Raw genomic sequence first — 69,847 nt, 5'->3', positions numbered from 1 at the left:
CCGGAGGGGCTACTCGAGCGCCGGAAGGGATGGGTCCAATGCGCCTGCTTCGAGCACCGAACGCCGGAAAGGCTGGGCGAGCGCCAGAGGGTCTGAAACGTTGCCGGAGTCGGAGGTCAGTAGGGGGGAAGAAAGAGAGAGAGGAGAGAGAGAGATCGGGATGGGAGAGAGATTAGTGAGTGGCAGTATGTAATTCATTAATTAAGTTGAGGGCAGAATAGTCATTTCTCTTTAAATTGGGTTAGTGGGAATAAAAATCAGTTGCTGGGGTAAGTGGGATAACTTTGGCTCATTTTGGTGCTTTTGGTCAAGAACCCTATATATATATATATATATATATATATATATATATATATATATATAGTGGTCGAAATGCCAACCTTTACAAGATCCCTCTCTTTTGTGAAATTTATTACTGTTGCTACCTACGTTTTCCTAAGCCAATTTGTATGTCTGAGCTGATCATGCAGTCCAGACATTGGTGACATTATTGGCCTTGAATTAAAAGGAGATAATGCACTTATTGCTGCTGATATTAAGCGTTCTTCACTTGTTTTATGTGGCAATGCATTCTCAGATTCAAATGCAACTAAAGAAGCACTAGTTGTCTTGTCCGGATCTGTTATATTTGCCCGAAGAGGCCTTCCCCTATCTGCAAGGTACAGTTATTCACTCTCTTTTGGAGCACTAGAGTTTAATTTTGGATGCACTGCCTGATTTGCATTAGGAGGTTGAAAATTTTCAGGCTTTTAGTGTTTGGTGATTATATGCTTCTTTTATGTGCACCAGAAGATACCATTAAGGGTTGTGGAGATTTGTTGGTGCCAGGAGATGTAGGAGTTATTCGTTCTTCTGAAGGTGTTGCCCCATTGTTTCAAACTGGAAGCTCTGGTAGCTCAAATCTATTCAAGTTGCCAGCTGCTGCAGTCCTTGCAACTGTTGATAGGTAATAGAACCCTGTACGCAGTTGTTTGTTTCCATCATGCTTTGGATATGTTTTCTGTGCTGGCATAGTGTTTTCCTCCGCCGTATAATTGATAATTATCTTCCAAAGGTTGGTTATTGGTTTTATCCTTCTAAAGAAAGTCATACTTTTTATAGGACGATGTAAGATACAGTTGCATGCTGCATTTGACATCAACTGGACTAAAAACCTAAATTTTCATGGATCTATTGGGCATGTCTTACTGATTCTGTAAGCAGTTTTAACTAAGGGCAACTCAGATATATTACAAACAAGTAAACTTTCCTCGTTTAGGCGGTAAAATCAGCAACATTCCGGGATGCCAAGTGTGAAGTTACCATTTATGGTAGTTATAAAGCCAGCCAATTCTGGGGTATTTTATGAAAGATGAGTTTAGGAACTATTTGTACTCCGGTCTATGAATGATTTAATTATGCTTTCTCTTTATCCTTTATGTAGACTCTTCTTTTCCTCAATATTTCCCTTTTCAGTTTGTTGCTGTCAACTTATGTGAATGTCGGTGCATCTCAATAATTTTTGATTGACTTGTGTCAATCTACTTTTTATAAGATCTTTAGTATTTGATCATGATGCTCTCAATACGCTGACAATTTATTAATTGCATCCACTTTTCTTTCCTTGCAGTGATTTTGCTTACAACTATCTTGGGAGATGGGGCAAATTGTATTCTTTTTTATTATCATGTAAAGCTCATGAAACTTGAAAGCCTGTTAAGCTAATGAAATAGATATAGGCACTTGGGCAAGGTTAATTCCTGTGTAAATGTTGGGATGAATACTGCTGATGGAATGAAATGGTTTTTGGAATCAAGGATGTGTTGTTTAATTATATTGTACAGAATGTATGTCTTCTCTCCTATCTTAGACAATTTAATACCAATAAAAAACTATTGTCTAACAAATGAACATAAAGAAAAAAGAAAGAAAAAACTGTTGTCTGAAGCAATGACACACAATGGCTTTAATAGTTTTGCTGTTGTCTTGTTCAAAGTTAGTCAATAGTATTCAATTACTTTGCTGATCTACAAGCTTCCTTCAGACAACAGTTTTTTTACAAATCAATGTCCTCCAAATGTTCGTTACACGTCAACATTCTTCCAGGGTTTGTCAACTGAGATTACTTTTCACAAGAGTTAAGATACCAATTGCTGTTGTTCTTCGTGGTATTGAGACAACAGATAGTATAGTAGTCGCTGTTGTAGTAAACTTTATCAGACGACAGTTTTCTGGTATTGTCTGATTCATGTATCAGATATCATTGAGATAAACAACAGCAAACTCTATATTCAGACGACAGTGAAAAACTGTCGTCTGATTGAAAAATTGGTGTAGTGATAGTTAGCTATCATTTTATTTGAATACTTTTTTTGAATGGGCTCGCGCTCGTCGTCGGCTTCGTCAAGCTCGAGAACCGCCACTCCAAGGCCAGGTCACAGTTGGCTCAATTCTCACTTGACGAAGATCTGGCCGTATGTAAATGAGGTAATTCCATCTGGGTTTTCTTTGTTTATATTAAAGTTTGTGTCTTTTTTTGAAACCAAGATTGCCAAAGAAGTTTGAATTGGGTTTGTGAATGTGGTGGTGTAGGCAGCTTCTGAGTTGAAAGACACAAACCACATTCACAAACCCAATTCAAACTTCTTTGAATTGGGTTTCTCAACACAGCTTCTGAGTTGAAAGACACAAACCCAACGCAGCTTTTGGTTTGTGAATGTGTCTTTCAAATTTTGCTTTGATTTCTAATTGGGTGCATTCCCTAACTGCAAATTTTTAATCTTTGTGTAACTGGGTGAATGGGGCATTTGGGTTTGTGGTAATGATTGTAAAGTCTTGTGAATCGCATTGGAGTTCTAGTTAAAACATTTCATTTTGTGATAATGATTGTTGAGGTTAATGAGTTGGGATTTTGTGGAACCGTTAAGTAATTGGATCCTTTTGTTCACATTTCAGGAGGAGATACATGAACTGCTACTGAGTTTTGCTGAAGCTGGAGCTACTGTTGTGAGACTAAAAGGAGGGGAACCACTGGTGAGTTCTTAGATTTTATCTTCAAAAAGTTATGGCAATTCCTTACATATTGAATTTGTAACATTATGATGAAGCATATTGTTTGTCTTTTAGGTGTTTGGAAGGGGTGGAGAGGAGATGGATTTTTTGCAAAAGCAAGGAATTCAAGTGCAAGTTATTCCAGGTACAATAATGAATCAATATTAGTAAACTCTATTATTTAGTTGAGCCTTTTAATAAGAATTTTCGAATGTCTCAAGAACTTTAAGTGGCTCCATTAGTTACCTATTTCTTTTAAAGTGAGTATGTTCATTATCTAACCAAAGAAACATCGATAAAAATACAATTATATTGTTGAGAATATCCAATAGTGTCAGCAATGGCAATTGATATCTAAGTGTGACTTTTTTCTTTTCTTTTTCTTTACCCTTCTAGTGGTTCCTTAACACTCTGATGTTTTGATTCAAGTTTAATTTGTCCTAATTGTCTATTCGCTTTTTTAGGTCTATGGTTGTTTGCAGTTTGGTGGTCTCGTACTTTTTGGTTGATGATGTTTGTTGATTATCATGTTTTATGTATCCTGTTAATTGTAAAGAGTTGTAGAGCTTTCATATTCTGTGGACTGCTGGCACATTTTGATAGTACTTCCTGTTTTCATATAAGTTTCCTATTAAAAAGGAGTGAAAATCCTAGCCTCTACCTTATACCTTGGTATAAGTCTCGTCATAATTCCTAAATACTGGAAGCCCTTAAGTTCCAAGCAGGGGTAGGGAACACTAGTGAAATAAAATAAACAAATAAACAAAATAAAATGGCAAGGTAATACAGTTAACATGTGAGATTACTTTTAATTGAGGAAAAACTAAGGGAGTTTTCACCAGTTTGCCTTTAGCTATAAGGCAAAAGGATTCCATGTAGGATCTGGCTATTTTCTGATTTAGCAAATTGTGCATCCTTCTCTGGCTTTGAAATGATTTTCTGAACAGTGAAGCTTTTTTCAGACAGCGAAAAAGATCACCTGATGGAGACTTGTGTATATGATCAAAATCTTTTATTACTTTCCAGGTATCACTGTTGCTTCTGGGATAGCAGCAAGCTAGGGTCCCATTAACTCACAGAGGAAACTAGGAATCTAGATTTCATTTATGCTTGCATCTTATGTCTTTGCTTGTAAACTACTAATATCATTTTATATTTTGGTTTCTTGTAGGTAATGTTCTCTCCCCCAGAAACAACCTGAATTTGAGTGACATTACAGTAAGTCTCCCAAGAAAATTTACTCTCACTCATTGCTAAAGATTAATTGATTTTAACAGTAATATTGATGTAATAAATTGTAATTTGCTTTCATGATCACCTTTTTACTTTTCTTGTTTTTTATTAGTGTAAATTGAAATTACCAACATTCTTGTCATTATGTAGACAAAAGATGCTCGCTATGTAGAAAACCAATAGCAGAACATAGCTAATGCTATCGATCTACTCCCTCGACTTGCAACCTATTTCGTTGTTAACATAAGGTAAGTCTTTATTTTGTGATCTTCACCCATAGTTTATTATGATGATATACTTTGTGACATTTCATTCAAATTACTTAATGCTTGCAGGATAAGTGATTTTGAGTTTACTCCAAAATTTGCAATATTGGATCTGTTAGACATCCCACTATATCATGGCTGGATAGTTGATCCCTAGGTTTGTTTTTGAAGTTCTCAAATCTTACTTGGCACTAGTAAAACACTTTTCTTATTGCAATATGAAGGTTGCTGATTGTCACGCCCCGAATTTTGAATAACAAATTCAAATCCGAAACATGAATTAATACAACTCACATAAATACAACCTGAATTTTTTTCTCAAAACAACCACACCTCACATCGCTCGATATTACATAAACCAAATCTCAAATTTGTTTATTACAGCACACTCTCACCAAATTATATTGTAAGGCTCAAATGAGCATAACTCACCTCACAATTACAATTGCTGTAAAACTAAAACAAATTCTCTAACCCGCACGATCACCGTCCTGATTCTCCTGACCTGTAGGATTACCCGCTACACAATTTGAATAGTGTACCGGGATTGCAACAACACAAACCTGGTAAGCTTTTGACAGCCCGTATGAGTAAACAAGGAATTGCACGATTTTAAAGTAACAATTCAATTTCAGTATCTCTTAGCATAATAATTGAAGTGCACAACGTCACTTCAAGCATCAATCAACACACGTCTCATCATGACTACACAAAAACAAACAACTGTTTACTCAATATATACTCACAGGCTTATGATTTATTTATATAAATCATCCCATGCAGTATATTATACTTACAGGCTTATGATTAATTATATTAATCACCCCATTCAGTATATCATACTTACAGGCTTATGATTAAATATATTAATCACCCCATTCAGTACGTATATCATACTTACAGGCTTATGATTAAATATATTAATCATCCCATACCGTATATTATACTCACGTCTCAACATGACTACGCAAAAACAAACAACTGTTTACTCAATATATACTCACAGGCTTATGATTTATTTATATAAATCATCCCATGCAGTATATTATACTTACAGGCTTATGATTAATTATATTAATCACCCCATTCAGTATATCATACTTACAGGCTTATGATTAAATATATTAATCACCCCATTCAGTACGTATATCATACTTACAGGCTTATGATTAATTATATTAATCACCCCATTCAGTATGATGGCAGACAGACTAGAGCTCTAACTGAATCGTAGAGTGTCACCTTGGCCAAGGTTCACCCTTACGAAAATATTTGCCTCAAATCACTCGACTCCTCATTTAACTCATCTCAACGACTCAACTATAGCACTTTACTCAATTACTCTTTATCACACTCAACTCAACCTATAAGATAAATTATATCTTCTAGAGAGTAATGCTCGAATTGTAAATCAATCGCATCAATTCCACACTTCACCAAATACCACACATCCAATATATATTCCACGTAAATATATATATACGTAGTCACCCACACAAGAATGACCACTAATACCAACTATAGTTCACATGCATTTAAAAATCGATAAATTCATTTTTATACTTTAAATACATTTTACTTACCTATGGACCGTAGTCGATCAAGTCCATATAATTTAAAACAAATATTGATTTTCTTAAAACAGTTTTCACAAAATCACTATAGAATTCAATCACTGAATTTCGGTTCGTAAATGAACCATGTGCGATTTTACTCACCTCGATATTCCCGCTGCGTCTTCAATTTAACACAATACACACCGAAATCGTTCACCCAAGGGAGACCGTCAATCACCTAATCACACATGACCTTATTTTAGCCAATAACTCAAAAACATACTTAAACGACAATCCAACGGTCGGATCGAAATTAAATGATGATCCAACGGTCGGATCCTCACGGATCGCCTTTAGGATCACCCTCCAAAAATCATCATGAAGATCCAACGGTCGGATCTTCCTGAATCGTCCTTACTAACATCTTCACAAATTTATACGAAAATCCGACGGACGGATTCTCACGAATCGCCTCCCTAATCACTGTTTTGCATTTATACGAAGATCCAACGGTCGGATCTTCGCCCATGACCACACAAAGTCATCGGGACAGTCATACGATCAACATGTTATAATTTGAAGTAAAACCGATGGTCAGATCTTCGCAGATCGTAAACCGAAGATAAACCGTAAAAACGTTAAATAGTAACGTCAAAACGTAAATCCATTATTTATCCACATTTTCTAAAATAACCTTGTAATATATCAAAACGCTCGTATGGATGCGTAGATCATCGTCCAGATAATATAAACTCAAAATAAGGTCTGACCCGCCGCCACAAGCGGAGGTCAGACGGTGGTCAACGCGGCGGTCAACGAAGGTCAACCACCTCTGATGCAAAAGTCGTCAACTACAAACTTCTTCAAAATGAAAGGGTGATCAACTTTCATACCTGGAGCTAAGCCTGGTTCGGCCTAGATCGTCCTAGATCAAGCGTTGAAGTTGGATTAATCTCGGCCGCACGATCGGATCCTAGATTGAATCAGAGGCGTTCAAAAAGTCAAACCTTGATCTAGCGGTCTACACTCAAAATCGTGATGAAAGACTTACATGGGGATGATCAGGGGGAAGAGGAGATCACGAAAATGGGAAGGATCGGCCCGTGCAACGCCGGCGTCGACGTTTTTCCGGCCGGGTCGGTTTCGCTCGTCTGGGTGTCTTCGATCCAGCTTTCGGGGCAGCGGCGGGCCAAGACCACACCGGAGGGCGTCCTGGGCGTGGAGCGGCGATCACGGTGGTGTCCGGGTCCGGGGCTGGAGGACGCCGGAGGAGGGCCGTTCGGCCGGGTCGGGTCGAGCGGTTCGGCCGCGTGGGAGAGGAGAGAGAACGGAGGGTTTCGGGGACTGTTTAGCAAAAATTAGATTTTTTCGTCCTTAATGAAAAAATCAGAAATTTTTCCTATTTATAGAAAATTCCCAAATTTCAAATATTCATAACTTATTCATACGAACTCCGAATATTGTGTTCCACATATGCACGAGATCGTACCGACGAGCCTTACAACTTTCATGCAGGAAGTTTTCCCAAATTCCGTATGTATAAAAAGTCAATTTCCACGAGCCCCTAAATAACGTTCGATTTCGAAAATTAATCGTTCAAACTAATTCCACAACTTCTCCGAGACTCGTACTCGCTCCCACTATCGTGAAATCATTTCTAAAAAATCCACGGAATTTAATTTGGATTTTTCGGGGTATTACACTGATTCTCGGTGAACTTAATTGTGGGGCTTTGTAATTCACATTTATGGTTAATGTACATCCTGTACAAATGTTATCCCATAGTTGTGTATTAATGTTCCAGATTCAATTGTGAATAAACAGCTGATTTGAACTACGTTCTTTGTTGTTTGCAATCTGGATACTTGATGTTTCAAGAAAGGTTGTAGTTTTACTCAATTTATGATGTACTTAAGGAAATAAGATGTGTTGATTCGATTTTGGCCTGGTTTGTATGTCCAAAATCTGTTCACTGGCTGATGCTTTAAGATTGTGTATAATCAGATTGCTTGAATTAATGCAATGCCCCATATTCAAGAAGCGATGTTAAAAAAACTAATGGACGTCGATGTAAACTACAAGGAACGATGTCTAGTATCAATATGGACATCGATTTACAATTTGGAAAACGATGTATAGCATCAATATGGACATCGATTTACAATTTGAAAAATGATGTATAGCATCAATATGGACATCGATTTACAATTTGCGATTTACAATTTGGGAAACGATGTCTAGAATCAAAATGGACATCGATTTACAATTTGGGAAACGATGTCTACTATTAATATGGACATCGTTGTTAACCTAAAACCTGATGTAATATAGTAAAATGGACATCACTTCATCAAAGGAAACGATGTTTATTATAATATTGCACATCGTTCATACAATACTAAGGAATGTAGATTGAATCTTAAAAGTAGGATATATGGAAAATATGCGTGAACCTCACAAACCGCAGGCAAAATGAAAAGAATCCGATGTCTGACACCATATAAAACATCGTTTCTAATTTGAGTAACGATGTTAAACTGAATACTTCTGCTATTGGACCTATACTTCATTAAGCATTAAATGTCAAAATATGAAGGTTTAACAATATCTAAACACACTAATATGTCATCATAATAACGGTTTTACATCGTTTACATAAGCTTGTTCGATGTCTATTTTTGAACTGGACATCGGTTTTTGACCGATGTCTGGTTATTCGTGATCTTTAACATCACCCACTAAGACATCGGATGGTTTTTTTTTTAACATCGGTTTCTGGCCGATGTCTAAGGCAAAAATTCTAGTAGTGTTTTCTACCACGAAGGACATGGCGCTTCCTTCAATCAAAATGTAACTATCTATTTAGGTTTGGGATGAGTGAAAGGGGTCAGCGCGTTCAAGCAAATGCTAGAGATATTTAATTTAAGATCGATTTCAAAGTTCTAGAATTGGGCACTGAATAAGCAAGCTAGCTTACTGCACATACACCATCAAAGCGGATCGAAAAGGCAAATTTAAAGGCAATACATATAACATAGTCCTGCTAACAAAATACAACAACTCTTAGGCTATCTATCAGAAACACTTCAGAGAGTTTGAATTTCTGGGTCCAGTTTCGATCCACCTGTGCCAGCAGCAGTTTAATAAGTGGAGACGATCCACACATTTATCTCACTCACAGCTTGCTTGAATATTTCGACTGCTGGAAACATCTCCAGAAACTGATTATCAGGAGCTCTACTTGGCTGTTGGATACAAAACAGTTGAGTATAAATTGAAATCATAAGTTAGTTTGCACTAAATGAAAGCCGCATACAGGAACATAACAAGGAATTCAACTATGGAACATCATTCAGTTATCTGGCAATGCATTGATCCAACTAGGGTTAGAGTACGTTGTTCACCTATAACATTTTAGGGTTTGGTGACTTTTATCTAGTCACATTTGTTTTCACCACACCTTAAAAAATGGACATGAACTCACCACGTTTTTGGTATGAACTTCCTTCCCAGGATCCACAAACACCCAATGTATTAGAGATCGAACAAGAACAACTCCGACCACAAACTCAATAATCTAGCTATTTTTTGATGCAGACAATTGAAAGCCTTTTCCGCAAACCACTATTCAAACTCTACTCCAACATGTTTCCTATATTACATAAACCTTCCAAAAATCTTGAGGGGTTTTCTATAGTCTCTCTCTCTCTCTCTCAAAAGTAGGAGCAATAGAGAGGGAAACTCTTGAAAATGCTCTTTGGACTAACAGGCTTGTTGCCACTAACTAGCAACATGACCCTTTTTTGAAATTCAGAGTTGGGAGAAAAAAGAACGTCTCTCATTGCCGCGCGGTTGTGTTGGTAAGTGCTAAACATTGGGAAAACAATCTATTTAAGTCTAGCCCTAATTTATCCAACATTGGGAACACATACAGTAGTTCATCATTAAAAGCAATTAGTAAACCATTTAAATTGACCAAAATCAGGTAAAGTTTTAGTAACACCTTAGAGTAATAATAAAGCTGAATTATAATGATCTTGAGATATGAGAATTTAATAGGATACTCATTCTTACCTGTGCTTGAATCATGTACATGCTGCGATGAGAGTCTGAGATAATATGAGCTGTTACCACTACAATCTTGTACTTCTCCAAAATGAAGCAAATCTGGGTAAAGACACCTGGCTTCTTTGGGCTGCACACACTAATTTGTGCTTCATCTCTGCACATGTTCAACACGACATTGGATGAGGTCCAGGTTTCAAAAACTATAGGTTCGGTGGAAAGTGAGTTGGTTGAGAGTGAATGGTTCAACGGATTGAAATCAGGATTGATGTTGAATCCATTTGCAGTAGTAGTAGAAGCAGCGGCCAAGTTACTGGAAGAAGCATGGGAAGATAGGAAGGCCTCTCTTGAGTCATAGGCTACATTTTGTGAGTTCATAAGTACTGATGAGTGATTGTGATTGACCATACTGCTACCTGGGAGACTTCGCATCCTCTCCCTCTTTTGTTGTTGTAGGGATTGTAGAGTGATCTCAAGCCTTTTTATGTAGCTAACTGCCTCGTCAACGATTGTGGATTTGTCAGCCTGTAGTTGTTCAAATAAAAAATCATCATATGAAACTATGGAAGTAGATAGATGGTGCATCTGTACTATAACAAATTGTTGAAACTAATTAATTAGTAGCTATACTCCAATATTTAGTCAAAATTAACTAGATATGTGTTGACAGTTGACACTAAAGTAAATCCATTTTGTATCTTGACACGAAAATATCGAATAGTTAATTGAAATAAATTTTGTGGCCTAAAAACCATTAATGAAAACATGCAAACCTCTCTTTAAAAAGCCACTTAACTTAAAGGAGAGAATCAAGGGGAAAAGTAAAGCTTTCTCCTTAAATTCCCATTATAAGCAAAAAGGCTTTAAATTGCTTGATTTACCTAAAGGGAAACACAATTTAATAGAAAGGCTGTCTCTTTCACCATAAATATCAAAGGTTTTCCGAAAACAACAGAGATCAGAGGAAGAACTGGGGAGGGAGCAAGGGAGCGAGGGGGAGAGAGAGAGAGAGAGAGAGAGAGAGAGAGAGAGAGAGAGAGAGAGAGAGAGAGAGAGAGGCGCAATGAGCAATACTCAATTAATTTATTAGTTAGAAACCTCGAACTGTAAAGAAGCTGTGGTGGGTATATGTGATATGATATAGCTTGAATCTTGACTACCTCAGGCAGCAGCGTTCAAGAAGCTATGAAATCAAAAATTAAAAACATATAAAATTCTCCTCCGACAGATCGAGCTGTGTATACAAGGGAAAGAGAGAAAAAGAAAACAAACTTTCTCTCATACCTCCCCATTGTATGCAAAAGAAAAGGCTAACATAGCTTCATTTACCTGAAGGGATACACAAATAGAATTAGGGCTTTTGGATCTCCCAAGATCGAAAATTTTCTAAGCACTTGAGAGAGAGATCACACAGAGAGATAGAAAAGAACACCAATAAGAGAAGCGAGGGTGAGGGACATGCAATACTTGTTTTAATTAAAAACCTCAACTCATATGTATGTTATATATATAATTTAATCACCTTAGAAGGAAGTTGAGGAAGCAAAGCATGAAGGTTGGCAAACATGTTCCTCATCTTTTTCCTCCTTTCTCTCTCAGTGTATATATGCAGCTCATGATCATCCTCAGAATCACCGCCCCCTCCTTTTCCTTCTTCCACCACCCCATCACTACTCCCTTTCCCCTTTCCCTTGGTGGCCTTCCCGTTATGCTTCTTGACACCGCTGCCACCACCTCGACCAACTCGCTTCTTAACCAGAGTCTTCTTACCCGGAGCAGCCACCGGCTCTACTTCTGGTTGCACCCGATCTTCTCTCTCCATCATTTCTTTCTCCTTCTCCCCTAATTTATTCTCCCCCTCATCGCCACCACCAGCTGAATTCTCGGAATTGGAGTTCAACAAAAAATTGTCAGTAGAATTGGACAAATTAACCCATGACTGGCTTTCCCACAAAACCCCATCAGAACCTCCTGCTCCTGCTTCTCGTTCAGACATGGCTGTCACCCACAGTCGACACACACCCAGATAGAGCTTTAGTCTCTAGAGACTCAGAGAGAGATTAGAGCAACAGAAAGAGAGAAAGAGAGAGTATGGATGGAGGGATGGAGGGAGAGGGGGTGAGGAAGCTAGGCGTTTAAAAAGGTGGTGAAATCGGCTGGTAAGGAAGAGCCCAAAATATAATCATAAGGTTTTGCCGTTACTCTGCTTCAGAACAAAAACGGATAGCCTAAGGCTATACGAGAGATGGGACCGGACCATATGGTTACTGACCCCACCTAACCAAAGAAAACCCATCTAATATTATTTACCTTCAATAAATTGTTCACAATTTACTATAATGCCCTTTCCTTATTTACTTTAGAAATGTATCATATGCATCAAAAACCCTATTTTTGTCAGATTTATTATGTCATTTCTAGGTGTGGCACTACGGTATATTGGGGAACTAGTATTCCAAATTCAGGATAGAACGTGCTCTTAAGGAAAGGTTGAATGCTAACGGTTAGTCCGGTGCGTATCAGCATAAATATTATCATTTGGTTGTTGAGACGGTATAACTGTTATATTTAAAATTAAATTTTTTTCCATTCTGAAAAAACCGTTTCATAAACAAGGTAATAATAAGCCGGTCAGAAGATTTTGACTACGTGGTTTATAGTGATAAAATCGATGTCCATTGTGGTTAAACTTTTTCATGTTTTAGTTTTGTTTCTGCAATGTGGAGCTTAAGAAGAGGCGGTATGAGAAAAAGAATATATTAATGATCGTAAATTTGTAGCCTCTCGAAAACACTTACCGGCAACCACTTGTAATCTATTATATAACAACTAAGGATATCTTTTTCAGTTTTTTGAATGAATAAAATTCATATAATCGCACGGCTTCCCTGAGGCACTATCAAGAAAATACATAAAATATCCCGCAATAAACAACTATGATGCCTATTCAGCCTAAACGGAGTACAGAGGTTTAACAAGTAATCTTCATTCTAGAATCACTTATACAAAAAAGCCTAACTACTGAAGCCAAGATTAAGCAACTGCACCATCACACCAATCAAAGCAATTTTTTCTTCTTTCTTTAGAAACCGTGTATTTTACCTTAATATATATATATATATATATATATATATATGCCGATTCTAAACTCTAATTTTTCTATTTCAAAGGGATTAAACGCACACAACAATGCACCTTGTTTTAATATAAGTCTTGTTATTACCATTTAATCAGTCAATAACAAAGTGAATTACACTAACTGTTAATATGATAGGAGTAGTTAGAGGAGGTTTTAGGAGAAGATCAAGTTTTGCAAGGACAGATAGACCACGACTCAAGTGCAGCATATATATGTAGAATCTTAATTATAAGAGGCTTAGTAAGGGAAGCTTCACCAGTGTTTGCTCTTAACCAGATAAGCTCAATGGATCCCCAGGCAGAAACCAATATAATTAAATGCAATTTATAACTCTCGGATTAATATGGTCCAAAAATATGAATTTCTAAGGAATTTTTTTGTTCTGTCTGTTTTTTTGCTCTTATATGGTTCAAGTTTTCAAAATGGTAAACGAGAGTCAATTATCTATGGCAATTAATTAATTTATACTAGGACAAGTTCGGGAAACTTAATTATGTTTGCACCTAACCCAGATGAGGTAATGAATCCAGACAAATTTACATGCAAATTAAAGTTTACATAGTAGGGCTTGGGATGTGAACCGACTTTCTCCTGGTTCCACAGAAACCAACTCCAGTTGCACAGAGCAATAAAACAAAAGTAAAAACCTTCTTGGTTGTACGTTTCTGTGTTCTTTGTTTTCTAATGCTTGCTTGGCAAACCACAGACGCATATAGTATGGCTTTTTCTGGTTTTGGAGTTTTTATGGGATGGTTTTCTGGGGAAGTGTTACTCACGCAACAACAAAAACAGCTAGTTATGTACACCTGTATGCATGCAGTGGGAGATGCAGTAGCTTCTTGTTAGTATATCATGTTTGGCATTCCTCACATTAACAAAACATCTCTACCCTTTAAGCCCAAGAGTTAGAAGCCCAAATATGCAGCCCAAGCCCATAATTGTTTAATTACAATTGTTGTGGTTGTCTTACTGTCAAAGACTCACTTGAAGACTTGAAGATCAGTTTGCTGCCTTGCTGTCAGCTTCCCCATCTTAGTATGATTGCAACTTGCTTCTTCTTCTCTTACTGTCGAAAGTAAACGGGCCTCGGTCGTGGTGAACGATATGAGGATTAGGAAGAAAAGGGAATGGTTTGGTCACCCCAGTGATATTTTCTTGTTTGATATCCTCTTTTTGACTCGAGTTGATATGTCCTTAGGAGTGTCCTTGTTACACTTAATGCCTTAAAACCAACTGGTTTGAGAGCCATTGACATAAGACTTGTTACATGGGTCAAAAATATGGTTTTATTTCCGAAAGCTCAAGCTGAACAAAGCCAATGATTATGAGCTAAAAAAAAAAAAAATGGAGAGATAAGGATCAATGAAAACAAATAGGACTTCATCTCATTCCTTTGTAATCTCTTGTGTATCAATTCTTATCCCTTGGATGGTTTAGCTCAAGTTTCTCAAAAAAAAAAAAAAAATTTCAAGAATCACGAAATGCTACATGTCATCTTTGAGATGTGTTTACAAAAAGGAACTGTAAAATTGTCTTGAGTTTCTTTGTGGGATCTGGAGGGATTCAAATGTGCTCTGCAATCGTCTATGGCTATTTGCCTGACTTGTCAAGATAAATCTAGGATTGACTATGTCCTTCATCCTTACTTGCTTGCATTTTTAAATTCTCAATAATCCGCTACATATATTGAGGGGGAGTATTCATTGATACATGTGGTCTTCCTAGTGTTCTTCAAAATTGAAGGTTGTTAGTTCAAAAATGTTATCCAAGTTGGCCATTTGCATTTTTCTGCAGATTTTGTGCTCTTGAATGGATGTTTCCTTTTCTTGTTGATAGCATTTACCCTTTGTCATTCCTAGACAAAAAGGGGGAGAAGTATTAGGGTGCCTTTGTGGTTGTTCCTTATTGCTAATGCTTCATGTGATCTTAAAATGCTTGGCTGCATTGTTTTTCTTGTGCTTTAATTGCCCAAGCTTCACTTGGTGTTTCTTGTGCAATTGTTCCAGACTTGTTTTGCAGCTGCTGTCTAAGTGTTAGGCTAGTCGTGTGTTGCAAAGTAGTGTTTTGTTTAGGAATGCCAAAGGGGGAGATTGTTAGTATATCATGTTTGGCATTCCTCACATTAACAAAACATCTCTACCCTTTAAGCCCAAGAGTTAAAAGCCCAAATATGCAGCCCAAGCCCATAATTGTTTAATTACAATTGTTGTGGTTGTCTTGCTGTCAAAGACTCACTTGAAGACTTGAAGATCAGTTTGCTGCCTTGCTGTCAGCTTCCCCATCTTAGCATGATTGCAACTTGCTTCTTCTTCTCTTACTGTCGAAAGCCAAGGCCAAGTTTGAAGATTAGTTCAATTGCAACTTGATACCTCATCTCAGTTTGCTGCTTTGCTGCCTTGCTGTCGTGCGTCCCCACCCTATCTTAGCTTGCTGTCTTGTCCAAGATCAAGCTTCAACCTTGAAGATCAAAAGAAGACCCCTCTTCATCATGGCTCCGGTAAGCTCATGCATGGCATCTCTTTCACAAAACCATGGGTTTTTCATGGGTTCCCTTCCTTTGTCAGCTTTGATTAAGGAAATTAGGAGTTGTCTTCTAAATTTGGTTTTCCAATTTGAAATTTGGGGAATGGGTTTGTGCAATCTGAAATTAAGGGTATGGGTTTACCTCTCCAATTGAGCTTAAGGGGTCCTTGAGTGAACCGACCTTCCTCTTCCTCCTCTATATATATGGGTTCTCTGTTCCTACTCGTGTATTGAAAATACTTTTGTTTTTCAGTCCCTTTAAAGAATTATCCTTTGGTTTTCTGTTTTTCAAAGTGTCTTGTTCCATGTTGAAAACACTTTGAAAAACAACAAACCATTCATTCATTCATGCATAATCATTTCTTGCATCCCATGAGGTCATTTGGGTATTGCAAGCTTCAAAGGTGAAATCTCCAAGAAGAACTTGCTGCGTTCATAGCTTGTTTCATAGCTGGGATTTCAAAGTGTATCACTTGTATAAACAATTAACAAGTAGTGATTACACACAGCCTAGTGAGTCAGTCTAGGAAGGATTGCCGAGGTCAGTTCAATCCCTGTGGTGTAAACTTGTAATCTATTTTTCATTAGTGATTTGGTTTTGGTATTTCAAGTGTAAAGGCCACATATATGTTTTCCCTTTATAGAGTTTTACTGCGTCAACAAAACATGTGTTCTTTATTGCTTTAGTTGGTTTGTTGAATTTACAATACTTTCTGTTCAATATCAGTTCTCAGGATTGATCGAAAAATTGGTTGTGAGCCTATTCACCCCCCCCCCCCCCCCTCTAGGCTCCTTCTAGGATCTACGCTTCTTCTTCTTCTTCTTCTTCTATCTTGATAATGGTGATCGATGATGAAGAAAAAGTGAACGCGTAATCATTTTGTTATGCAGTGGAAGAATAGTTTATGGCTAAAGCATCCATGACTTGCATGGCAGTTACAAATTAATTAATCATGGTGTTTAAAATTTAAATAGTTTATGAATAAAGACATTTTTCTGCACCAAAAGAAACAGATTATGCAGATAACTTCTTGTTCACTCTCAGAAAGAAGCAAATATACGACAAGAAAGTAAGAAACCCCATCGATCGTTGGATTTCTCAGTGCTCTCCATATATGTATAAGCAACAGCTAGTCTTTCAAATTTTGAGACCCAGCTAGTTTGACGGTTTAAAGAAGCAAACTAAGTTCCTATGATGTTAGCTAAATGATCACACGATCAAAATTAAGATTTTGTAATCACTCAACCTTAGATTTAATTGAAAGGAAAATACTCCAAAATTCTCAATCTCCCCTTGAGTTTTTCTCACAACTTGAGTCATATTAAATTTTTTTCTCTTAACTCTTATAAAGTCTATATCCTCACACCTCTTCAGATTGGTTCTCTTCATCATCATTGACTTTCCAATCAGATAATCTCCAACTTGTTTTTCTCCTAAATGGCACCCACACCTCTTCAGATTGGTTAGTTGCACCTCTATTAGAGAGCATTAGAGAAGTTAGTTATAGTTGTGTTTCCCAATTTTAGCTGGCATGAGTAGAGAGGTTAACCAAGCAACAAATTATATTGCTTGTTTTACTCGAAGGGGGGATGTGTTATCTGGATTAGATTCACAATCCACCTTTCTCCTTCACTCATATTCTCATTCACGATGGAGGTCCACTCCTACTTAGTTTCTTAGTTTATTATTGTGCTTCTAATTTCTTTGTTTGAAATCTGGGCTTTTGGGTTTCTAATTCTGTTGTTGTTTTGCTATTTCAATTTGTAAGGCTTCTCTTCATCTGTCAATGAAAGTTCATATATATGTGAAAAGAAAAAAGGTACTTGCATGATTATGAATTAGTAATTGCAGCATTACTAAGTGACCGCTTGTTGCTTAAATTGTATCAATAATATTAGCACAAGATTAAGAATTTAGCTTGACAACATCACTTTTTCTATAATGAGAGTCAGACGTCTCTAATTTATTATCATGCATAGACATTGTTAACGAAAAGTATTACAGGTTGGTAAGTAATGCGGAGTGGTCCAATTGGTGCTACTACAACGAGCCTGGTTTCCGCCTTACGAATGCCTCTGAATGAATTATCATCATCAATAGAGATTGTGTTAGACCATAATTTTTATATAGGACTAAATTCAGTTTGCCTCCTCGAACTTAGGGGCAAACATCATGTTAGTTCCTGATCTTTTTTTTAATCAAGATCATCCCTGGACTTCTCAAATGCATCATTCATGTCTAATTTTTAGAAATTCATCAAATTGTGACGTCAGATAATGACATGGCACCGACAACATGACTCACTTTCAGATTTTCAACCTACAAGAAGGGCAAAATTCCCAAAATAACCTTTAAAAAAAAAAAAAAACAAAAACAAATTTTCATCTCACCTCCGTCACTTCTCTCTTCTTCCATAACACTTCTCCATATTTTCCAGAAGTCATTTTGCAGGTAAAGGAAATTGACATATTAAGGACAAACGAAGAAAGAAAAAGTAATATCAGATCCAACAATCATTGAAGCCATTTTAATTAACAAAGTTATGAAATGAAGCAACTATATATCTCCAAATTCTCTAATTCTGACTATAGATCAGTTTCTCATATGAACTCAATTCACCATTCCTCTATCTATTTCTTCAGATACAGAACACAAATAACCAAATAAGCAAAATCTCAATTCGAAAATGCATGAAAAGAGATATTTCCCCTTCAGCCTAGAACTGCACCTCAATGGGGTAGTTTTACTTCCTGAGCTATCTCAGAAACCAAATTAAAAAAAAGCTAGACCCAACAAGAGACAAAAATAGGGTAATTTCCAATTCAAAATTCAACTTCAAATCAACATAAACCCCAGAATCATCAATTACATTTCTGGGTGTTCTCAAAAGGCAAAGTAGAAGCTACTGAGCAGAAATTAATTAAAGGAAAAGGTAAAAGACCAGTAGTTAGGGCCTTGACCAAGCCAATTCTGCAGCCCCTGAAATCTGTGAGAATCTCTTTAACGGTTTGGGGATTGTAGGCTGCTCCATTCATAGATACATAGCCATCTCTCTCTCTCTGTCAGTGAGTGACTCCAAACCTCGGTCAAACCCAACCCAAATCAGTCGAATTTCATAGATAACCATAAAACCATAATTGATACACTCTTCGGCAAGACTCGAAGAAGTCTGGGAATGTACTGAAGTAAGAGAATGAAAAGCAAAGAATGTTTTGTAGCGACCACATCTGAACCTCTGGACCGCTGCAGAAACCTCCAAACTAAAATATGCTCCAATTAGGGCCACCAGAAAACCCTTCCTTTAAGCTCTAGAAAACTCATCTCGGATCTTGGGTCTCTTAAGCTCCAATTACAGCTTCAAGCCCTTCGGCAAATCTGACCAAATTTCTTCTTTTTCTTCTTCTTCAAAGCCCCCAAATTTCGATCTCGGATCTACTGGGTCCTCCTACATATCAACTCGCACCTCTAATTCATTAAATGGGTCCTTCTCAGACAATTTTCAACTCAATCTTCTGAGCCCCCAAAGCCCAAGATTTTGAGCGAGCTGAAGTGGATGAGTCCAGAACAAAGCTGCGACCATCGTCAAAGACGGTGGCGCCGCAGTCGAGGAGGTAGTTTTCGACGGGAGAGAAGGAGGAGAAGGTGAGGGTAGAGAGAGAGCGTCAGGTTTATGTAGTGAAACGGCATCAGAAATTCGAAGGTGGAAGATCCGACGAGACTGGGTTTCGAGTTTAAATGGTGATATGTCTATTTTGCCCTACTTAAGGGTTCAAATGATGAACAGTGGGCCATGCTTGTCAGTGCCAAGTCACCATCTGACGTCACAATTGGATGAATTTATGAGAATTGGACACAGATGATGCATTTGGGAAGTTCAGGGATGATCTTGATTAAAAAAAAAGATCAGGGACTAACATGATGTTTGCCCATAAGTTGGAGGAGGTAAACTGAATTTAGTCCTTTTATATATATGCATTCCCCTAAATATTGAATTTAATTTATTTATGAGTCTATTTTAGCTTTCACTAAATCATTTTCTTAATTATCTAAGAATATTGCAAGAGTGAAGAAAACATCCATTTTGAGATTTGAAGTGGAGAATCGAAGCTAGGAAAAATAACGTTTAAATATGGAGCAAAAAGTAAAATTCTAAATTCTGGCGACCCACCACCACTCATGGTGGTGCCATGTATTTTCTGGCTATGTTCATGGAGGAGTAAGGAGGAGGAGTAATATTTTACCTATTTCATTACATCCATTCATCATCATTCTATCACAACCAAATCTTAAATCTTTTGGTTCAAAATCAACTCCATCCATTTTCACTTTTTTCCACATCATCTCAACATTCTCTATATTACCCAAAAGTCTACCATCATCATCACCCAAAAAATCTGCTAGGTTTTAGGGTATAATCACCATATTTTCATCATCATTACCTACCCTAATCTACAACATCCCTCCCTTACTTTTTTCTTTTAATTTTGAGATCTATTACCACTTCAACACTCTTCCTTTTTGCTCCATTCATGAAGCTAGCTGCTCCCTTTGCTTTTCAATCATCATTTCACACCTCTCTTTCTCCATCTATTTAAGCATCTCTTCTCACAAGGAAGAAACCATCACTCATACCACCTCATTACATCTTCTTTCTCTCTCCATCTCCTCCATAAAACCTCCATATCCACCTTCTAAAATTCAAACACATAACATCCATACTACTCTATCTAGGGCTGGCCTCGGGTCGGTTTTGCAGTTTCAAGTACCAAACCCGGAACCGGAACCGACAAGTGCAAATCGGTTCAGATTTGCTGATTTTTGTATCAAGAACCGATATAGAACTGAACCGACAATGCTCGGGTCGGTTCCTCGGTTTTTCGGTTCCAATTCCCATCTAACACGAAAAAAATTCAAGAACCTTTTGTCTCTTTGCTTGTTCCCGGGTTCTGCCGTTCTGGGTTTTGCTCAATCACCTCTAAAGCCTATAAAGAAAGCAAATTTAGTTAATTCCCGACTATTTGAACTGAAGCTTTGAATGGAAAATAGGAAAGCTGCAAACTGGAATGAGTGGGAGAATTTGGAAAAATAGAGAAAAAGGGCAAACCTTTAAATTGCATTGGGAGAAATTGGGAAATCTGGTCACGAATGAAACTGTCAAACTGAATTGCACTCACTGCAGGGCTGGGTTCAAACAAAGAGGAAAAACTCGTCGGATTTTACGGGCAAAGAGTGATGTACAAACACAAATCGAAGATGAGAGTAGAGCAACAAAAATGAAAGCTTACATTGAGCCATGGCCAACACAAATTGAAGATGGTTCATCAACCAAATCGCAGACGGGGCCGGCTGCATCAACCAAATCGAAGACGGCAAGACGCGATGTTTCTGCCTTCTGGGTTCGCGATGTTTCTGGGTCCGCGTCTTCGCGATTTTTGAGGGAGGTCGTCGGTTTTTCCGTCTGGGTTTGAGGGAAGAGTCGATCCAGTCAAAGAGAGTGAGGTCGTCGGTTTGAGGGAGGGAGGTCGTCAGTTTTTCCGTCTGGGCTGGAAGGGCTTCTCCGTTTTTGTTTCTCGGCTGGAGAGTGGAGACTGAGAGACAGAGAGAGTGAGAGTTTGAGGGAAGAGTCGATCCAGTCGGAGAGATAGGAAAAATAGGGTTTTGATCCAATGGATAGGAGATAAGATCATTAAAATGGAAGGTTATGATCGCATTGATCACATGAGAAAGGGTCTATTTTACAGAAATAAGCTCGTCCTAATATCCAATTATACACAAACATCTGTATTTCGGTTTCTAGGGGGGTTTTGAAAGCAAGAACCGGAACCGGAACCGAACTGAGAAGGCATTGCTATGAACCGAACCGAAAAAAATGTAAGTACATATGTTGTAGAACCGAACCGAACCTAGATTTTCGGTGCGGTTCGGTGCTGTTCCTTCGGTTTTACGGTTCTAAATCCCAGCCCTAACTCTATCTTCTCCATCACCACCACCATTTCTTATCTTGTACCTCCAATAACACCACAATTACTACATCATTTCTCTCTTTTGTATCATCATTTTCTTCATCTACTCCACCTATTCACACAATACATAATTCAAGCTTCACAATCTTTTATCATCAAATCTTCAAGAGCAAGAAGAAGAGGAAATCACAACCAGCACCATCACCATCACCATCACCACCAAGACGTGAGCTTGGGGACCATCCAGCACACCACTAAGCCAACTCTATCCCTTTTACTCTAATTTATATTTTGATGTTTTAATTTGATTATGAAGTTAATATATGTAATTATGAGTGAGTAGTATTTTGTTGGGGTTTAGGTAGAAAGACCTAGCCAATCTTGTATGGATTGATGCTATAATATGATGTGATGCAACTTTGTTTAACATGCCTAATGCTAGTTCAAGAGTTGAATGCATATGCTTAATATTTACTACTTTGAGTTAGGGCTGGGCATGGGCCGGGCCCAACTAAAATTTTACTAGGCTTGGGACCGGCCCATTTTGACACCAACAGGGACCGACCCGAGACCGGCCAGTTTCATTTCGGGCCGGGCTTCTGGGCCCAAATACCTGTGTCACAAGAACAGCAAGAACACAACTTTCTTCAATCGGATTTCACAAGTACAAGCACATTTCTAATAACATTTCCAGCTCAAGTACATTTCACAAGCCATGCTATTGTAGTCACCAGAAAACCACAAGCACATTTACAGTTACTAGAAATCATCAGAAATTTTAAAGCATAGGATTCGACAATGGTTCAGATCCAAAATCTATGAGCTTCATCATGGGTATGTAGATAGGGAAACGATGGACAGAGACACAGAGACAAATCAAAGCCATCAGAGGTCAGTGGTGGAGATGGAGAGCGATGGCGCAGCGCAGACGAGGTCAATGGTGGAGGAAGGAGTTGGGTATGCAATCTCAAGATGAAAACCAAGAACCCTAGGTCAATCGATCAACATTTTCATCTTCTGCAAATTTCTCAGAAACCAAATCATAGGGAATAGAGAGACTTGCGGTCAACGGTGGGAGAAAAGAGGATCAAGGCGTCATAGGTGTACTGGCCGTATCTCTGTAACCCGATCTTGGGATCGTCGGCGAGCTTGAAATTGAGGTCAAAGCCTCGAGATTGGAGGGTCTTGAAGAAGAGCGAATGTGATGATTTGATGGCGAGGTCATCGAGCGGAAGAGGAAGATCCGAAGAAGTAAAGAGGATGAAGAAGAAGAAAAAACTGAAGGAGAAGGAGAGAGATTGGACGCGTGGAGAGAAGAGTGGAGACGTGGAGAGAATAAAATAATGAATAAATACCTAATAATGGTATATACGGGCCTGACGGGCTTTTTTTTTCTGAAAACACAAGGCCCGGGCCCGGACCATTTTTATCTACTTCAGGCCCGGACCGAACCGTTTCGCGTGAAAAAATTTTAGGGCCCGGACCGTACGGGCAGGGTTGTGACGGGTCGGGCCGGTCTTCCGGGCTTTTGGGCTAAAATGCCCAGCCCTACTTTGAGTATGTGTATTTTCCATGTCATAGTATAATGTTTAGAGCTTGGTAACTTTTGAATGTTAAAGCATGAAAGCACACTAGGTCTTCATGTAAGTGTGTGAATTACAATCACTCAAGGTTCTAAAAATCGCTAGGCGCTAGTCGGGCGGTGGTCAGGGGACTAGCGCCCAGGGGTCTAGGCGGCGCCTAGGCGGTTTTATTTTTTTAATTTTAATTTTATTTTTATAACATTTATTTATATAATTATAAACGTATAAAGACTTTTTTTTTTTTTTTGAGAAGATAAACTTATCTATCTAATTATGGTTGGTAAAAAATATATATATAATTTTTTTATTTATGTTAAGCTTGTCAAAATGGAGCAGCACGTGGCTCCTTACTAACCAAAGATTCAATGTATCTTTTCTTAACCAACTGCTTCACACCTCTTCGTGTTGCATCACACCTCTTCGTGTCCCAGTATTTCCTCGTTCTTCCCTGCCATTCGCACAAGCCCTGACTTCATTCTCAGCAACTCACTCCCCCCATATTTTAATCCAAACCAAATATATCGAGAAAGCCTCTAATTATAGGAAAGATCAGTGCGACGATTCGTCAGATTAACAAAATCAGTGCAGAGAGAGAACTTACGGGGAGAGAGAAAGAAAGAGATTGATTATTCGAGGAGAGAGAGAGGTATTGTCAAAGAGAGAGGTACTGTCAAGGAGAGAGAAGGATTTTCAGAGTCAGATTGGCGGCCTATTGAAAGAGAGAGGCGGCGAGAGTTGAGGAGAGAGACATGGGGTTAGCTGCCAGCCCGCCCAGAACGCCTAGGCGCCCGTCAAGCTCTTCTAGGCGTCCGCTTAAAGTCAAATACGATTTTTCGAGCGACTAGGCCTTAATCTGGGCGGTCATCTACCTTCCAGCGCCTAGGCGGCCGCCTAGAGCGTTTTTTAGAACACTGCAATCACTTAGAGATAAGCATAGTTGGTTTGCATGATTTCTTCATCTCCAAACTCTATGCACTTAGGGTAGTGCAATAGATACCTAACCGGATTGAAATGCATGACTTAAATAGTTAAGTACTACAATCGAGAGAGGTTGCTTGATATCACAAAAGGAGCATGTCCCTTGTCATACCCAAGAGGGATGCAAGGAGAGAAATTGGTTAACTAAATTAGCATCATTCATATTGAAATGCATCAATACTTGCAAGGGAAGTTAGTGGTAGACAATCTAAATCCTAACTTTCGTCTATTAAATCACTAGTTTAGTTTACAGTAATTTAGTTTACATTTGAGCATCTAGTTGTTTTCAATTCAAAACTATAATAAAAACCAAAATCAAATCATGACTCCATCTTGCACATACTCACCATGATTCTAGATTTCTTTGTGATTCTAGGTTCGTGATTGTACATTTGCATATTCTAGCTCTCCTTAGCCTCACACCCTAGCTAGTGAAAGGAATCCAATTCTCGTGAGTTCGACAATCTTTCTTAAATACCTATACTATTACTTGTACCCCTTATACTTGAGGGTGACTATTTGGTCGATAGATTGCTAACAAATTATCATCATGAAAAGATAGTATCACCAAAATTGTTGGTGAGCTGTGACATGTTGGTAAATTATAATTTCAATATTGTAGAGGTCATCAGTTCGATTCTCACTGACATATGTAAAATTGGGTGGGCTAAGGTTTATCTTTTTTATTTATTTATTTATTTATTTTATTTTTTAAGTATCACCAAAATTCTTTGAATCTTTTGTTGCTTGTGTTTGATTGAGCTTCTACTATGATAATTGGGGCCCAAGACACTAGATACTAAATTGATTCCTAAAATTCTACATTGGATTAGACAAGAGATATTCACAATTAGTATGCAATTAAGAGAATCCATTCTTAACTTTTCCAAGGAATAATAAACCCCTAAATGGACTCGAAAATTAGTTCTCAAAAGGCTTTTCTGGAAAGAAAAAACTGTTAAGTCGGGCTCATACTACTTATGTTTATATTTAGACTAGAAAGAAGATGTTTGCTCCATAATTTCTATTATAAATCTTGACAGATATAGCCATTAAATGTTAAATAATTAATGAAATAGAGATATTCTTATTAGTATCTTTTACTGGTCCCTCATCTCTGATGCCAAAGTAAGTTTTGATTCGACATAAGACTAAATAAAATTTGATTGATACTTTCACCTTTATTAATTTACCCATCAACACTAACAAAGATGGGGTATGCCTATACTTAAAGTCGTGAATATTTTAGGAATTACGATAGCCATTCCGCCCATTTTGTCGGGATAAATAAGTCATATTCTATCATAACTCGTTCCGGCCAAGATGCTTTTGAAGATTGAAGGAAAGAGAGCATATACATCTATGTGTGTGTGCGCGCGCGCGCGCCCATTATGTCGGGATAAACAAGTCATATTCTATCATAACTCCTTCCAGCCAAGATGCTTTTGAAGATTGAAGGAAAGAGAGCATATATATATGTGTGTGTGTGTGTGTGTGTTGGGTAATCTTTCTAACAAATTAACATAACTTTTATTATCCAATATGTACCAATCTAAATTACAACCAAATGAAATCTAATATCCTAAGAATACCTACTATGATGAGAAATAAAGAGTATATAGATACACCATGCTTTTCCATCGCAAATGAGGCAAGTAAGTCAACCCATTGTAGCTTTCTTAACAGGATTGACATTATACTATATACGAAAGGCCGGTTGGGTGGGTACTGTTACTACTGTTCATCAGGTCTTGAAAAGTCGCTTTTGCCCTTGCTTTTGGATTCATATCAAGGTGAACATCTTCATACCCTTTTGTCAATTTCCAAACCGTGTTTCCAGATTCTTTGAAAAATATCTGGTTTTTGTCTTCTTTATCAAGTTCTAGATCGATCTGAACTTTACCCCAATTTTCAGTTCTGCGATTTGCCCTTTCTAGAAGCATCCTTCTACACCGACACAACTCTTCCAGACTATAAATTGAAATTTCTGGAAGCATCCTTCTACACCGATATCTCTACACCGACATCAACTCTTCCAGACTATAAATTGAAATCAGCAGAGGTGAAACAGCCCTGAAACGTGAGAAGCATCCAAGAGAGGTAGAGGGTTTTTAGGTAGCATTCTGTTTTCTCTCTTTTTCTCTTCTACCAATTTTTTTACGTTCATGTCTCGATCTTCTTCTGTGTTGATTTCAATGATCTTCTTCTGTGTTGATTTGAATGATTTCTATTCTAAATAGAAGTTTGGGTTATGGGTTTCTTGCCTTTGCTTTTGTTCTGAGTTTCTAACCTTGGAATTGATTGTAGGCTATGTAGAAATACTCCTCATTCTTTCTTCTTTTCATGATCAGACTAATCAGCAAAAGAACAAGAGGTTTCATTTTCAGCCAAGGCAAAATAAGAATTGGGGTTCTTTTCTTGGTATTGGGTGTTCTTCGATTATGTCGGATTGTGGTTTTCATTGAGTTATTTGTTTGTGAATTTTATGCAACACTAGATGGTGGCTCACTTGATTTGATGGCTTCAATTGTATGATGCCTATTTTCATTTTTTTTTTCTACTGGTAAGTGATAAGATTGTGAGTTTGTGATGACGTGAGAGGTTCATTACAAATTCTATATATACTCTAAAGTTACCAACTGATGTATGAACATTACCGAAGAACTCATAGATTACAGCAGAAACAAATAGAAGAAACTCATTAGAAATCAAAACTCTGTTTTGCTTATTATTTTATTAGTTTTTATGTAATACGGCTTCTATTGGATTATCTATTGTTATCAATTTTAAACTGATACCAGTTTTTATCTTCTACAGATTCTGTTTGCTCTGCAATTTCACATCTAGGTGATTAATTACAACAACTTCAAGGTATGCTTTTGATCTGTCACAATTTCAAACTTTTCACTACTGATCTATACCATCTGCTTTGTACTCTTAATTTCAATAATTCAATTATCTTCCAATGTTTTTTTTTTTTTTTTTCAATTTTTTTTTTCAGATTGATGTAAACTTTAGGAACTTAGTGTCTATGAATGTATAGTTTAGTTCATAGATTGTTTTGAGTTCTTCAGATTTATAATTTCTATGCAAAAAGGTGTATGCGTGGTTCTCTGAGCGCTGTTCTTTTCTAGATTGTTTGCCGTTATTTTAACGTTGTATGAGTCTTTAGGCATGTCGATTTTAGTGTTTTTCGTGGATTTTGGGTATAAACACTACACCAAAAACTGCATCACACAACACTAATCACACAACGTAACAGAAATCATCCGTTGTGTGTTTAAGTAAACTCGATTGTACAACGGTATTAGTGATGTTCTGTTGTGTGAATGTCAATAAAGTGATAACTTTTTTATCAGAACTACATTACACAACAAAATTAAGTATTGTCCGTCGTCTGAGTCTTAAAAAATTTAGCGGCAGATTTCCCTCCACTTTGGAGTCTTGGTTGCCTCTTGAAACATTGAAATTTGGGGTACTAAGTACAACGGATTTCACTATTTCCGTTGTATGATTGAAAAACTGAGCACCAAAGTTTGAGGAAGCTTGCTTGAATGTCTTCCCTAAGATAGGCCTAGCTAGTGCAAGCTGTGGAAATTATACAACAGAATTAAGATTTTCTGTTGTGTGAAATTGGAACTGGGCGGCAACATTTTGAGCTAAAATGTTGTAGGCGCCATGTTTCCCTCCATGATTTCACATTTTGATTTTTAGTGCGACTCTCAGACGACAGTTGGGTGAGGTTTCTGTTGTGTGAGTAACTTTGACAATTTTTTTCTAGGTTTAATTGCCATGCCACGTATGGTGCAAAGAAAACAAAGAGAGAAGGAAAACAAAACCTAGCACGACATACAAAGACTCTCAACCCTCTCTCTCGAATAGCCTCCCCGAAGCTCTCTCGTGAAACCTCGATCTCTCTTGTGAATCTCTCAGTCCTCCGCGAAAGCTCTCTGTCTCGTGAAACCTCTCTCGGCCCTCTCTCCCCAGTTTCCAATTCCACACTTAATTTCAACCCTCTAAATCCCTCTCCTTCGCTCCTCTCTTTCCTCCACCACTCGTCTCTTCTTCATCTTCCGATTCTCTCGCTTTTCTTCTTCTGCTCTCAGAACCCATCACCACAGTCCAATTCTCCGACCATCCGATCACTACTCCCTGCCGCTTCCACCCACTTCGCCAAGCGCTTCTCCTCCCTCTCCCCGCACGTTGTCTCCACTCCGTTAACCCCCTCGCCGTCAGGTACTCTTCTCTCTCCATCTCAAAACCCTAGATTTTCCCCTTTTTCCTAATGCTTCGTTGTTTTGATTGAGTGGGTTTTCGTCGGCGTAGTGTTCTCTGCTATGGAATTGGGGGTTGAGTCTAGCCATCTGTGACTCGACTTGTTCTCCAGCTCATTCCGAAGGATCTCGAGCCTCTCGTCATCGCCTTCGAAGACCTCGACATGCAGAAACAGATTCATTCCGCAACAACATTTTTGGGTTTTGGCATAGTCACCATCGAAGACCTCGACTCGTTCTCCAGCTCGTTCCGGGGCTGTTGAAAGCTTTCTCTTTGTCGTTAAGAAGTAATAGTTTCGATTTCTTTGTTCTTGTTTTGGCAGTAACCCTCTATTACATTGTGTTAATTCTAAGGTGGAAGTGATTGATGTTCTGGATTATGTATTGATTATTGCCTAAATTGGATGCAGACACCATAGAGATCTTCAAGGGGTAAGCTGGACCGGACACCTACTTGGGCCGTCGCCAGAGTCTGTGCTGTTATCATCATCATCTCTTTGATTTTGGAGAAGGTCCTGCACAAAGTTGGAACGGTACTAATCTCTCTCTCTGTAACTACAAATCGGTTTCTTGAATACCCTTTTACTCATTCGTTCTGCGGTTTCTTAGTTTCTACTTCAAATCGGTTTCTTTTAATACCATTTTGCTCATTAGTGTTGTGTTTCTTAGTTTTTAGTGTAAGTGATTAATGCAGAATGTGGATCGCAATTCAAGTTTTTCTGAGCCTATTATAATTGGTGGTTTGACTCTTGTGTGCTCTCCTGATCATGCGGGGGTGACCATTTTGGTCCCCAATTTAGTCAAGAATTCTGTCTTTTTGTCTTTCTATGTAGAAGCAATTACAATAGACTATAGTTTCTTTCATACGATGGAGGCTGTGAATTCCAGCAAAATAATATTTTGGGAAATTCTGTTTCTTTTGTATGATCATTTTGACTTGGTAATGACTTCTTGAGTTGTTTGGATGAAAAGAAAGTGCCTCAGTGCTGGGATTCTAGATGAAATGATAACCGAGCAAATATCAATGTTGAATTTTCTTCATTTTACACAGTTCTTTCTTTTCATCCCTGTTTCTTGTTCGTTGTCATCCCTGTCTCTTGTTATGAGATTGATGATTTCAAATCCATTCATTTCTTGATATGAGGAAATTGGTGTGCTGTAAATGTAATGAACATTGTCTTAATATGGGCAATGTCACTTTATGAGGGTTCTTTTCATTAAAAGAAACAATTTCAATGCAGTGGCTTTCGGAGAGGCACAAGAGAGGTCTGTTTGAAGCTCTGGAGAAGGTTAAAGCGGGTAAGATGCACTTCACATTTACTCATAATCATGTTCATCACAAAGGATGCTTTAAAGTGATTCAAAGCTTAAACCAACTTTTCTCACTATTTTGGAATTGAATCTTTGTCTGAAATAGCAAACTATGGATACACATTTGACTTGTGATGAAATTGTTGCAGAGCTCATGATTCTGGGTTTTATTTCACTAATCCTGACCTTTGGTCAAAGTTACATTGCCAAAATCTGTATTCCGCTTAAGGTTGCAAACACTATGCTGCCATGTAGTCAATCTTCAACTGCTTCGGAAGATGAAGAATCAACAAGTCGCAGAAGACTCTTATCGACTGACCGTCGATTTTTAGCTGCTACAACTACTACTTCATGCAATAGTGTAAGTGTGCCCTATTCTTCACCACTAAACTTGACCATTTGATTGACAGTAGAGAGCATCATTCTGTTGATTATGCAAATGAGATGTCCAAGCATGTATCTTCTTTCTTTAGCAATTGAATTTGTGAGTCACATATGGATAGAACAATTCATTTTATCTGAACCCAAGGGTGGGTCCAGTGGCTTGTTCTTTGTTTTATCAAGCATGCTACTATATCCCATATAAGTTGAAGATTTTCCAAATTACAACTAACAACAAGCAACTATGCTCTTATCGGATGTTAACTTATCTGATTCTTGTTACCAGGGTTTTGAGCCACTGATCTCTATTAATGGATTGCACCAATTGCACATCCTCATATTCTTCTTGGCTGTCTTTCACGTAGCATACAGTGCTATCACAATGCTTCTTGGGAGGCTAAAGGTATGAAAAGTCTACTTTTGCATGTTTTTCTGTGTGTCTTCTTAGTAATCAAAGGTCCATATGCATAGATAAGTAAGTCTCTATCATTGATTATATGGAAATATGAGTTTATGATGCGAACTTGATGAACTGGTTGGGTCCTCGATCCATGTTAAACAATATTTAGGGATCCTTACCATCCAAAAAATTAATAAACTTTGCATCTAATATATCTTCAATAATTGCTGAATGTTTCTTTCCACAGATTCGAGGATGGAAGGCATGGGAGGCTGAGACTTCATCGCATAGCTATGAGTTCTCAAATGGTATATGATCCTTTCATGTACATAAACTATTTTTAGAACTCGAAGCATTCCCCTTCTTATTGACAGAAATTTCTATACTTGTCATCTTGAGGCCTCATTTTGTTTCTTCAAAAGCAGTATATTAGTTTTCATATATACTTGACCTTTTGGTTACTTGTCTCACACCCAGCAAGGAATGCTGTATGCCTTTTTGGTCAAGTTTTAATTGATGTGTGTTTCATTTTGGAGTTTGTGTTATGATTAATGGAATTGAGAGGAAACGATACTGAAGCTATGTTTTAGTTCATTTAGAATTCTGGAGTTTAGTGCTTTTTGTTGCGGATAGTTGATTAGGTGGTCAGCAATTTACCCCAAAGGCAGTTTCTTGACACCTCTTGTGGCTTTCTTTCTTTGTTTTGTTTTGTTTTGTCTACTGAGCATGGAAAATCTGATCAGTTTCTCAACGTCAGATTTAAGGAGATATAAGACATCATAGATTTGAATAAACTGCTTGTTAAGAGGATCTCATTTCTGTAGCCTTTACTTTTATGTCATCATACAATATACATACTATTAAAATGCAAACTAAGAGTAGAGGTAGAAATCTGTCAAGCACAAATTAGTTATTGCTATTCTAGTACCTAGTACCTCTCTGTCTTATTTGAGATAATTGTTCTGTCCTTACTTTTGTTATACTTACTAATTATTATCGCCGTCTTTGCTATGCGAAGAGGGGAAGGGAGGAGATGGTGAGTACTTAAAGTACTTGACTTATACAATCATAAGTCTACTTATCTATGTTTGTCTTCTTGCAGTAATGGAGAGAGGGTTTCAAATACAAATGCAGTAGAATCTACTGGAAAAGAAAAGAAAAGGAGAGATTTGATCTACAAAAAGCACTTTTGGCTGCTCTTTTCAATGCTCCTGAGAGACCCAAGGAGCCGGAGCTAGAAAGACCCGAGGAGCCGGAGCTACCAAAAAAAAGAATAGTAAGATCAAGCAAGGGTCATTGGGAGATCAAGCATGGACTACCAAGCTATACTTTCCTTCATCATGCAAAACCTAGGAAACTTAAAAGCTTCTTAGTCTATGATATGTATGAATGCTTTAACAATGTTCCTTAAATTCAATATTTGATGAATTGATGTATCACAATCCTTTTGGTACAAATATTGATCATTTGATGGTTTGCATTCAATTTGTCTTCCAATTGATCACTATTATATCCATTCAGAATTTGGGTATCCACACAACGCATTCATAGATATCAGTCATATCACACAATGGATTTTAATAACTAACATCATCTAGTTTTAAACTCATACAACAGAAAATACTAGAACACAGTTGTCTTACTCTAAATCACACAACAGACAAACTACAAAACCGTTGTATGAAAATCTTAACCCACAACGGCATAAAAGCAAATTCTGTTGTGTGAACTGCTGCACACAAGTGCTGCGCATGGATGCGTCCGACATCTGTCGAGTTCTGGGACAACGGTGTTAAGGAATATACGTCGACTGACTTTATATCATACAACGGTGAATTCACCGTCGTCTGATTTTTCATCAGACAACATCGAGATAGACGACGGTGAGTCTTCAAATCAGACGACGTTTTTTCACCGTCGTGTGATGCAGTTTTTGGTGTAGTGAAAGCTAATATGTTGGCAGTTGTATTTGTTCATTTATAAGTTTAAATGCCTAACTTTCAAAATGTATAAGGCTGACTATGACTTTGCCCACAGTATATCCTTAGTTCTTTATTTTTGTGTTTCAATGGATAAGCAAGTTAAGCATCTATGTGTTTGATGTTGCATATTTATGTGTATCTAGCTAGCTTACCTCATCTCATTTACAACAAAATTCAAAGTAATATAGTTGAGCTATCCTTTCCTGTTTTTCCTTTCCCGCGAGGATGAAACAAATTTAATTGAGCTTTGATGAGGAGGATCAAAAGTTAAACAATTTCATCTGATTTTAATAAATTATGATCTTATGTTCACTATTTATCATTTTTGATTTTGTTTTTGTAGTATTTTAGTATGAGCTTTACTTTATTAATAGGATTACAAGTTGTAACTAACCCTAAAAAGAATTCAGAATAATGTTTAGTCTATTACTAATTTCTGTAGCAATTATGATTAGTGTGTCTATTATAAGGAGTAATCATTTGTCATTTGTAACTATTATGTACTTTTGAATGCAGTTATGGCACCAAAGATGAGGCACAGCAAGATGAAGAGATTATTACAAGAGCATCAGGCTGGAGATCATAATGATAGAGAAAGAATGCAAGAAATATATGATTGTCAAAATCTTTATACCAGTGTAACTAAGGCTGAAGGTGCTGTTTCCAGTCTAGATTAATTATTGAATCTTAAGTGTTCCATTGAATGAATGCTTTAGCTGCAAAATCAAGCTAACTAACATTTTTTAGATTTTGTTTACAGGATCTGAATCAAGAACTTCTCAATGCAACAATGTCAACGTATTTCAGCATCAAAAGAAACGATTAAGAAGTGATGAAGGAAATGTTACTGCAATAGAAAAGGAGTGTGTGTTCAGCAATCCAAACTCAAACGTTTTTGCCACAGGTATGATACATAATCTGTACAATTGGTTTAATATGACGAACATTAGAAAACACACTGAAATAAATAGTATTGATGTTCACGTGTAGAGGCATCACGGTGTTTAGAAAACGATTGTTCTCAATTTGTGCGTGCAGTTGAAATAAGAGATTTATTTTTTGTAATTAATAATCAGTTCATGTTTTTAGAATACAAGTAGCCTTTATTTTTGGGGTTAATCGTTTTGCCCAAATTTGGTGTTCAGGTCAAGCTACGTATACAGTTGGGCAAGCAGTATATCAAAGAAGTAGACAAGGTAATTCATACTTGATTTCACTTACTATTTTGAAATGATAATAAAATATGAATTGCTGACAAGATATCAAATTTTGATTACAGTATCAACTATGACGTATGAAGATTCAGGCGATAATATTCATACATGCTCCTACTGTAACGCATCTTTTTGGTCTGGAGAGGCGCTTAAACGATCATCATCAAATGAACCTCTTATTTATACAAATTGTTGCAAGAAAGGCCAAATCAGACTTGAAAAGCCAAAACCAACACCTGCTTTTCTTGAAAAATTATTGGATCCAAATAATGGTTTAGAAAGCCGACTTTTCAGAGAGAATATCATAGTTTATAATTCAATGTTTTCTTTCACATCAATGGGAGCAGCAATTGATTATAAAATAAATACTGGATCAGGACCTTATGTTTTTAAAATTAGTGGTCAAGTTCATCATTTAATGGGTTCTATATTACCTTCTAATGGGGAATGTCCTAAATATGCTCAATTATATATATATATATATATATATATGATACAAAAAATGAGGTTTCAAATCGTCTTAATGCTATGGGTGGTTCTAGTTGGACCTCCAAATTTGCTATTTGGACCTCCTATACTTAGTAGACCTCTAATTTACTTTTTAGGATACTTGAAAAGCTAAGTGGACCTCCTTATTTTTACCAAAACACCCTTGAACATGAGATACAATAATCTCTTACTCTACTTTTTATCTCTATATTCAACCATGAGAAAAAGAATGAATCAAAATCACATGATATTGTTCTCTTATGAGTAGATCTCTCCTCCACCAAAATTAATCAGAGGGTTGGTTCTCGATCTTGATATGTTTCTGGAATTCCTTTGAATTTGCTAAAAGAAGGATTTCATAGAAGGATTTCATGGGTTTTGGGTTGAAAGATCGAGTAATAACTATATCATAATATTCAATGAATATAATTTAAGGAAATTTCAAATCAGATTGTTTTGAATTTACTTTTGTATTAATTGTAGGCCATGTATAAAAATTATTATTTTTACTTAATTGTTTTAGGTAAATTATAAAACTATATGACAATGTAAGGAAATTTCTGAAAAAAAAAAAACAATTTAATTGAATGTTATATTTGGGGAAGGTAAGAAGAGTTTTTTTTTTTTTTTTTTTTTTTTTTTCATTTTTCTAACTTTGTCTTTATTTGTCTTTTCATATGACTTGACAAAATCTATTAATAATTGAAAAAAATTAGAGGTCCAAATATCAAATTTGGAGGTCCAACTAGAACCACCCTAATGCTATTGATCCTACACATGATAATATAAATATCAAATTAGAAATTGTTGAAGGGCTTATTAAAATGTTTGATGAAATTAATGAATTAGTGAAAGAATTTCGAACAATAAGGGATAAATTTGAAAATCCTTCATTACCTTCATTGAATATGACTATACTTAATCGTCAACTTACCGATAGTAAACAATATGAAGAACCAACAAGTGAAGAAATTGGTGGTTTAATAGTCGGTGATATTGGAGAACACAATTCAAATAGAGATATTATTATTGAATTAAATAGTGGAAAGCTGCAACGTATTTCTAAAATACATCCAAAATATATGTCACTACAATATCCAATACTTTTCCCATATGTTGAAGATGGATATAAAACAAATTTACAAATGCACCAAATTGGAGGAAGTTCCACACAAAAAAGACAAAAAATATCAATGCGAGCTTACATCACATATCATATTCAAGATAGAAATAATGAAATAAGTACTTTATTAAAAGGTGGACGATTATTTCAACAATATTTAGTTGATGCTTATGCAACAGTTGAAGAAGATCGCTTGGATTGGATTAGAAGGAATCAAAATAATTTCCGAAGTGAAACTTTTAAACATATTTGTGTTGCTGCTTCAGCTGGAGTTAGTAAAGGTCGTGATCTAGGACAAAAAATTATTTTACCGAGTTCTCATACTGGAAGTCCTAGAGATATGATTAACAATTATCAAGATGCTATGGCAATTTGTACACAATACGGTAATCCTGATTTATTCATAACTTTTACGTGTAACGTAAAATGGCCAGAAATAGAAAGATATTTGAAAAATATACCTAAGTACAAAGTTGAAGACAGACCTGATATAATTTCAAGAATGTTTAAAATAAAATTAGACGATATGATAAAATATATCAAATCTGGAAAACCTTTTGGAGAAATTGAAGCAGATGTTCATACAATAGAGTTTCAAAAAAGAGGATTACCTCACGCTCACATGTTATTCTGGTTGAAAAAAGATTACAAATGTTATACAGCGACTGATATTGATTCTATTATTTCAGCAGAATTACCAGATAAAAACGTTAATCCCGAGCTTTTTAAAATTGTTAGTGAATTTATGATCCATGGACCTTGCGGAGAAATAAATCCAAAATCTCCTTGCATGCGAAATGGAAAATGCTCTAAATTTTTTCCAAAACCATATAATACAAACACTATATTTGAAACAAATACACCTCCAATATATAGACGTCGTCAAGATCATGCAAAATTTGTAGTAAAAAATAATGTACATATTGGAAATAATTTTGTTGTCCCTTACAATTCGAATTTATTATGAAGATATAATGCTCATATTAACGTTGAATCATGTTCTCAATCAATGTTAATCAAATATTTATTTAAATACATTAATAAAGGTCCAGATCGAGCCCGACTATTGCTGCATGATGACTTAAATGATGAAATTACAAGTTATTTGAATTGTCGTTACTTAACTCCTCATGAATCTGTATGGAGATTATTTGAATATTCAATTCATTCTAGACATCCAGCTGTACAACATTTGCATATTTACATGCCTTTAGAGCAAAATATTGTATTTAATGAATTTCAATCTGTTCAGTCAATAATCAAAGAAAAAAGGACAGAAGATACTACGCTTACTGGTTGGTTTAAAGTGAATTCTATTTACCCAGACGCATCTAAATTAACTTATACAGAATTTCCAAGCAAATTTGTTTGGGACAATCGAAATAAATGTTGGACACCAAGAAAACAATGTCAGACTATTGGTCGAATAGTACATGTACCACCTACTTTAAGTGAATTATATTTTATGAGAATGTTATTGAATATTAAAAAAGGTTGTCAAAATTATGATGCAATAAAAACAATTAATGGTATTACATATAATTCATATCAAGAAGCTTGCCAAGCTTTGGGATTATTAGGTGATGATAAAGAATGGACTGAAGCACTAAGTGATTCTTTACATACTGCAACGGCTTCTGAAATTCGACAACTCTTCGTTACGATAATTTTATTTTGTGACGTTGCAAATCCTGAAAAGTTGTTAAATCTGTTTTGGTTAAATATGTGTGATGATATTTTGCATAACACTAGGATTGAAGTTGGAAACCCAAACTTAATTTTGTCAGAATCAGAACTAAAAAATAAATTATTATACGAATTAGAGCAAATGTTTAATAAATCATCAAGTTCACTAAAAGATTATCGATTGCCAATGCCTAATGTAGATAAAATATTAAACTTAAATAACAGATTGTTAAAAGAAGAATTAGATTATGATTGTATTCGATTAAAACATGAACATGCAAATTTAGTTAGTCAACTAAATGTAGGTCAAAAAATTGTTTATGACGAAGTAATTAAAGCGATTGAAGAAAAAACATGTAACACATTTTTTGTTCATAGTCATGGAGGAACCGGTAAAACATTTTTATGGCATACAATAATATGTAAATTAAGATCTGAAGGAAAAATTGTTTTAGCTGTTGCTTCATCTGGAATTGCTTCATTATTACTTGCAAAAGGTAGAACTGCTCATTCTCGATTTAAAATACCTTTAACAATCAATAATTCATCGATATGTCTAATAAAAACAGGTACCCATCTCGCAGAATTGGTTAGTAAAACAGAATTAATTATTGGGAAAATTTTGCAAACAGTACACCAAGTAAAGGCCACTAATAATTCTTATACATAAAGTTCCAAACCAAACATTTTGGTACACGAAATCTGAAACTCGACCCACTATCAGTACACGACGTCAATTTTTGACACCAAAATGTCCATTATGCCCTCAGTTTTTTTTTTTCTGTTATTTTTTTCTATTATTTTTTTTCCTTCTTTTTTTCTGTTATTTTTTTTCCTTCGTTTTTTCTGTTATTTTTTTCTATTATTTTTTTTCCTTCTTTTTTTATGTTATTTTTTTTTCCTTCGTTTTTTCTGTTATTTTTTTCTATTATTTTTTTTCCTTCGTTTTTATCTCTTTCTTCTTCCTTCTTCCGGGCTCACTCCCTCGCTTCCAACGCTGCCTTCCTCACCTCCACGCTCACTCCCTCGCTTCCAATGCCGCCCTTGCCCTCCAATTGGTGAGATTTATGGTCCTACAGCTTATATTTGTAACTCAGCAAATATTTAGTCATGTGAAAAGAAAAAAAGAGATAAAAACGAAGGGAAAAAAAAGAAGGAAGAAAAAAAAATAACAGAAAAAATTAGGAAAAAAAAATAATAGAAAAAAATAACAGAAAAAATGAAGGAAAAAAAATAATAGAAAAAAATAACAGATAAAACGAAGGAAAAAAAATAACAGAAAAAAAAAATAATACAAAAAAAGAAGGAAAAAAATTAATAGAAAAAAATAACAGAAAAAATGAAGGAAAAAAAAAATAACAGAAAAAACGAAGAAAAAAAAATAATAGAAAAAAATAACAGAAAAAACGAAGGAAAAAAAAATAACAGAAAAAAAAAAATTATTAAAAAAAAAAAAGAACTGAGGGCATAATGGACATTTTGGTGTCAAAAATTGACGTCGTGTACTGATAGTGGGTCGAGTTTCAGATTTCGTGTACCGAAATGTTTGGTTTGGAACTTTATGTATAAGAATTATTAGTGGTCTTTACTTGGTGTACTGTTTGCGAAATTTTCCCTTAATTATTTGGGACGAAGCTCCAATGTCTAATAAATATTGTTTTGAAGCATTAGATAAATCTTTCCGTGATATATTATCTAATCCAAATAAATTGGAAACTAATAAACCATTTGCCGGTAAACTCATGTTATTAGGTGGAGATTTCAGACAAATTCTACCTGTTATTGCAGGAGGAACTAAAGAACAAATAATTGAAGCTTCATTAAATAGTTCATATCTTTGGTCATCATTTAAAGTATTTCATTTAACAGAAAATATGAGATTATCAAGAACAAATTTAACTAATGAACAGAGAATAAATATTTCAACTTTCGCAGATTGGCTATTGGAAATTGGAGAAGGTCGTATATGTTCAATTAATGATGAAAATGATATAGATACATCTTGGGTTGAAATCCCAAGCGATCTACTTATTTACAATTACACAAATCCAATAGAAGCTATTTTCCTTGCAATTTATTCAAATTTCAAAACTAATTACGATAATTTTAATTATTTAAAAGAACGTGCAATTGTTACACCTCGAAATACCACAGTTCAAGAAATAAATGATTACATTATTAATCTATTGCCAGACGATAAAACAACTTATTAAGTGCTGATAGTATTTTATCAAATTCTGGAGATAATGAAAACATTAATGCCTTATATCCAATAGAATTTTTGAATAAACTTGAATTTAATGGATTACCATCACATAAATTAATTTTAAAAATTGGAATGCCCATCATATTATTAAGAAATTTAAATCAAATGTCTGGCTTACGCAATGGTACAAGATTAATAATAACAAAATTATTTGATCGATTAATAGAAGCAAAAATATTAAAAGGAAATAATATAGGTCAAAAATGTTTTATACCAAGAATTGTTCTTACTACATCTGAAAATAGATGGCCATTTATTTTTAAAAGACGACAATTTCCAATTAGACCATGTTATGCTATGACTATTAACAAAAGCCAAGGTCAATCATTAAATCAAATTGGTATATATTTACCAGAACCTGTTTTTACACATGGACAATTATATGTAGCACTTTCAAGAGTTACTTCAAGAAATGGGTTAAAAATTTTGATAAATAATAATAATGATATGCCAAATACATATACCAAAAACATAGTATATAAAGATGTGTTACAAAATTTATAAATAGAACCATATGTAACATTGTGTCACTAATATGTCTATATATATATATATATATATATATATATATATATATAACATTAACAAAAAAAAAAAAAAAACAGAGAGAGAGAGAGAGAGAGCGAAGTTGCTTCAAAACTTGTACAGCTTTGTGTCTCAATTTGTTCCACACTTCGGATTAACCCCAAAAATCTGGGTTCAAAGCATATACAGCTTTTAATGGATTTCACTTTCTGACATAGGTGTGATTTTGCTTTCCAGATCACCCTCTTCCAGATGAATTGAAAAATATCCGGTTTTGTCTCCTTTCTCAAATTCTAGATTTATCCAACCTTTCCAGCAATTTACACTTCTACCACTGATTCTAATTTGTATATAAAATCTGCAATGAACTTATTAGATTGTTCGGGAAGCGTCTACATAAATCCAATGCAGTTTCTCCACTATTTCAGATCTTTAATCCGCATCAATCACCAAAAGGACCAGTGCTGTTTCTCCCAAATCAAAGTAATCAATGCATGTTTATTATACTTGAATAGAGAAAGATCAAGCTTGGCAGTTTCGAGAGAAGCAATCTATTTCTAAAAACAGAGGTATGTAATTTTTTTGTTTCTGCAATATAACAATGTAATCAAGCTTGAGTTATCTTGTTGATACTAAGCAGATAATTTATTTACATAAATGTTTCGATATCTATGGTTGCTCCTGTGAACACTTCTTAATTCGATGGTGTAACCATGACTCCCCCTGGTCTAATTATTGGAGTTTCTGAAGCACTCAAAGCTAACACAAATAAAAAGAAGTTCAACCTTGGAGTTGAGATATACCAGACACCAGAACTTCAACCATATGTGCTTAATATTGTTAAGAAGGTCAGATTCTTACCCTTTATGAATCAAAGGCCGGTAAGCGTCTATCTATCGTATCATCGTTCTGTCCAATGAATAACTACGGCGATTGCTATATGATTTCTCTTTATTCTCAATTGTTGGCTATCAATTCCAGTCAAAATCGAGCAGAGAAGTGTTTATGATTAATAAAGTGAATAAGACTTCTACCTATGCTTATCACTATTTGGAGCAATATCTAGAACATGATACAAGCTCTGTTTCACGAGATTCACTATAATCAAATTTTTTATTTTTTATTTGGCAGCTCATCAGCAAATACGGTTTATCAGTGTCACGGAAAATTGCATTGCTCATCTATTCAGCTTGCTTTCAAGGTATTATCCTTTATGTGTAATCTTGGATCTTGATTGATTGTGAATGATTCCGATTCTATACATTCAGTTCGTGTTGCTCATATTCTTGGTTCTGTTTTCAAATTTTGTTATAACTGTTGAGCTTTTGAGTGCAATTCTGAATTCTTTCTTTCTTTCTTTTCCTGGCATTTTCTTCATATAGGTTATAAATGTCAAGAAGCAAACTGAATATATCACATCTAAATTGATTGTAAGAGAGCATCTAAATTTAGGAATAAATCCATTTATTGAGCTTACGGTTTCATGTTCTATTTCACTCACATCTTCTATTTTAATTTTCACACACTCTAGAACAACATATAATTTATTTACTTAGCTTTTGCATCCTGCATTTTTTCTAACTTTTCATACCTTAAGATAAACTCCCAAACAATGACTTAGATAATCCCAGAGCAGGAACTAATTAATTGTCTTTCAAAACTATCTCACATAAAGTATAATCTGTTATTGAGAATAAATTGTATACGTACACTTTAGTTTCGCTACTGACGATTCTAATCACATGTGCTCTCTTGGTTTAAAGTGATGAACAAACCAAGCATAGAACATCATCAACATCATCCTCTGGAAGGAAAGAGCAATATCGCAAAAAAAAAAGAAAAAAGTCTTGACTCAGTGTCGTTGACTTCGTTTTGTACTTTTTGAATGCATTTGAATGAAACTCATTCGGTGCATTTTCTCTAGCTGCAACTACTGTAATTTAAGTTTTTGGACAAATGCAGCTAGCTAATCAGCTAAAATGTTCTGTACAAGTATGACTGGAGTTACCAACTTTTTGAACAAACTCCAGTAAATATGTGAACAAACCTGTGGCATTGTGCAGTTGATTTTCAATAAAAAAAAAAATTATTATTTCATTGAACTATTCATTAATAACAATAAATTCCGCAGCAAAGCGCGGCACTATTTCCTAGTTTATATTGTTGATTAGTAGATGTGTGAGGGTGATATCCCACTTGCCGTCCACTGTTCTACACTGCTACCTATAGCTATACCCTAATAAAAGTTTTCTTTAGGAAAATAAATTCACACTTCTTAATTTACACTCTACATTTCTTCTCTCTTTTTTTTTGTTGAAATTTTTATAAAATGACAAAATTTAAGTTAGTAAATATAAAATTTGTTTTAGAGAAACTGAAATTGAGAGGAATTTGCTGTGTTTTCTCATTGATAATAGGGGCCTCTTTATATAGAGGATTACAATGCATAGAATCTCAATCATACAAGGAAAGTAATCGTACATTGAATAGGAATCTAGATCCTTCTAATTTAACCTTATTACCACTAGGTCAAGTAACCTAGAGTTTGGGTCAAACACAGAAAAGAGATTTCCTTAAACACTCCCCCTTGTGTTGTCCAAACGCGGTGCTTCTTTCGTTGCCTCGTTAAAAACCTTGCCAAGTAGCAAAAACTCAGTGGGACAAAAATAACCTCGGTCGAAGGGGAAAAAGAGCACAACACACCCTTCACGTTTCGAGATGAACATGTAGACATCTCCCCCTGATGTCTGCGTCTCCCCCTGATGACTACGATCATGGGAGTTCAGATAATTTCCGCAAACGATGCATGTTTCTCAAAAGTGGAATTTAGGCAATGACTTAGTGAGCAAGCCTGCCACACTGTCCTCAGATTGAACCTAGTTCACTTTGATCTTGAGGACAGTCTGTTGTTATTGATTATCCTTGGTGTTGTCGCTTTTGATGTAGCCTTGCTTCTTTTGTGTAGGCTCATTTGTGGTAGACTTCAAACCACAACTTTTTGAACATGCGTAATTATGGATCCAATCCATATACATTCACGAATCTCTTCGTGAAGAGCAATATTCTCTGCATGGTCCGAAGATATAGCGACTATGGTCTATTCTGTAGACCTCCAAGATATCGCAGTCTTTACCCATGGTGAACACTTAACCAGTTTAGGAATGACCTTTGTGTGGGTCAGAGAGATACCCAGCATCAGCAAAACCTTCCAAAACGCTAACTTCGTTTTGGGATGGGGAGAGGGGACGCAGGCCAGTGTTGGCGGCGTTCCTGGTGTGTGATGGGTCCGAATCCATCATCTCTCTGTAGGGATAAAGCTTGCCCATATCAATCGTACCTCTCAAGTCCGAAAGATATCTTTTAAACCAATCCAATGGCATCGCATTGGCGCACAGCTATACCTTAGCTAATAAGTTCACAACATATGAGATGTCCGGTTTTGTGCATTGGGATAAGTACAATAATGCGCCTATTGTACTAAGTAAGGCATTTCTGCCTTTAGCACATCTTCGTCATCATCCTTTCGACAAAGAGGATCCTTTTCAGGATCAAGACTACGGACGATCATGGGGGTGCTTGAAGGCTTGACCTTATCAAAATGCCTAAGCATCTATCGACACGATGCTCAAGTTCCAAACCGAGACATAATCGTGTTTTCCCAAAATCCTTCATCTCAAACTCAGATTTCAAATGTTCAGCGGTTTCCCTTAACTCTTTAAGGACTTCCAATGAAGATCATGTCCAACATGAACTGCGATAGAATCCGAAACTTGTTATAGAAACGCGTGGGCATATCCCTTCCCAATCAAGTAGTCACTTTAGTGAGCGTTTCAATCTTATTGTAAACGCGCTCTGTGGTCTAGAGCCTCTTGATTTGGGTAAATGAAGTTCACCATGAACCTTCATGTATATTCCGTATCTAGATCCCCATAGAGATACGTAGTGACCACATTTGTAAGCTGCATGTTCAGTTATTCGGAAACTACCAAACTGACAAGGTAATGGAGTGCAATGACATCCATTACGAGAGAATATGTCTTATCGTAGTCGATTCCAGAGCGTTTTGTGAGAAGCCTTGCGCCATAAGGCGAGATTACCATATCTTTTTCTCATCACGCTTTCTAACGAAGATCCATTAATCAATAGGTTTTATGTTAGGAGGTGTTGGCATCACTAGCTCAAAAATCTTCCTCTTCGTTAGAGAATCCAACTTAACCTGGATCGCATCTTTCCATTTAGGCCAAATCTCTCTACGTTGGCATTCATTCATCAACGGAGCGTGGTTCGATATCATCTGACTCAACAAACTCATGCGCAACTACATCATCAATTATGATGGAGTTTCTATCCCACGTCTCATGTACACTAGTGTAATTTTCATAGAGCTCTATATTCTCAGGAATAGGTTCTGACGTTGAGGCGTTCCCCAACGATAACCATAACCCGGAAGATACTCATGAGACGGATTTTGAGTGTCGATGATCAAAGGATTGGAATGTGCCAAAGTATCATTCGAACCCACGGGCCTCCCAAGCATCCTAGCTGGGGCCATGGCCTATAACGCTAGAGTACCACTCTCTTTGGCGTTTGCGCCATGCCTACCTCCGTGTAGGGTGGCGCTACGTCCTCTCGTAGGGACGTACTTCCTTGCAGGCATATTTGCAGCAGATGTGTGATCTCGTCACTTTAGTAGGGATCGAGATGAGATATAGTGGGGACAAGCCACGACAATTCCTGTCGTTCCTGCTGAACATTTATGTTCTTATCTCCCCCTAACGACGGGAAGATTGTCTCATCAAAGTGACATCCGCAAATCTAGCGGTAAGGAGATCGCCATGCAAGGGCATTAAGTGGCGGACGATTGTTTGAGTCTCAAATCCAACTGAGTTGCTCATTCGTCAGTAAGGACCCATCATAGTACGCTGTGGCGACGTAATTGGCACATAAATAGCACACTCAAATATGCGTAAGTACGATACTTGTACCCAGTCACTAGCTGTAACGCAGAGGTAGATTGAGTGGCGGTGGGTCGTAGATGAATTAGCATAGCTGCATGTGATATTGCATCACCCCAAGCGGATATAAGGAGGTTGGTGCGCATTACCAACGTCCGGACTACCATCGTAGTCGTTTCCGCGAGACCATTTGGGTGTGTTCATGGGAATATGATGTCCAACATTAGTCCCATTGCAATAACCATCGAAAGTCTTCGATGTAAACTCACTAGCATAGTCAAATCCAATTGACTTAATAGGATGATTCAGGGAGTGAGCCCGTTGTCATATGATGTGTGCTAGGAGTATTTCATAAGCAGCATTACAAGTGGACAATGGCACAACACGTGACCAGCGTGTTTGCATGTCAACCAACATCATGAGATATTTAAACGTCCGCAAGTTGGTTGAATCAGTCCAGAGAATCCCTACGGATTCTATGTAAGAACATAATGAGTATTTTCATATCCTTTGCATAGGACGGTCTCAGTCCTAGTTTCCCTAAGGAACTGGCTTTGTAAAACGAGCGAGAGGTTTTAGAAGTAACCAATGAAGATTTTGGTTGGGCCTGAGCGTCTGAAACGCTATTTGAAGCAAAGTTGGTGATTGCATCATCACTTGAGGCTCCATCACCATGATGGACGCCATCCATGGCGTCATGGATACGGACTATGCCAGCCCTAGGCTGGTGGTGGACGGAGGCGGTGCCATAGGCAGCAGCGTCGGTCACACTTAATCCAGAAATCAACTTTTGATTCATGCTTCATTTCGCTCGATAGAAAAGATGTCCATGTGAAGTCTGTTGTAGACGGATCATCATATCATGACTAGGATGATCTATCATGTCGTGACAAAGCCAATATGTGTCTAAATCCAAGAGACATTCTCTCATAACTTTATTGGATTTAATAGCTCGAATAGTGACATAAAGTCCACTAGAGAGACACATAAACTTCTCTAAGATGCGCCTTTGTTCGCAATCATTAGAGGTATTGCAAAGGAACACATTTTCGTTCTCTACATGCGTTTTCGCATGGAATCCGTTGGCAATTCATATGTGCGATTTGCTCTAGGAGCGTAGAGAGTTTTTGCGACAGTAATCAAGGTGTCATTTGGCAGGGGGAACTTGGGCTATTCCATGTCCTTGATTTAATATTGATGACCCAGCCATCGTAGTCACAAAAGTAATATGCTCAGAATCAAAATTGAGTCATCATGAGAAGAACTCGAAATTTTATTCATAAGCCAACGGAGTTACATCATTGTCTCTTTGACCAAAGAAAATCTAATCCAAAATGCAAGCTAATGCAAAACAATGGTAGTCCTCTAACTTCTTTCGGTAATTCCAAAATAAATGTGACTAGGTGAGTAGAGAGATGTCGGTGGAGCAAGGCTCGCTTAAGTACCACTAATCTCATAACCTTCCTAGACATCACACTTATTTTGGGTGAGCCTACTTTGAAGAAAGACTTAAACCATTGGCATTTACTACGAAGTATATGGCAATTGCCTATTACATCTCTTGGAAAAATAAAGACTTAAACAGAATTGGCGATCTATTGATCCCAGCCAGATTTGTAGTCTTCAACCCTTCACTCTAGATCATCTTCTTGATCTTCTTGTTCCATATAGTGAGCTTCTCTTGCTTCACAATATTCTTTGTAGGCGGTGACGATTTCTTCACGAGCTCTACAAATGTGTGCCCAATGATCAGACACTCCATATCGAGAACATACATCTCTTTGCTCAGACTCCATTGATTGAGGCGCTTTGAAAGCGTCATTTAGATGGCTCTTAGTGTTGGTGGCGGCACCAACATGGCCAAAGGCGTTGCCTCCCTCTCTCTTTCCACGTTGACCTCTTCGGTTTCGTGTCCGCCTATATTGGCGGTTACCTTCCCAAGTAGAGCGATTATATGGACCAGAATGTCCAGAAGTATCCCTAAGGTTAGGGTTTCGCTCTTGGCGCCTTCTCTTAGGGGCGCGACTATAATTGGATTCCGGAATATGCTCTATTTCCACGGATCTCGAATTATAGTTCTTCACAAGGATGTTGTCATGATTTTCAGCGACATTCATAGCTCCAATGAGCTCATGAAACCTTGTGATCCGTCCTACAGTAACTTCGATTCAATAGTTCTTAGCAACCATCAATGCAGAGACGGGGAAGGTAAAGAGAGTCTTCTCAATCAACATCGCATCTGTGATCTCTTTACCACAGAATTCCATTAAGAATTTAATGCGAAGTGCTTCCGAGTTATAGTCAAGAACTGACTTGAAATCACAGAAGCGAAGGCTATGTCATCTCACTTCTAGGTCAGGAAGCAAGGAGTCACGGACGTTGCCAAATCTTTCTTCAAGTGAGACCCACAGCCTTCTGGGGTCTTCTTCATTCATACACTCGTACTAGAGCGAATCATCCATATGACGAATCATTAGGATGATGGCTTTCGCCTTATTTGCCTCTAAGGCTGCTCTATTTGCTTCCAAAGCTTGAGCTTGCTCAACAGTTAGCACATCCTGGCTAGGCTCGAGAATCATATCCAGGATTCCATCAGCCTTGAGATGCTGGCGGACATCACGAACCCACCTGTGATATCCAGAGCCAGTTGTTCCCAATGGATCAAAGTCCAATTTGTTCAGCTTACTCATCCTGAAAGAGAATAAGAAATTAGGGTTAGTTTCGGAGCGAAATAGGCTACCATGAAAACATATAAAATTTCTGAGCGTAATCGCTTCCAAGAAATTAGGAATTTCCGAGCGTAGTCGCTTCCAAGAAATTCGATTCCAAGAGATATTGGATTAGATCGAACCAATGACGTAAGTGGTCGATCATAAATTCTCTACAAACTCTAAGTTTGGAGATCTCAACAAGCTCTAAGCTTGGAGTGAGCACGAACCCCCATAGTTCAGCTTAATTTGGTCTCCCCTATGATGAAGAAAATGGGGTAGAAGAAGGGAGGTTGCAAGTCCCCGAAAAGGAAGAGAAATTGAATTAAAAAAACGGGAACGTTTAGTAAAAAATACCTTGAAATAGGTCGCCGGAAAATTTTGACCGGAAAAAGTGGTCGGAAAATGGCCGGAAAAGTCGCCGGAAAGTGGCACGAAAAGTCGCCGGAAGTTGGCCGGAAAAAGTCGCCAGCGGTCGTTGACCGGGTAGCTGATGTGGCAGTGCGGCGCTGACGTGGCAGAACGGAGCTGACGTGGCAATGCAGGGATGACGTGGATGCTGACGTCAGCAGGCCTCTAGGCTTAGGGCAAGTTCACCGGGCCTCCTTTTGCCCGGGCACCACGTCATATCATGACCCAGGTCAGGAAAAAATCCAAAATGTTGCTTCCACCGGGCTTGGGGCAAGGCAATAGTAATTGACCCAGGACAAGAGCTCGGGCAACATGGTGACTGAGCCCATGACCCAGGCCTCCACGTGGCACAAACAAAAGAGAGGGGGACAGACGCGCCTGCAGATGGGTTGAGCCCCAGTTTCTTGTCCTGTAGCGGAAATGCGGCAGCTCGCGCGTGGAAGGCCATAAACTGTTGGCTAGTGGCAGTGGATATGTGACGTGGCAACGAGCCATTGGGTGCTTTGAAAATTTAAATGCAACGGTCCACATATCTGGACCGTTGGTTCTAATTATATGAAGGATCTGATGGTTTGTAATTAAGGACATATACACCATTTGGCGCAGTGAAAAAAAAAATTATTACACTATAACAATGTAACAGGTAAGGAAAAAAAAATTATCATACTATAACAATGTAACAGGTATTTTAAATAATTGTATGTGATAAAAGTGTGGGTGGACATATAATTTGTCCACTCATAAAATTTTATTTGGTTGTATTTCTAAAATGTTTATCAATACTATTTATTTACATCATACATTTCTCATTTACACTAAAAAAATTAATAAAATATTCGATGAACAGTAACTGACTGGTGACCCTGACCCAACGGGTGGAAGCAAAGATCCAGTGGCAGTGAATAGTTTCCTGCCCTGGTGCCTTGGTGACCTGGTGACCCAACGGGTGAACTTGCTCTTAGGTCAATGGGTCGCGGCTTGGGCTCGGCTTGGGCTTGGCTAGGGCTGCCTCCTTCCTCTCTTTTTTTTCTCTTTTCTGCCGGTTTTCTGCAGAAGATTCAGTTAGCCGGTTCACTCACTTTTAGGCCGGTTTTTGTGTTTTTTCTTCCGGTTCCAGAATCTTCAGGTTGATAGAGTTCTGCTGACGAAATTTGGTTAAAATTGGATGTCCAGAAGATGGTGAACCGGTGGAATATTTGTTGCGGGTTGTATCGAGCTTCCGGTGGCCGGTTCGGTAGGTTTCCGGCCGGTTCTTGGGGTGGCGCCGCCGGTTCTCGACTCCTGGGATCGAGTGCTTCAAGGTGTGAGGTGGAGGCAGAAAAGGCTTCAAGGTTTTGTATTCGAATTCAAGGTTTTTAGCTTCTTGAATCAGGGTTTGGCTATTTGTTTCAGGGTTAAGGCTTCGTGCTGATAACGTGTTTTAGAGAAACTGAAATTGAGAGGAATTTGCTGTGTATTCTCATTGATAATAGGGGCCTCTTTATATAGAGGATTACAATGCATAGAATCTCAATCATACAAGGAAAGTAATCGTACATTGAATAGGAATCTAGATCCTTCTAATTTAACCTTATTACCATTAGGTCAAGTAACCTAGAGTTTGGGCCAAACACAGAAAAGAGATTTCCTTAAACAAAATTTAATTTATTAAAATTAAAAAGAAAATAGAGTGTGAATTGTAATTTTTTTTTTTTTTTTTTTTTTTTGAGAATGTGGAATTACCATTGAACAAACATAAGTGTACAAACGAGATAGCCAAAGAGACTATCATATACCCAAACATAGGAACCATAAGCGCATTCCTGACTAGAAGGTGCTCCGCCTGATTACAATCACGTAGAACAAAATTACACCAAACTGAAGCCATATCGTCACTGTAGTACTGTAAAGAACACGTACAAAACTCACAACACCGAAATTGCACTGTCTAGGAAGACCTAGACACCATCTCCCATAAATTGGGAGAGAACATGGGGAAGGGGGAGAACTTGTGGAATGTGTCCAACTGACACATGTTACTGCTCTTGCACGCACTAAAGAATGGATCCATGCATCTTCTGGATTTATCAATTTGATGAAGTTTTTCCTTTGGTTTCCGGCATATGCTTCTTGACAGAAACAATGAGATCGACCATAGTTCCTGAGCCACAAAGATAAAGAAAATCTTATCAATCAAAGTAATATGAAATCAAAATTTGCAAAATTTAAAGAAAACAGAGAGGAAAAGCCATGAAGAGGCATGATTGATCATGAATCCAAGTCATATTGTCGTATGAGAATCATTGTCCATCCAAATTTGAAAACGCTGATAATGCTTCCAACGACTTCTTCTTCGACCTCTGCCAGAACCAGAAAGTTCGACTTCTTGGCCAAGTCCTTGCCTGGGTACTGCTTGATTCCGGCTACGTTGCATTGGTCGTACACGCTATCGCGCATGCGTTCGTGAAAGGAATGTCGATGACACCAATACGGTCGATCGTTCTTAGTGATTGTTTCGTTCAGATGTCCATCCAAGTCTTCAAGGGAATATTGATCGTCTTCGTCTTGCTCCGTTTCTCTCTCTTGGGAAGCAGTTTTTTCCTAGGCTTTGGCTGTTGAAACCTGTACGTATTGGTTCGTTCTTAGCGAGTTTGTTCGTGGGTGAATTCCTCTGGTTGATCCACACTAGATTTGGTCTTGAACGCAAGGCAGAGATGATTGTGGCCGATTTGGTGCCCGCGCAGAGGAAGACTTAATGGTCAGTGTGATCTCTTCGGCCAAGATCGTGAACCCCAAATCGATAGTCATGGTGGCGAAACAAATATCAAAAAAATCCAGAAAACAATATATCTCTGTGTAGAAGAAGTTGGGCATGATGCCGGCCATGATCTTCGATGTGCAGTATACAAGGGTGATGGCAAAAGAGAGAGAGAGACCCATCAACAATAATACCAATTAAAGCTTTTCCATAATTAACACTAGTATTTCTCCACGCATGCTCTGCATAAAATTGAGAGTGTGAATTCACTCCCATTTTTTAATTAAGGGTCCTTGACCCAAGACACCAAAATAAGGAAAAATTAGCCCACTTACCCCAATAACAAATTTTTGTTCCCACTTACCTTTTTCCGAGCAAAATGACAGTTTTGCCCTTCACTTAATTAATTAATTACATATGACTATATGTCTCTCTCCTCTCTCCACGATCTGAACTCTCTTTCTCTCATCCCTCTCTGTCTGCTCTCTCTCTCCAATCTCTTGCGGACGTTAAAGCCTGAAGTTCCGGTCAGAGATACCGAAGTCAAACTCTCAATCAGAGCCTCAAAAAGCGCCGCCTAGCCTCGGACTCTCGATCAGAACCTCAAAACAATGCCGCTTAGCCTCGGACTCCGGATCAGATCGCCTCAAAATAGCCACCTAGCCTCGAAGCTACCTCGACGAAGTCTCTGAGATCGTCGACGAAGAGACCGAACGTCGTCTCTCTCTCTCTCTCCCCTCCTCCTCCACTCCGTCGTCTAGGCTTAGTTTCCAGATTTGTCATGGCCTTGGGGACGAAAGAACTGCAAGAGCGAAGGATCGGAGAAGTTCTCATCGGAGGAGAGATTCTCAGGACATTCGTGTTGCTCTTCTTCTTAATTCTTAATTCTCTGTTGGTTTGTCAGCAATGGCCTAACGTTGATTCCAAGGTCATGACCTTTTTGCTGGTGTGTTGTCTTGCTTTTCTTCTTCAATCTCTAATAATATATAATATATACATAGCCTAGTGTTTTGATGGTGCCCATATCATTCACTAGAGGCCAAAAGATCTGTCAGTGTGGGGGTGCTTCTTTCTATCTTTCTTTTGCTTTATATTGATTCAAAAATATAGAAATATAAAACGAAGAGGAGCCTTGGTTGTCCTATCTACTTTGGCTTAAATAGATGTATGTATATTTTAGTTAAACATCATGTGTTCAAGAAAGTCAAGTTTGGTGATATTTATATTTGACCATCAAGTTATATTTTCATTATTTTGGGGTTTTGATCATTCATCCTAAAAAATATTTGGGGCAATAAAGGGCTATTGGGGGGGGGGGGGGGGCAATAGACATTTTGAATTGATGTAATCTTTTTTTTTTTTCTATAATCAAAGTTTTATTTGTCTAAATTTAGAGAGATTAATTGTCATTCTGGCGATTGAAAGTCCTATTGGAGGGCAATAGACGTCTATTGGGGGGCAATACATGGCTGATAGTCATCTATTGGGAGGCAATACATGGCTGATAGTCGCCTATTGGAGGGCAATAGACGTCTATTAGGGGGCAATACATGGCTGATAGTTATCTATTGGGGGCAATACATGGCTGATAGTTGTCTATTGGGGGCAAAAAAAACTTTCCGGTGATATTTTCAGCAAATTCCGGTGGGCGGTGGCCTGTGACCGGAATCCGGCGACCGGTGACCGGATTCCGGCGAAAATTGGCCTGATTCCGGCGGCCGGTGATGGGCTCCGGCGAAGTCTCATATGGTTTCTCTCTCTCTCTAAGTAACAAAGGGGTGAGGGGTAAAATGGTATTAAAAAAAATTGAAAACAAAAAAAAATCTTAATGGGGTATTAGGGAAGACTCCCTTAGAGTGTATTGGGTAAGAGAGAATTAAAAAAACTTAATGGGATAAGTGAGAAAAAAATATCTAAAAATTGGGTAAATGGACAAAAACCCTTTAATTAATTAACAAATTAAGTACTTCTAGAAAGTCGTAACAAACGTTTTCAGTTTCCTCCTGCATTCATTTCCGGAAAGTGTACACCTATTTCCTTATAGGCTCCTCTTTATCAGTTCCATCAATTCTTCTTTTATGGGACTGCACTTCAACATGAACGTAACAGTATACGTTTTTAAAAGAACTTGGTCAAAAATAGAGGGTCTATCACTTACTTTATTACAACGTAAGTGAAACAGTACGTATTACAAGGTATTTGTAATTGGTAAAGTTATCGTGTGTACTGAACATGAATAATTCTTTTATTATATGTTTATGAATAATCATTTGGCAATAACATTCAAGTGGAATGACAAATAATGTGCGATTTTGTACAAATTAATTGATGCTTGATTACTCTCAATCCTTCTTGAAAGGTCTCAATCAGTTATCAAACTCACAACACTTTTCCACTGTTGAATTACCAATTCCGATCCATTAAAGCAGTTGGACCCATTCCTTGTTCGATCAGTGATCGATCCCCTAAAAACTGAGAATGTAATTAACACGACAAAATAACTGGTTCCTACAAGTCTTAATTTCTCCTCTGAGGATATTTGCAAGCCATTTTCTGACTGCAAGACTACAATTACAGAATAATGCTTCCGGAAACCTGCACTCAAGCTCGGTACACACTCATACATAGCACCCTCAAGTTTACTATTAGTAATTCGTTTATTAAACAAAGGATTCTATACATGTTCTATATATCAAGAAATAGATCCCAAGGAAAAAGAATGCAACAACAAAGGATTTTACAACGGTCGTTTCCTATGTGAAAAGTGGAATACATATATATAGGAGGACTCAGATACCCGTGGGGGGTTAGGGCTTAGAGTAAGTTAAGAGAACATACTTTTTTTTTGGCTGAATAAGAGAACATACATTAAGAGTATTGAATCTGATGAAATTTCTTGGCTCAAGGAATATATAGAAAATGATAACTAAAAAGTGATTAATGTTATAGGCTCGAAAAATCAAAATGAATGTCACTGCAGTGCAATGGTACCATTTTATGATAACTGGTCAGCTGCTTGGCTAATCTTCTTGCTCAAATGACATTATATGCTCTAGTAAAAACCTCTTGTTATCGCTATGGGAAAAGAATTGCAAGACAAATCCCCAAGAACAATAGCCAACATTAACAGAATAAAAAACTCTCGCGAATCAAATTAGCATCATAAGATGCCGGAAGTGTATGGAGTTGAACAAATAGTGAGTAACTGACGTTCATTAAACCTATCAATCAAATTTTCTTGAAGTCTTATTAAAATAAAATAAAAAAGTTCAGCAACAATTTCTGTTGTTCGTCACTCATACGTTCCATTTAAGTGTACCTTTTTATTAGGGCTGTCAATTCCGACACGACCCGATAACACGACTCGAAACCCGCACGAAATAAAGCAAGTTGAACCCGCACGATTAAAAAGCGGGTCGGCCGTGGGTCAACCCGCCATGACCCATTTAATAAATGGGTCGGCTACGGGTCAACCCACCAACACGAAGTGAACCCATATAACCCAATTATACTATATTTCTTCTTGAAATATTGGACATTAGGAGTATTTGATCATAGGATTAGACAATTTGAAATATTTTGCTTTATAATTATTGAATTTAATTAGTTATGAAGTACATATAATTATTTATATTCTTCGTCTTGTGGAGTTTTTAGTGAATTTAATAAATTTTTGTATTTTTTTTAGTTAAATGGGTCGCATTGTTAACCCTTAAATTGGTCATTTTGTCTAACACGACACGACCTATTTATTAAATGGGTTAAGCGGGTTGGAAACGGGTAACCCATTTAATAAATAAGTTGGGTTTGAGTTTAAATTTTTGACACGATTATTAAATGGGTTGGGTTTGAGTTTGTATCTTGCAACACGATAAATACATTGACCCGACACGAACCCAACCCGACACGACCCATGGACAGCCCTACTTTTTATCAATATTAATAAAGTTCATTTGTTTATGGTTAGTTTTGTGTGAAATCAGTTAACACATAATCTCTAATTAATAGGATTCTTACACTAGAAAAAAAAAAAAAAAACTTCAACGAAACAACGAGACTCGACTAAAATTTGTCAAATATGAAAAATTTATTCTTAACTCACAAGGTAGTAAAGCATTCTACTTTTGAATCCTGACTTCGTTCCTGACAATATACAACTGATTTGAAAAAGAAAAAAAATATAAATATATATATATCCTCAATATTGGATGTAAATCTAATTAAACAGACAAAATCTACGAGTAAAAATTAAGTTCAGCAACACAGTTTCTGTTGTTCAATCATACGTACGTTCCCATGCATTGAGTAACTGTACTTTTATACTATTCGATCTTCATATGGTTCACCTGTATGTTCGACACACTGTCAAATATGTTCATATACTACACCAATTTTGTTATCAGACAACGGCAAAAAACCGTTGTGTGATTTGATGTATAACCGTTGTAGAGTGAGCCGTTGTCTGATGAAAAATCAGACAACGGTGGAACACAGTTGTGTGATAAACACACAGACAACAGGTATGTGTTATAACTGTTGTTTGATAACTCGACAGATGGCTCGGCAGATGCCAAGCGCGCAGCTGCGCAGCAGTTTAGGGGCGTCTTCAGACAACAGTGCCAGTTTGCAACCGTTGTATGTTAATCATGTCAGACAACATTTTTTTATTTTGTCTGTTGTCTGATTGCTCTTCAAACTTCAGTTCTTAGACTATATCTGTTGTGTGATTAAATTTAGGACAACAGAGTTCAATTGCTTCTGTTGTGTGATTAACTTGTAGGACAACAGAGTTCAATTAATTCTGTTGTGTGATTAGCTATTAAGACAACAGAGTTCAATTAATTCTGTTGTCTGAGTATTAATCAGAAGACACTGATTCGTTAAAAACCGATGTGTGATATATTGATTACAATGTGTTTTTCTCCCATTTTTGGTCATTCAGACAACAGGCAGTGATCATTAGCTTTGGTCTGTTGTGTGATCATTTGAACATTCCATTCCTGAATTAGATTGTGCATTCATTTGGTCTATTTACGAAATGAACAGTACTCTATCAAATATAAACATTGCAAACCATCAAATGATTCATATAACCATTACTTTAAACTTCAAAAGCAAAAGGGATGCATTTCCCAATTATTGAAACCAACATTTTACACAAGAAAAGCATTCTAGTGCATGCCCATCTACTCGGGACATCAAAAAGCTGATACACATATATGGTTCCAAAATATGCCACACATGGTGCATGACAATGTAACAGCAGAGAAGCACAAAAAAGATGCTTTCCTTATCTAAAATGTACCAGCAACAAGTGTGCTACTTCATGACTCGTGCACATATGTGTTGACAACAAACTTCCCCCACTCATTTCGCACTTGATCAATATCTACCTGGGTGTATTGGCTACTGCCTCTCCTCTCCCACTGAAATCAGTTAATTATATCAAAAGGATCAGTTAATCATTTTGGTGAATAAGGCATAGATATAATAACACACTTAATACAAATTGAGTCAAGTGACTATTTATAGCTATATATGTTGATACCTTGGAAGGAAACAATGACATGTCTTTATCCTCAATGATATCTCTCATGTATCGCATGATAAAGTACCCGCACTCCTTGTTGTTAGGTTGGGGAGGAATGCCCTAAACACAAGCAAATGAATTAACAAGTGAAAACTTGGCATGGAAAACTGTTTTTTGAAAACCACAAGTGGTGAAACTTACAGCCAAATTTTTCCAATGGACTGAACTCCGACTCTGCTTATTCTTTTCAGAAATATACATACGCATAGCACTACACCAAAACAACAATATGATCAATGATGTACCATAATGCAAGGGAGGAAAACAAGTGTATTAAACAGATTTCATAAAATTGTTGCATTTCAATCAATATGTAAACGAGGGACTTACGTATCCACGATAGACATCCAATCTCCTGTGGGTAAGCGTCTTTTCAGTGGGTCCATAAAATAGGCAGTTCCTTTCTCCGGATCAACAAGTGTCAACACCCAATGATCACTACATACATACAAAATGTCATATATCTTGAACACTAATTTGTTATATATGTTCAGACACAGTAGATATGAAAGTTTGCAAACATTCAATAACTTGACTGCAGATTTTATGACTAGGTGTTTAGGCCATGCGACCCAACTCCCCATAGCCTGCTTCACTGTTTCAATTTCATCTTTCACAGGAAATGGCACTTTTGCTTTCTCCTCAAGCGCGGCATAGATGGAAACACGCACATTACCATCCCCTAGTGGAGTGCCATGAACGAGTTGGGAAGGATCCTCGCACTCCATAACAGTGGCATAAGCAACAATATGTTCAACAGAACCTATTGCCAACTTGCAATCAACCTCAGCTACGTTTGACTAAAAAATGAACCAAAAAACAAGATTTATAGTTGTTCCCTATATATATTCAAAATAGTAACAGATTTAAATGTAGTCCACAAACATACTCATAAGCAACTCATAAGCATTCTATGAGTAACAACATGCTGCAAGCTTCAGACAGTTTCAGAAAACTGGTAACTTGAAAGAAAAATTCACCAACAATTACTCTTTCAATAATTAAAAGCACAACTTTCCAGATTTCAAGTAGACATGCAAAGCTACTATTTTCCAGAGTTTCATGCTATTCGCAGTTCAAATGAATTGTCAAACAAGAATCTAAAGTGACAGAAACGCTGAATAAAACAAAAATCCTGAAACAGTGCAGTTTGATCAAAATAGCATAAGTATTTCATTTTAACTTTGTTTTTCACGAAACCAAGTTCAAAATGATCATTGAAGAGTCTCCTTTAAGCTGTCAAAAACTGAGAGTAAAGCTACAAGTAAAGGTTTTTCAAAAATCATGAAATGCCCCACTGGTTCAGCTTGGGTGTCAAACACATGTATGCAGTAATCGAACTTTGATCTTTTTCCAGTTCATTATTGGCTTTAAGTAAAACCAAATTACCTTTAATGTAGGTTGACGCATCGTCAAATCCACATATTCTGCCCCCTCCTCATTCTCCGGCTCCTTGATATCTATCATATTGACATTTTCCAACTCACTCTACAGCATCGTCAAAAAGTGTTGTCTGATAACAAAATTGGTGTAGTGATATATTCTTAGTTTCTTACTCTAGAGAAAGTTCAAAGTTTGATCTTCAAATGTAGAAAAAATTGAAAGAAGAATTATTGAACCAGAGATGAGAGAAGAAGAAGAAGTTGAGAGAGGGAGAGAAAAGGGAGAGAAACGTGAAAAATGAGATTGAGGACTACATTGTTACTGAGTTGGATTGCAATTACAGTTTTACATAGACTACATATACTCGTAGCATACCAAAATACTCTTAACACACTCCTAACAGACTCGACCTAAGTTTGACTACATGGAAGTCTGGACCAGTCTATTTTTTATCGTCACAAAATTCGTTCCTGACTGTATATATATGTGCAACTCATTTTGTAAGTATTTGCGTCATGGCATATTATACATCAAGACTGAGTATGAAAATCTAAACACACAAATTTCCAACTAAAAGAAAAGAAATGCTGGTAGTGTTCAGAATCGTTATTTGTTGGGGATGAGAAAGGACAAATTAAGTTAGAACTTGATTACCAAAGAAAGAAGGGGAGCTGCCAAGAGTCAAAATATTTGCTGGTGCGTCCTTTGTTGCCAATCATATCCAACTGAAAAACGGAAGCTGATCTTGTAATTGAGCATTCTCCAAAAATTGTGTCTTTCGTGATTCAATGGGAAACATTACTACTGAAAATAATGTCTGTTCCCACAGTGCATATCTGTTATCACTATGACTGCGTATCTGACCTTAAATTATTATCTGGTAGCTAGTCAGATCCTTTCCTGGATGGTGTAAAGTTCTACTCCTACCATTGACTAGCTAGCTAGCTAAACAAAACGACCTATAATTCAATCCCTATTGCTTTACAATAGTGAATACATGCATGGAAAACAGTTGTCAAATGAAAAGAGCCCTGAGAATACATGGTTTGATTTGTACCCTGAGAATACTTCATCAGCACGAAAAAATGAACTGAGTAACATAACTTTGTGAACGAAAGAAAATAGTCTTAATCTCGTGGCATTAAATTAAGATAACCTCTATTTGAAATACTTTGTCGTTTCCGATCTACAACTTTATCAATGAAAACAGCCCCTCATCTGTCATCAACTCTGATCTTCTATTAGTTCAGCAAACTAGGATGTTTTCAATAGAAATTATTAGTAGCAAAAGCAGAAGAAATTATTAGACGACTGTGAATATATATATATATATATATATATATATATATATATGTAATTGTGTTCAAATCTTATTAACAAGAATGATGGGGTCGAAAAACTGGAACTTTGCCCTGCAGATTTTATCATTTCTACTACTCTTCTTTCATAGTGACGCTTGGGAAGATTATAATTGGGTTTCTTGCGCAGTTCCTCGATTTGTAATCCTAAATGTGTTTTCTTTGTCAATTACTTAGTGACTTTAATGTCTGTTCCCACAGTGTATATGGGGAGAATCTGTTATCACTATGACTACGTATCTGGCCTTCAAATATTATCTGGTAGTCAGATCCTTTCCTAGATGCATGGTGTAAAATTCTACTCCTACCATTGACTATAACAAACAAAACGACCTATAATTCAATCCCTATTGCTTCTACAATTAATGCATGGAAAACAGTTGTCATATCAAAAGCCCAATTAGTGAACACATGCATGAAAACGGTAGTCAAATCAAAAGAAATGGCACCCGAAGTCAACATGAAAACAGGAACCAAGTAACATAACTTTGTCATGAAGGAAAATAGTCTTAATCTCGTAGTACTAAATATTTGAAATACTTTGTCGTTTCCGATCTACATATTTAGTGATGAAAACAACCCCTTAACCATCTCCAGCGGAGCGGTCAAGTCCACGTGAAGTGTTCAAAAGTAATAAATGACTGATGAAACACTCCTGGATTTGACATAGGGCCCTCCACTGTCAAATTTGACAGCTATAGCTCCCTCTGTTTTATTTGTTTATTGTTTCTTTCTCACTCTCTTCCCTTTTGCGTTCCCATCTCTCCCTCATTTTTATTTTATTTCCAGATATGATGTTATTTCCTTTTTATAATTCTGGCCTTCTAAGCCTTTGCCTTGATTTAAATTTGATTTAAGTAGGGCTGTCACTCGATCGGTTCGAATCGGTTATCGGTATTACCAACTTTAAAACCAAAGCTTTTGGTATTACTAACTTTAGAACAACTATTTCTTTGTAATATAAATTAGAATGAATAATACTAGGTTTTTCAATTTTATATTCATAAACTTTGTACTCATCAACTTATTATAGCTTTCTTTTGTACATATGACATCAAGTTTTAGCCATTTTCAATAAAACTAGGTTATTTAACCATCTTTGACTAGGTTACTTAAAATACATGTACTATTAATATAGTATATGTAGTAATGTTCATATGATTATGAAAATTTTTACGTTTATTTCTTAATATACATGTATGTGTATTGATAGGGATGGCAATGGGGCGGGTTGGGGATGGAGATTACAATACCATCCCCATCCCCGGGGTCATTCTCTACCCCCATCCCAGCCCCAATCCCCAATAAAAATATATTGGGGATTCCCCGTCCTCATCCCCACTGGGGACTAAGCCTCCAAACCCGCCCCAAATCCCCAATAAGAATTTAATAAATAAAATAATTTTTTCTCATGTTGCCTTTTTTAAAATCAAAATCTACAACAAATAAATTTAAAACATGATTAAATTCATAAATCATAATTCAGTGAGTGCAAAAATCAAAACACCTTTAAAGTAAAAGTGTAGTCATTAAAGTAAAGTAGTAAATGTATATATTTGTGATTTATATTATAAAAAATAAATTAAAATATATATAAGTTAAATATATGTATATATTATTGGGGCGGGTTTGGGGATGGGGATCACAATACCATCCCCGCTCCATCCCCAATCTTAGATAGCGGGGATTGGGGATCCCCATTTGTCCGCGAATTCTCCCCCCATTAGGGGCGGGTATCCAATGGAGCTTCGCCCCACTTGGGATTTTTGTCATCCCTATTGTAATACCCCGAAAAATCCAAATTAATTTCCGTGGATTTTTAGAAATGATTTCACAATAGTGGGAGCGAGTACGAGGCTCTGAGAAGTTGTGGAATTAGTTCGAACGATTAATTTTCGAAAACGTACGTTATTTAGGGGCACGCGAAAATCGACTTTTTATACGTATGGAATTTGGGAAAACTTCCTTCATGAAAGTTGTAGAGCTCGTCGACACGATCGCGTGCATATATGGAACGCAAAAATCGGAGTTCGTATGAATTAGTTATGATTTTTTGAAAAAGTTTCCAATTTAGTATAAAGCTTCCATTTTGGAAATTTCCAAAAATAAAAACAGATTTTTCCAAAATTGGAAAATCGGCTGCGATTTTAGTTCCCCGCCGGAAATCGCCTCCAAAACTTCGATCGACGATTTCTTCCTCCTCCGGCCACCGATCCTCACCAAACTTCTTCCATTGGCTTCGTATGGTCCTTGCGCACCTGTCTGTGGCAGCCTTTCACGGCGGCGCGGCCTGTAGCGACGGCGGCAAGCCCGGTCCGATTTAAGCTCGATTTTGGTCAACGCCGGTTTTCTCCTAGCTCCGGCCACCAAAACTTCCGATCCTTGGCTCCATGAACTCCCCTCAACCTGCTGATCATCATACTAGGAGGATTGCACCTAGAGTGACCGGTTTCACGTTCGTCGGAGCTCGGTAAGTTTTCAATCCGAAACGAAAATCTTTCGATCGGTATATCTCGAGCTGTAGTGCATCGTTTTGATTGATTCTTTTTCCAGTGGGTTCCCCTTGATGTTATTAACAACTCTCTAGAAGGCATCGAGGCCTGAAATTGAAGCTTTGACGTCGAAATCGAGCCTTGCCGGATTCTGCAAAATTTTGGAATTTTTCCGACCACAGAAGCTTTCGATCGAAGGAATCGAAGCCTTAAATTGACGTTTTTACGTCGAATTGGAGCTCGCCGTTTTCTGCAGTTTCTCGCCGGTTTCTGGAAAATTCCGGCCACCTTCATACTGTTCAAGGTGATTGACGGTTTGAGTTAGTGGACGATTGTGGATCGTATTTTGAGCGGAATTGAAGACGCAGCGGGATTATCGAGGTGAGTAAACCTCACGTGGTTCATATTACGAACCGAGTACTTTTAATTAATTTATTTTTTGTCGTCATTGTGTGAACTATAGTTGGTATTAATGGGCATTCCTGTGTGAATGTCTATCTATATATATATTATTTATGTGAAATAATATGTATTGTTGAAATTGTGAGATATTATGTACTGTTATGGTTGTGTTGAGTTTATTGTTGAAAAGCAACAATATTGTGAGAGGTATTAAATTTATTGTTGAGAAACAATAAATTGTTGATTTGTTGAGATATATTGATCTGTGGAGATCAATAGGTCACGGGGGTGACCATGGCATCTATTAGTGAACCACGCCCTTGTACCGGGTAGGTGGAAACTAATAGCATTAAATCGTGAACCACGCCCTCGCGCCGGGTAGGTGGAAACGATCAGTTAGAGCTCTAGTCTGTCTGCCAAATGTTGAGTGACCTTATGAGGGTAACGGGGAGTGACTCATAAGTGTATAATATTTATATATATATATATTTATATATATATGAGAGTGAGAAAGTGAAGTGGTTTTGTGGTGATCATTGTAATTGTGATGTTTCTACATTTCTATACTTGAGTTAAAGGAAATGTATTTTATTAAATCAACAGTTCTTCTTGTTTACTCATACTGGCTGTAAAAAGCTTACCGGGTTTTGTGTTGTTGCAACTCCCGGTACACTATTCAAATTGTGTAGCGGGTAATCCTACAGGACAGGAGAACCAGGACGGTGATCGTGCGGTTAGAGCAATTGTTAGAGTTTTACAGCAATTGTACGTTGTGAGGTGTGTTATGCTCATTTGAGCTTTACAATATTGCTTGTGAGAGTGAATTGTAATAATGAACTCGAAGTTTCGAGATTTGGATTTTGTAATTGTAATTATTCATGTTTCGGATTTGAATTTATTATTCAAAATTCGGGGCGTGACAGTTTGGTATCAGAGCGTAAGGTACATATTTGGTGATAATCAATACTTCCCGAGTGATGGCCCGTCTGCAGCGGATCCCCATCATATACTATTCGGTATTGGTATAATCATTGGGTATGTCTTAGTATGGGGTCTAGACAGCGTGTATGTCCGTAGGACGGTAGAGTTGCCTTCTAAGTTCGTATTAGAATAAGTTTAGTTTCCGCGAGTTGTGATCTTCGAGGAATGGAAACCTCCGGATTTAACTCTGATGAGTCAGTGAGGATTGTTTATGGAAATGAGTTTCCGTTTGTATGTAGAAGTGTTTGGTTGAAGGCATGGTGTGAACCTATGCTTGTATCTGATGTGGATACGAGTATTAATTGATAGTAATTTTGCCTTCTTAAGTTGGACATACAGATGCATTTGAATAGATTCTAGACTCATGTGGAGTTGTGAGTAGTGTTGCGGTTAGGGAAGAAATTATTGTGGTTAATTCTTCCATGTGCTTGTAAGTTGTTGAGCAGAGTTTGAGGTGCGAGAACGGAGTTTGATCTCGTGTTTGAGTGATTGAGACGAACGACTATATATTTGAGTTCTCTCCGAGTACCTAAAATCTTAAGGGCTATTTGAAGTGGGACTAGTGGTAGTTTTAGTATTTCTAAATTTAAATCGAGATCCGAGGAACATGTTTTGTATACGTGGTTGATGTTGCGAGCATCATTTTGATTGATATTTTGCGTTTCACAAAGACAACTGGATTGGAAATTCTCCATTTGGACACCTTGGTCTGTTGACCTGACTATGACTTGTGGACATAGTTTTATTTAAGTGAAGGAAATTGATTTTGTGAACTAGTTTTCTTAAGTTTTGGATCGTAGTATGGAGTTGGACTGAAGTGAATTTGAGGTTGTTTGTGTTTTAAGTTTAAGTAGGCGGGACACTTAAAGTTTTGAAATGGAGTTTGATCTTGGTCGGTAAATAATGGGGAGATTTAGAGTCAACTCTCTGTAAATGTTATTAGATGAGGGTGTGTTTCTGTGGTGATGGATTTTAGGAGAAATGGTTAAGTGCAATTTTGGGTATTGATTGTAGTGACATTGTTGGGTATCCATAGTGGTTCAAGTGAATTACTATGCGATATGGAGTTTGATTCGGTTTCTAAATCGTAAATTCATAGGGTATGAATTGTGGTAAGTTTAATGGAGCAATTAATAGAGGAAATGGTTGAGATTTTATAAGAGTTGTAAGAGTAACTCTAAAGACGTGGGTTTTTCCTAGCTAACTCAGGATGTGTTTAGCTTTATAAATCCCTAATCCTATCGATGAAATTGTTGTGTTTGGTTTGACTCAGAGGATACTAGCTAGACCTCGATGCGACTTAATTGATTGTTGGATTCTTTTTGAGTGATTGTTTTTATTGCATCATTATGAAAGATGTGTGCAGTAGAGTTGTTTATGGTTTTGAAAATAGTATTGGGTGACCAAGGTTCGATCCTTGGTGTTGTTGTTGGTTAAATAAAAAGAAAAGAAAACATGCACACCATCTTATTGATTTTACATTACAAAAAAAAAAAAAAAAAAAAAAAAAAAAAAAAGGAAAACGAGGACCATGCTATACTAAGCCTAGTCAGCAGCTCCGGATGGATTGAGGCTGAGCTCAAGAGAAACGTTTGAGCCACTGTGGTAACCGCCTGAGTCACCAGAATAGTAACCAAAAGCGCTACCTTCCTCGGAAGTAGCCTTCAGGTTACCAAAGACGTCCTCGCCGTGCACGGGGAACAGAGGAAGAGTTTGAACCTCCTGGTGATCTCCTCCTCGTTGTTGCAGGGATGTTTGTCCTCCTGTTGTGCCAAAAGAGTTGTACTGGTATTAGTGTTGAAGTGTGAGGAAGAATATGAAACAAAATTTAAATCAAGAAATCCTTCATTACCAGTAGAATAGGTGGAACCAAAGTTGAGATCAATGGATCTACCATCATCAGTAGAACTAGTGGACCCAAAATTGATGTCAATGGATCCACCAGCTGGCCCAAAATTGATGTCGATGGATCCACCAGCACCAGTAGAACCAGTGGACCCAAAATTGAGATCAATGGATCCACCAGTACCAAGAGAACTAGTTTCCATGGGCACTGGAGCAGCCTGATTACACCTATTCATCTGCTTCTCTCGAGCCCTGACGTTCTGGAACCAAAAGTAAATGTTCTTACCCTCAACATGTCCATACTGGTTCAGCTGGAGGCAGATCTCGTGAATGTGCTCTGTAGTTGGGCACTTAAATCCCTTGACGTAGTAAAGATCCTTGAGGATTCTTATTTGTTCTGGAGTAGGAATCCACCTGGTACGGCTTCGCCAGAAATCCATGTTGGCACTACTTCCAGCTGCTTGGGTGTTTCCTCCCTCCTCTGTTGGTTGCTGTTGTTGTGGTTCCATTTGTTGCGGGGTTTGGAGCTCCATTAGTTGCAGAGTTCGTGGCTCTTGGGTCATGGAGTGAGAGGATGTGAAAATCGAGGAATACATGGTTTAGTGTTTGAGGGAGATTTTGTTAGAAGGATTGGAGTTGTTGAACTGGTGATTGGAGATCTGAGATTCTCAGAGGAAAGATGAGATCGAATCTTCAAATGGAAGAAAAGATCTGAGAAAGAAGGATTGAAGATTTGGAGGAAAAGATTGAAGATCTGAAAGTTCAGAGGAAAGATGGGATTGAATCAACTAGATGGGAGAGAAGATCGGAAGAGAAGGATCGAAATTGATGAAGAAAGGATTTGAGAAGAGAAAGGCTGAAGAGTTGAGAGAGAAAGACTTGAGCTCGGAAGAAAATTTCTTTTCTTTTGGAGTGAACAGTTTTTCTCCAGAATGCACCTATTTATAGAACAAGGTAAGCAGATCTCCACCGTTGGATGAACGATCTCAGAATTTGAATCCACGCGTTGGATTAAAGTCGCCCCGAAACCCGGAAAAGCTGTTGGCGCGTGTTGAGCGTGTAAGGGGACAGGCCGAACCTCGAGACGCTGTGGCAGACAGCTTTAGCCGAAAGTGATTTGCTTTCCGTAAATCACGGAAGAGACGTGTCGTGGCACGTGGAGTGTACCGACAGTTTGTTGTTATTCTATCGCTTATGATAGAATAAATAAAAGAAGTTGCATGGATAGTAACGAGAGCAGCTGGTGCTCTAGTGGCTGAAGAGCAAGGCTCTTGTACAAGAGGTCAGAGGTTCGAACCTTGCCTCTCGTTTATTTTTATTATGTTCGCTTATGACATAATAAGTATAACATTTGTACACATTATATTAAGCACAGCTTGTGCTCCAGTGGCTGGGGACAAAAGTTTTGTGCAGCAGGTTGAGGTTTCGAACCTTGCCTTCCCCGTTATTTTATTTATGTCGCTTATGACATAATAAATATAACACGTGGGCATATATTAATGAAGGCAGCTCTTGCTTCAGTGGTTGGGAGCAAAACCTTCGTGTTCGAGGTCGGGAGTTCGAACCTTACCTCTTACAAATATTTTTGGATCTCGTATATGCTTGATATACGGACGTATATACGGTATGTACGGTATACATACGTATATACGGTCTGTATGGTATGCATACGTATATACGGTATACCTACGGTATGTACAATTTCATACCGTAGCCGAGCTAAAAAGTTGTGGGCCAAATAGTAAGCCCAAATGTTAGGCCCGATTTGTAGGCCCAAATGGTAGGCCCAAATGGTAAGCCCAATTGTTCGGCCCGATTAGTAGGCCCAAATGTTAAACCCAAATTGGTTTGGGCCGGTTCGAAATGTGGATGGTCCGATTTCTTCAGGCCCAATTGGCCAGCCCTAGTGCTTAGCCCAGGGATTGAGCAAGCCCAAGTCATCATCATTGGGTGACATAATTTATTGGCGTGCTTTTGGGGATGATTTGTTTTGAGTGATGCATCTCTATGGTTGTGTAGAATAGTGCATGCTTAAGTTTTACTATAGAGATTTACCGTGATGCTAATGGAGTAGCGAAACGCTTTGTGGGAGTGTTTACTGTGCTTGTATGCCAGTACAGAGTGATGATCTATGTGATGATTTTGTGTAATTGATGTGGAGTGATGTTGAGCAGTTGTGTTGTGCGTTTACGTTTGTGATGAAAGGATTTAGTGGCCATAGGAATGTATTTTTATACAAAGGATTGTGGCTTTGTAGATTACTACAGATTTGGAAAAGATGGAGATTTTATGATTAGGTCAACCTTAATTGAGAGGAATTGACTTACGCTTAAATTTCGGGACGAAATTTCTTTAAGGAGGGTAGATTGTAATACCCCGAAAAATCCAAATTAATTTCCGTGGATTTTTAGAAATGATTTCACAATAGTGGGAGCGAGTACGAGGCTCTGAGAAGTTGTGGAATTAGTTCGAACGATTAATTTTCGAAAACGTACGTTATTTAGGGGCACGCGAAAATCGACTTTTTATACGTATGAAATTTGGGAAAACTTCCTTCATGAAAGTTGTAGAGCTCGTCGACACGATCGCGTGCATATATGGAACGCAAAAATCGGAGTTCGTATGAATTAGTTATGATTTTTTGAAAAAGTTTCCAATTTAGTATAAAGCTTCCATTTTGGAAATTTCCAAAAATAAAAACAGATTTTTCCAAAATTGGAAAATCGGCTGCGATTTTAGTTCCCCGCCGGAAATCGCCTCCAAAACTTCGATCGACGATTTCTTCCTCCTCCGGCCACCGATCCTCACCAAACTTCTTCCATTGGCTTCGTATGGTCCTTGCGCACCTGTCTGTGGCAGCCTTTCACGGCGGCGCGGCCTGTAGCGACGGCGGCAAGCCCGGTCCGATTTAAGCTCGATTTTGGTCAACGCCGGTTTTCTCCTAGCTCCGGCCACCAAAACTTCCGATCCTTGGCTCCATGAACTCCCCTCAACCTGCTGATCATCATACTAGGAGGATTGCACCTAGAGTGACCGGTTTCACGTTCGTCGGAGCTCGGTAAGTTTTCAATCCGAAACGAAAATCTTTCGATCGGTATATCTCGAGCTGTAGTGCATCGTTTTGATTGATTCTTTTTCCAGTGGGTTCCCCTTGATGTTATTAACAACTCTCTAGAAGGCATCGAGGCCTGAAATTGAAGCTTTGACGTCGAAATCGAGCCTTGCCGGATTCTGCAAAATTTTGGAATTTTTCCGACCACAGAAGCTTTCGATCGAAGGAATCGAAGCCTTAAATTGACGTTTTTACGTCGAATTGGAGCTCGCCGTTTTCTGCAGTTTCTCGCCGGTTTCTGGAAAATTCCGGCCACCTTCATACTGTTCAAGGTGATTGACGGTTTGAGTTAGTGGACGATTGTGGATCGTATTTTGAGCGGAATTGAAGACGCAGCGGGATTATCGAGGTGAGTAAACCTCACGTGGTTCATATTACGAACCGAGTACTTTTAATTAATTTATTTTTTGTCGTCATTGTGTGAACTATAGTTGGTATTAATGGGCATTCCTGTGTGAATGTCTATCTATATATATATTATTTATGTGAAATAATATGTATTGTTGAAATTGTGAGATATTATGTACTGTTATGGTTGTGTTGAGTTTATTGTTGAAAAGCAACAATATTGTGAGAGGTATTAAATTTATTGTTGAGAAACAATAAATTGTTGATTTGTTGAGATATATTGATCTGTGGAGATCAATAGGTCACGGGGGTGACCATGGCATCTATTAGTGAACCACGCCCTTGTACCGGGTAGGTGGAAACTAATAGCATTAAATCGTGAACCACGCCCTCGCGCCGGGTAGGTGGAAACGATCAGTTAGAGCTCTAGTCTGTCTGCCAAATGTTGAGTGACCTTATGAGGGTAACGGGGAGTGACTCATAAGTGTATAATATTTATATATATATATATTTATATATATATGAGAGTGAGAAAGTGAAGTGGTTTTGTGGTGATCATTGTAATTGTGATGTTTCTACATTTCTATACTTGAGTTAAAGGAAATGTATTTTATTAAATCAACAGTTCTTCTTGTTTACTCATACTGGCTGTAAAAAACTTACCGGGTTTTGTGTTGTTGCAACTCCCGGTACACTATTCAAATTGTGTAGCGGGTAATCCTACAGGACAGGAGAACCAGGACGGTGATCGTGCGGTTAGAGCAATTGTTAGAGTTTTACAGCAATTGTACGTTGTGAGGTGTGTTATGCTCATTTGAGCTTTACAATATTGCTTGTGAGAGTGAATTGTAATAATGAACTCGAAGTTTCGAGATTTGGATTTTGTAATTGTAATTATTCATGTTTCGGATTTGAATTTATTATTCAAAATTCGGGGCGTGACACCTATGTATTGACAACTATAGTATATAAAGCTAATATTTAGATAATTGGTAGATTCGGTATTTACTGAAACCAAACCAACTTTTTCGGTAATTTTTTATTTCGGTTTTATTGGTCTCGGTTACCAAAAAGTCAGTATACAAAACCCAAAACATCGGTGGTATTCAGTCGGTTTGGTAATTACCAAACCAAGTGGCAACCCTAGTCATAAGTAATACGTCTATGACTGGGTCACTAGGAAGATTGATTAGTAATGGGAGCTTCTATTCATACATCTAAAATTGGCATTTGGACCTCCCCACTTAATAGATCTCTAACTTATTTTTACAAATAATCAATTTGCTATCTACACCTCCTAATTTTCCCACAATGCCCCTCGTTCAATAAAACCAATAAAAGTCTTTTGTTAAAAGATAGCTTTTATTCATACCTTCAAAATTGAAATTTAGACCTCTCTCTTTTTCCAAGTGATAGAAGAAACTAACCAAAATTCTCCATTAAGATCACAGCTAAGTTACCAGTTTAAACCAAAAAGATGAACAAAAAAAGAAAAGAAAGATATTGAAACATTCCAAATTCTTCATTGTTTTGTATG

The 69,847-nt window shown here is 37.4% G+C and overlaps 6 protein-coding genes across 17 annotated transcripts in view; 4 read left to right on the top strand and 2 right to left on the bottom strand.

Annotated features, from left to right (window-relative positions):
* The window catches only part of LOC133735129 (uncharacterized), a 9,624-nt gene extending 7,822 nt beyond the window's left edge, over positions 1-1,802 (top strand). For 6 of the 10 annotated variants that reach the window (XR_009858762.1, XR_009858761.1, XR_009858765.1 and 3 more), the window contains 3 exons: positions 471-659; positions 790-946; positions 1,610-1,802. Coding sequence is in view for 3 of the 10 variants with exons in the window: in XM_062162546.1 (XP_062018530.1) it covers positions 471-659; positions 746-946; positions 1,610-1,688 (469 nt within the window). In the remaining 7 variants the exon portion in view is untranslated. Of the gene's footprint in view, positions 1-470; positions 660-745; positions 947-1,609 lie in introns of all 10 variants that reach the window. The other 4 variants (XM_062162546.1, XM_062162547.1, XM_062162548.1 and 1 more) reach the window with 2 other exon arrangements.
* Positions 1,803-2,324: 522 nt separating this feature from the next.
* Positions 2,325-3,220, top strand: LOC133736568 (S-adenosyl-L-methionine-dependent uroporphyrinogen III methyltransferase, chloroplastic-like). Its single transcript, XM_062164109.1, has 3 exons — positions 2,325-2,466; positions 2,935-3,012; positions 3,106-3,220. Exons 1-3 carry the CDS (start codon positions 2,356-2,358, stop codon positions 3,196-3,198), a joined length of 282 nt encoding a protein of 93 aa, XP_062020093.1. The 5' UTR covers positions 2,325-2,355; the 3' UTR covers positions 3,199-3,220.
* A 5,947-nt stretch (positions 3,221-9,167) lies between these two features.
* On the bottom strand, positions 9,168-12,230 carry LOC133735968 (transcription factor bHLH95-like). The gene is made up of 3 exons (XM_062163404.1): positions 11,673-12,230; positions 10,160-10,675; positions 9,168-9,330 (listed from the first exon to the last, which is right to left on the bottom strand). The coding sequence occupies exons 1-3, from the start codon at positions 12,144-12,146 to the stop codon at positions 9,226-9,228; spliced, it is 1,095 nt and encodes a 364-aa protein (XP_062019388.1). The 5' UTR covers positions 12,147-12,230; the 3' UTR covers positions 9,168-9,225.
* A 15,942-nt stretch (positions 12,231-28,172) lies between these two features.
* Positions 28,173-32,137, top strand: LOC133735143 (MLO-like protein 10). 2 transcript variants are annotated; one of them, XR_009858775.1, is made up of 8 exons: positions 28,173-28,573; positions 28,664-28,898; positions 29,022-29,144; positions 29,853-29,910; positions 30,072-30,283; positions 30,590-30,706; positions 30,951-31,011; positions 31,806-32,137. XR_009858775.1 is itself a non-coding variant. In XM_062162556.1 (7 exons), exons 4-7 carry the CDS (start codon positions 30,077-30,079, stop codon positions 31,838-31,840), a joined length of 420 nt encoding a protein of 139 aa, XP_062018540.1. In that variant the 5' UTR covers positions 28,593-28,898; positions 29,022-29,144; positions 29,853-29,910; positions 30,072-30,076; the 3' UTR covers positions 31,841-32,137. The 2 variants fall into 2 exon arrangements, 1 of the variants encoding a protein (XP_062018540.1); XM_062162556.1 differs by lacking the exon at positions 28,173-28,573 and having other exon boundaries at positions 28,593-28,898.
* An 8,280-nt stretch (positions 32,138-40,417) lies between these two features.
* Positions 40,418-41,873, top strand: LOC133737162 (uncharacterized). The gene is made up of 3 exons (XM_062164772.1): positions 40,418-40,836; positions 41,120-41,189; positions 41,752-41,873. Exons 1-3 carry the CDS (start codon positions 40,702-40,704, stop codon positions 41,871-41,873), a joined length of 327 nt encoding a protein of 108 aa, XP_062020756.1. The 5' UTR covers positions 40,418-40,701.
* Positions 41,874-56,036: 14,163 nt separating this feature from the next.
* On the bottom strand, positions 56,037-58,228 carry LOC133735605 (uncharacterized). Of its 2 annotated transcripts, XM_062163009.1 has the most exons (6): positions 57,779-58,228; positions 56,921-57,189; positions 56,720-56,827; positions 56,531-56,600; positions 56,348-56,449; positions 56,040-56,225 (listed from the first exon to the last, which is right to left on the bottom strand). In XM_062163009.1, the coding sequence occupies exons 1-6, from the start codon at positions 57,854-57,856 to the stop codon at positions 56,124-56,126; spliced, it is 729 nt and encodes a 242-aa protein (XP_062018993.1). In that variant the 5' UTR covers positions 57,857-58,228; the 3' UTR covers positions 56,040-56,123. The 2 variants fall into 2 exon arrangements, with proteins under 2 accessions (XP_062018992.1, XP_062018993.1); XM_062163008.1 differs by having other exon boundaries at positions 56,037-56,225; positions 56,720-57,189.
* Positions 58,229-69,847: the final 11,619 nt, after the last annotated feature.

This window comes from Rosa rugosa, chromosome 3 (assembly GCF_958449725.1).
Source record: "Rosa rugosa chromosome 3, drRosRugo1.1, whole genome shotgun sequence".
Taxonomy (NCBI): Eukaryota; Viridiplantae; Streptophyta; class Magnoliopsida; order Rosales; family Rosaceae; genus Rosa; species Rosa rugosa.
This window is presented reverse-complemented; position numbering and strand designations above follow the sequence as displayed.

Coding starts and splice junctions, on each gene's coding strand:
- LOC133735143 (XM_062162556.1), top strand. CDS start 30,077: ATGATTCTGGGTTTTATTTCACTAATCCTGACCTTTGGTCAAAGTTAC. Junction 30,284..30,589: donor CTACTACTTCATGCAATAGT/GTAAGTGTGCCC, acceptor TCTTGTTACCAG/GGTTTTGAGCCACTGATCTC. Junction 31,012..31,805: donor TAGCTATGAGTTCTCAAATG/GTATATGATCCT, acceptor GTCTTCTTGCAG/TAATGGAGAGAGGGTTTCAA.
- LOC133735605 (XM_062163008.1), bottom strand. CDS start 57,856: ATGATAGATATCAAGGAGCCGGAGAATGAGGAGGGGGCAGAATATGTG. Junction 56,450..56,530: donor TCCATTGGAAAAATTTGGCT/GTAAGTTTCACC, acceptor GCTTGTGTTTAG/GGCATTCCTCCCCAACCTAA. Junction 56,226..56,347: donor TGTCATTGTTTCCTTCCAAG/GTATCAACATAT, acceptor AACTGATTTCAG/TGGGAGAGGAGAGGCAGTAG.
- LOC133737162 (XM_062164772.1), top strand. CDS start 40,702: ATGACTCCCCCTGGTCTAATTATTGGAGTTTCTGAAGCACTCAAAGCT. Junction 40,837..41,119: donor TGCTTAATATTGTTAAGAAG/GTCAGATTCTTA, acceptor TTTATTTGGCAG/CTCATCAGCAAATACGGTTT. Junction 41,190..41,751: donor CTATTCAGCTTGCTTTCAAG/GTATTATCCTTT, acceptor CTTGGTTTAAAG/TGATGAACAAACCAAGCATA.
- LOC133736568 (XM_062164109.1), top strand. CDS start 2,356: ATGGGCTCGCGCTCGTCGTCGGCTTCGTCAAGCTCGAGAACCGCCACT. Junction 2,467..2,934: donor TCTGGCCGTATGTAAATGAG/GTAATTCCATCT, acceptor TTCACATTTCAG/GAGGAGATACATGAACTGCT. Junction 3,013..3,105: donor TAAAAGGAGGGGAACCACTG/GTGAGTTCTTAG, acceptor TTTGTCTTTTAG/GTGTTTGGAAGGGGTGGAGA.
- LOC133735968 (XM_062163404.1), bottom strand. CDS start 12,146: ATGTCTGAACGAGAAGCAGGAGCAGGAGGTTCTGATGGGGTTTTGTGG. Junction 10,676..11,672: donor TTCCTCAACTTCCTTCTAAG/GTGATTAAATTA, acceptor GAACAACTACAG/GCTGACAAATCCACAATCGT. Junction 9,331..10,159: donor TGTACATGATTCAAGCACAG/GTAAGAATGAGT, acceptor TGTATCCAACAG/CCAAGTAGAGCTCCTGATAA.